Below are 72,089 nucleotides of genomic sequence, written 5' to 3' on the forward strand. Positions count from 1 at the left end.
TTCGTGGAAATAAAGAATACAGGAATAATCAGGGGGACGAAACGGAGGATGTAGTCCCCGGTGTCCTTGGTTCCACTCTGGGCGATACCGTTTCCACATCAGGGGCCGGTGGGAGGAAGAGAGATAGGGCGAGTGTGTAGGAGGGGGGGGGGAGAGGGGCGGAGGGACCGATACGAGGGCAATCAGGCAGGATGTAGGACGGACGGGGAGGTAACCAACTAACACGCCCTTGTTTTCCCCCGGCCGACGACGGACGTGGAGTGTTTGTGCGGCGTTGCTCGGCAAAACAGAGGCGCTGTGGCGGCAAGGCAGCCTGCCAGCCTTCCCACCCGCTTATCGAGCCAGCTAACTACCCCCCCCCCCTCCCTCCCTCCCTCCCTCACCCCGCAAACCACCACACATGCACAGACACACACAGACGCACACGCACCCTTCAACCCTGCTTACCTGGGCACGCATGCAGACGACCTGAGGGGGGACCTGATCGAACAAGCCCTTTCTGTCATGGCGCACAAATCAGCGCCGCACACACACACACACACACACACACACGCACACGCACACAAAAGCAGCAGACTCGTAGGCACTGACAGGGCTAGACAGATACACAAACACACGGATTCATACAATAATACCATACAAAACCGTGTAATGGCACAAACAGGGCTAGATAAACACAAAGACACGGCAACAAAGCAGACATGCTATGACAAATACACACTACACACAGATGCATTAATACACACTACAGCTAGAAAATGACACACAGGTATAGACCAACAACAAAAAAACCCTCACACACACACAGAAATACACACTATAGACACACACATACACAGAAATACATTCTATAGACACACACACACAGAAATACATACTATAGACACACACACACACACAGAAATACATACTACACACATACACACACACACACACACACACAGAAATACATACTATAGACACATACACACAGAAATACATACTATAGACACACACACACACATACACACAGAAATACATACTATAGACACACACACACACAGAAATACATACTATAGACACACACACACACAGAAATACATACTATAGACACACACACACACACACACACACACACACACACAGAAATACATACTATAGACACACACACACACAGAAAACAACAGAACAAAGAAACAAATACACAAAGAGAAAAGAAAAGCTACATCAATTATGAGTGAGGGCTGGAAAACTGGGTCTGATTTGAATGTTCTTGTTCGACAACAGAGGCACAACTCAGCACGGGGCGGGGCGGGGGGGGCGGGGGGGCAAGAAGAGGAAGAAGAGCCTGCAGTAATGTATTCCCATGCATCTACTCCTGTGCTTGAGCATGCAAACAGCAGGAGACGATGCCCACAGCACAGCTAAATTGGCTCTATGATATTTTAGCTGTCTGCATTCATTCCCTAACCCCCCCCCCACCCCCCCACCCCCCCCGGGGGGCCATTCGACAAATAAAGCCAGGCAGATAAATCAGTGCGCAGGCCACGCCAGGCCTCGGCCCAGCCCGCCAGTGACTCACTGGGCCTACCAAACCAAACCAAACACTATACGACACCTGACAAAGGCAAGGGGGAGCAAGAGAGAGAGAGACCACCGGTCTTACAAAACCAACAGCTGTGCAGCTACAGACCCAACAAAGGAGGGGAAGACAGACAGACAGACAGACAGACAGACAGACAGACAGAGACAGAGACAGACAGAAAGAGAGAGAGAGACAGAGACAGAGAGACAGACAGAGACAGAGACAGAGAGACAGACAGACAGAGACAGAGACAGAGACAGAGACAGACAGACAGACAGACAGAGACAGAGACAGACAGAAAGAGAGAGAGAGACAGAGACAGAGAGACAGACAGAGACAGAGACAGAGAGACAGAGAGAGGGGAGGGGGAGAATATAACACTGACTTGCTGGAACAACAAAACCAAGAGCTATGAACCTTACAAAAGCAAACCAAACAGAGAGACGGAGAGAGGGGGGGGGCACAGAGAGAGAGGGGGAGACAGTGAGAGGGGGAGACAGTGAGACGGGGAGGGGGAGAGAGAGTGACAGAGGGGGGAGAGAGACGGAGAGAGAGAGAGGGACAGAGATGGAGAGAGCGACAGAGAGAGGGGGGGACAGAGAGATAGAGATAGAGAGACAGTGAGAGGGGGAGAGAGAGTGACAGAGGGGGGACAGAGATGGAGAGAGAGAGGGACAGAGATGGAGAGAGCGACAGAGGGGGGGACAGAGAGATAGAGAGACAGTGAGAGGGGGGGGGGAGAGAGAGTGACAGAGGGGGGACAGAGATGGAGAGAGAGAGGGACAGAGATGGAGAGAGCGACAGAGGGGGGGACAGAGAGATAGAGAGACAGTGAGAGGGGGGGGAGAGAGAGTGACAGAGGGGGGACAGAGATGGAGAGAGCGACAGAGGGGGGGACAGAGAGATAGAGAGACAGTGAGAGGGGGGAGAGAGAGAGAGACAGATGCCCCCCTCCCCCCCCAGGACATGAGGACAGGTGGAGTACAACCCCCCACTCCTGCACACACACAGACACACACACACAGACACACAACACAACACAACCAAGGACATACCTCGACACAGACAAGAAGAGATAAGGAGACAGACGGGGACGTATAGGTGGAGGGACACACGCGCCGCTGCAACTCACGGGCGGAGCAGCAGATATTTTATTCATAAGGAGAGAAGAAAAAAACACACAAGGCAGCGAGAGTGACTCAGAGCCAGCGAAGGCAGCCACACACACACACACACACACACACACACACACACACACACACACACACACACACAACGGGCAACGGGGTTTAACCCGCCTACTCCGTCTGCATTCAAATTCTCCAGCAGAAAACAAAAGCAGGCATAAATAAAACGCCGTGGCGGGTCACGGGGGGTCACGGGGACGCTCTCCGTCGACGCAACTTGCCGGGGTGAAGAGTCGGCTCCTCTCTCCGCCCCGTTAACAGGAAGGCCGCTGCTCCGATAGGACACCGCATGCACGCCATGCAGCCGGCCGTGTGCACTTAAGGCTACACACTGCTGAGCTCTTCTTCGGCGGCGTGAACTACAATACTGACAGGAATTCACAGGCGACCAGGGTCCCGCCGCCGCCGCCGCCGCTGGAAACGGGACTAGCTTGGGTGTAGCGCCGCTCTCCATGGCTGGGTACACAGCTGAGTGAATGAAGGGAATTGCAAATGGGGATTGGCCCACATACGGCGGGGACTTGTGCAGCCTGGCCTATGTGCAGTCAAGAGTATGTCAGCTTGAACCCGCTGACTCTCTCTCTCTCTCTCCCTCTCTCTCTCTCTCTCTCTCTCTCTCTCCTCTCTCTCCCTCTCTCTCTCTCTCTCTCTCTCTCTCCCTCTCTCTCTCTCTCTCTCTCTCTCTCTCTCTCTCTCTCTCTCTCTCTCTCTCTCCCTCTCTCCCTCTCTCTCTCCCTCCCCCTGCCCACCTCTCCTCGTGCCCGTGCCCTCTCATCGGGGACACAAAAAAAAGACTAAATACGGGATGAGTTGAGCTGTAAGATGAGTCGCAAACGCCGCACGAACATTTCCAAGCTGTACCCAGACGATCCACCCGGAGGAGGAGCGCATACTACATTGGTAAACACACACACACACACACACACGCACACACACACACACACGCGCCCGCCGACCCGGGTCTTCTGCAACACGGGCGACAACGTCAACCAGTCGACTAAACGGTCTGACCCGTTAGCCAACCGGCTGGCGAGTCTACTCATTCATGATCGTGACACTACCCCCCACCCCCACCCAACCCCACCCCCAGCATATCAGCTGGCTCACGCCTCTGGGCGCACGCGCTTCCGTGGCCTCACGGTCTCACCGTCCCACTTCTGACACCAATGTAGCGGATTGGGGGGGGGGGGGTAGTCGGGAACCGCCGCAGCCGGGATGCGAACCCGAGTCGCCCATGGTCGTCTCACACACACACACACACACGGCCTGTCCAGGGTGTCCCCCCCCCCCACCTGCTACCCAACGGCTGCTGGGATAGGCTCCAGCACCCCCGCCACCCTGAGAGCGGGATAAGCGGTCGGGATAATGGATGGAGATATTTCACGCCATAGGCCATCATCAGCTGTCATGAAACAGGTCTGTACTGTCAATTAAGGAATTACTTGAATCGCTGCGTTATTTTGCTCCGGCACTTTCCCTACTGCTGAGTGTTTCATTTAACGGAGTTTGTATATATATACACACACACACACACACACACACACACACACACACACACACACACTTCATGCTCGGGGAAAGCGAGTGAAGGCGGCTCAGCGAACACCGGATAATTAGAGCACGCGGAGCCTGAGAGACAAAGCCTGGCGTCGTGAGAACGAGGCTCGTCCGACGAGGCCTCTCTATTTAAATCTCCGGGATGAGCAGCGGCGAGTGTGGCTGCGGATGGCACGGCTCCAGAAGACGTGTATAGGCCTGGCGAGAGAGAGACGACCGGGGCGGAGGGAGAGAGGACCAGAAATGGAGACGGAGACAAGAGGCCAAAACAGACAGAGGAGGGTAGATGTGTGTGTATGTGTGAGTGTGTGTATGTGTGAGTGTGTGTGTATATATATATATACACACACACACACACACACACAGCAGTGTCCCACTGGTAGTGTATATATATCTATCTATATATATCTATATATATATATCTATATATATATCTATATATCTATATATATAGATCTATATATAGATATATATCTATATATCTATATAGATATATATAGAGAGATATATAGATATATATATAGATATATATATAGATATATCTATATATCTATATATCTATAGATATAGATATCTATATATCTATATATATATATATATATATATACATACACACACAGCAGTGACCCACTGTTAGTTTGGGGGAAATGAAAGGAGTAAGAGAAGTTTAAGAGTTTAAGATGACCCTCCCTACTTCCTGTTAGTCGGATTGTTTTCTCATGAGTCACAAAGCATCGATCAGATGACAAACCACTGCTGTCAGACAGGTGACTCACTGTATTTTGCCTTTGCGTCACTTTTTCTTTCTTTTTTTTGCCTCCTTGGGGTGTGGAAATAAGCTCCTGAGCGAGTGAATGGTTAGATGAACCAACACGTACGCTTGTGTGTTGCTAAGTAACATTCATGATAACACACACACACACACACACGTGTGTGTGTGTGTGTTGCTAATGCATGCATGAGTCTATATCACCCAGGAAGGGGCTGGATTCAGGGATTAGTACCTTTCCCTCCGCAAAGCTATAGGCGCAGAGTGTTTCTTGCTGGTAAGCGGATTCGAGGGGACACGGGGCCAAGCCGAACAACTGAAAGCCCGGTGTTACGGACTAATCTATGAATTCGAGGGCGGCCGAGGTCGACTCCGCTGATGGGAAGAGCAGGCTGTTGCCTTCCACCTGACTGACCTGACAGGACACGTTGATCAAAAGCAGCAATCCCCGCAGCTTAGAGAGGAGACGAGCGGCCCCGCGCCGAGCTTAACCCTCCCACTGCGCCACCTGGACAGGTGTAGCGAGAAGGCTCTGGAAACAAGGAAGTGACAATTGTTTAAAAAAAAAAAAAAACACACACACACACATCCTGTTATGTTTTGCAAAGCACAGCGGATTGGGGAGTCCTGTAAAGTGTGTCGGTATCATTGCCACCACCCCACCCCCACCACCCCACCCATCAACCCGCAGACCCCTTCTCCCCCCCCCCCCCACATCTCTCTGTGGTGTCTTTATCACCTTTGTGTGGTAATCGACACCCCGGATCTCTCCCCCCCCCCCTACCCCCACCCCGCTATTCAGGGCCACACAAAAGCCTCTCATACACAGCCATTCAACCCTCCGCAGCACCGCCCCTGGACAATCGCCGCTGACTGGTGGCCAACCGTTCGCATGCAACGGTGCACCACCCGCCGATATTCCACTGTAAACACGGACACGCCGGTGCACACGAACAGAGGCGAGCGTGACCGTCAACGCATGTGAACCCTCACACGCAGGCCAAAACATACACACACACACACACACACACACACACACACACACACACACACACACACACAACCCTGAGATGATAATGAAAACGCTGCTGAACGAGGACTGCGACCAAACAGCAGCAGCAGGCACAACGCTACAGTCATTCTGGGGGCTCTGCCGAGCAGTCATGTTTTATTTTATTTTTATTTTTTTTGGGGGGGTTTTTCATTTTCTCTAGTGTCAGAAAACGTGCTCTGTGCATCGGGCAGCCAGGTTTTCCTATCCGATCCGGAATTTATGTTTTTGGAGGGAATCAGCTTGAAGGCCGTTGTGACTAACACGCGGTTGTAAACAAGAGCCTTTACGGCCAGGGCCACCGAGCCCGCGGGGTGAGAGCGACGCTGAAAACTTTTAAATGGCTCTCATCCAAACAACCAAACAAACAAACAAACCCCCAGTATGCTATGAAAACACAACACACACCGATATACTTGGACGCTGCAGAGCCGCTGGGAGGAGGGGGGGGGGCGTTTTTCGTGAACGCCGTGACTGGCACGAAATCCACAGATGTGTCGCCTATTACATCACCGTTCCTCAATCTTTTTTCAAAAAAATAATAATGCCCCGTCATGGCTTTGATAGTCTGCCGGCTAAATCACGTGGAGGACGGGGGTGTACTCGGCGCATCAACCACCCCGGCTATTCCCCCGTTCCACTAATCCGGTGGGAAGCGCGTCGGCTAATGCCTCGCCGTGATGCAATTCTCCGGACGGACCTGCTGCTCGGTAGCCCGCGCCCCGGTTCTCTAAATTGGCTCGCGAGCGGATACAGCCGCCCGCCCAGAACCACAACACGGGCGAGGAAGGCTGAAAGGAAAAAAAACAAACAAAAAAAACCCCCCCTTCAAAACAAACCCCGTCCACTGCTTCGTGTTTCCCAGATAACAAGAAATGTGCAGAAATGGCATAAAGAGTGAGACGGAGAAGAGGGAAGTTAGGGCCTGAAAGAGAAAAAAATAAAAAAAAACCCAAAAAATAAATAGAGGGCTGAAACTCCCCTGAATCTCTGCGTCATGAAGACGTCCGTGATGGTGGGGATGCTCGGCTCCGACTGGGGGAAACGCAGCTGCAGAGGCGCAAAGATCACAATCTGGCAATTCTCACAGGTATCTGACAGAACGGGGCCGTTTACACAGCTGAGGGGCGAGAGAATCCCTAAATGCTCAAAGAAGGAAGTAAAGGAGGATAACACAAACATCTCCACAACCGCAAACAAGAGCGAAAAGGAACAACAGGCCCCAAGACCGGTGGGGGTGGGGGGTGGGGGGGGGGATTCTCCATCTTTAACGCTACCAAATAAGCACGACAGCCTTCACGAGTGGGAAGAAATGATGGAAACTATCAACATGACAGGCCACGGTGATCCAATAACCTTTACCCAATAACTGGGTTGGTGATCGTGGTTGTCCTTATCAGAATCAGAACCAGAAACTTTAATTATGTCATTTCATGTACTTGCGCACATGAAATGAAACGAAATATTGTTTCCCCCAGCCCACAGCAATGCATACATCCAACATATCCAAAAATATATATATATGTATGTGTGTGTATATACATATATATATGTGTGTGTATATATATGCATATATATATATATGTGTGTGTATGTATGTATATATATATATATATATATAGACTGTGGGAACTGCCGGTCTGCGTGGCCTAGCAGTTAGCTTAGCCTGCCCCGCTTCCGCGTCCTGTCAGACCGCCCGAGAAGCTCCAGACAGGGCCTCGGTCCCTGGGCCCACCGGACGCGGCAGACCAGGCTCCCCCAGCCGATCCAGCGCCAGCTCTCCCAGCCAGACACCTTCGACTCCTTCTTATGACGCCCGTCCTTCTCACTTTCGCACGCCCTTTGTTGCGCCTCCACCCCACCTCGCCCGTGTATTCATCAGAACACTTTGTTCTCTATCACACAGACAGAAATTTGTCTTTGGATTTCGACAATACAACGATAGAGCGACGCGGTCCAATTCCCAGCCTTGGTTTCAAGAATTAAGCTATATTCTATTCTGTTATGTTGCACTCTACTCTACTCTACTCTATTGTTCTGTACATGTCACTTTTCCACATCAACATCTCTTTCCATCTCTGTGTTGGTTTTTACTAGGTGGTGAGTGCTGCCATTCTCCTATGGTCTGTTTTATTTTGTCATCAGAAACTTGCAAAAAAAAATTACTATGCGTTTTTCTCCCTCCTCCCATTCTCCTGTCAGTGGTGGCACGCGGGCCATTCTGACCTTGGACAGTCTATCCTCTACAACAGCCGGGTTAATCTGTAGGGACCTGCCGGACGGTGAAGTGCACAAGAGGTGTGGGTCTCTGAAGGGCCCTCACAGGGCCGCTCATAAATTCAGCTCAAGGTCTGCGAGTGTGTGCGAGTCAGCGAGTCAGCACGGCAAGATCTGCCTCAGCTGTCTCCCTGCAAGACCATCCGCAAGGCTCTCTGCACACCACCAGCTTTTACAAACATGCACCAAGACGGGGGGGGGGGGGGAGAGAAGACAACTAGGGATGCAAGATATTGGGTTTTTGCTCATATCCGATATGCTGATATTTCCCAACTCATTCTGGCTGTTTGCTGATGACGATACTGATTTATGCACGGATTCATTTTGTATTGTTTTGCAGAAAACATCCAGTCTCTCCTGTAGTGCACTGAAACAAGCTACTACACAGGCCGCGCTGCCGGTCTCTATTTTTACGCGTCGGTTCTATTTTTACTTTCTTTACGCACGGGTGGGTACACGGCCCCCCAACAAGTAGAAACCACACAGAACTGTGGAAAGAACGAGGACAATCAGTTCAAAAATGATTAAAATAAATACCTCATTGTACCAGCGCAGTGGCGCCCCCAGAAATGTTTCATAGGGGGGGGGCCCAAATGGGGCCACTGAAAATCTTGGGGTGGCACACCAAAACCAAAAGCCATGACTGAATTTGGGGAATTCTATGCTGCTGTTGTAGTATACTGTATAGGCTAGTGGAAAACTGTCAATATGAGAGTTAAGAAAAATATACATTATTGATTTAAATGAACAGCACCTAATGTAAGATATCAGATAGAAGCTTATTATGCATAATCAGAAGCATATTCTGCATATGCGACTCGTGGCTGGGGGGGGGCAGCGGGGGGGGGGCAGTGATAGTATCAGGGTGGCCGTGGCCCCCCCTGGCCACCCCTTGGGGGCGCCACTGTACCAGCGGCAACGCCACGCAGCAATGTAACCTTGCGGGGGGGGGGGGGGGGGGGGTTCATTGCACATTTAAATCCTAAATCAATCAAATCACTGCGTACCCATGATCCTGCAGTTAGTGGAAATGATCATTAATTCAGTGCCAGCTAAAGCATTTGCCACCTAATTTAGCCGTTTTCCAAAGTAGCCGACTTGAAGTCTCCGCAGAAAATACGGCTGGCACGAAACCTCACGCAACACTGACGCTACTGGCGTAGCAGGTAAAGAAGCCCGCCCCGCCCCGCCCACGTGAAGCCCCGCCCACGTGACGCGTCTGCTCAACGCTTTGCATCGCTGGCGCGTAATCAAAGCGTCATCTTATCGGCCTGTCATATCGACCTTTCGGGCTGATGCCGATATTTCATTTTAAAGCCTTTATCGGCCGATACCGATACCGGTACCGATACCGTCGTGCATCCCACGAAGACGACACAGCCCCGTGTCGCCGCACCACGGGCCCTGGTTAGTCAAAACCACATAAATCTCTGACCCGCTGTCCGCCGCCCACGGGCTTAGCAAATTGGAAGACAGCATCAATCTCCTCATTTAATCCAGGTGACTGGTCAGACTAAGTGATTGGTTTATTTAATGCTTCGCCTCAGGACAGCTTTCACAGTATCGATCACCAGGTTTGACTGCCTCCTCAGTCTGCCTTTTAGAGCAATCATTCTTCTGGGGTTGGGTCTTTTTAGCAAGAGTGCAGATATATAGATTTTGCTGGAGACATAATAACCATTATACACCCCCCCACCACACACACACACACACACAAGCTCAGCCAGCACGGACTCAAAATGGCTGAGGTTTTGACGCGAGTGCTGGGGAAAACCTTGCCTGATAAGGCGCCGTGTTACCAGGGGGAGCCGTCTTGTGAAATGTCTCTTTTGGGTCGTGTCCGCCTCAGCAGCGGCGAGCACAACACAACACAACTCTGCTGGCGTTGGGTCTGTTTGCTCTGAAAACGGGTGCATTGTTATCCTGTGACGCGTCTGGCATTACAGGCGTCAGCGTCTCGGAACAATAACTGATAAAGCTGGCCGGAAAAATGGGACACCAGGTAGGCCATTACTGTGTGTGCGCGCGTGCGAGTGCGTGCGCGTGCACTTGTTCAGCTATATCTCTGAGGACCAATTTGAGATATAACCACAGGAGACGTTTTTCCCCCCAGTGTACGGACGTTTTGGCACGTCCTCAATTCCCCAAGGGTTTATTTTAGGGTTAAGGTTAGACTCGGGATTCGGTTCAAGTTAGGGTAAGGGTTACACGTGCGGTTCTGATGATTAAGATGAATGTTAGGGGCGAGGGAGGAGATGTAGTCAATGAGGGTTATCGCGTAGAAAAATGTGTGCGCGCGCGCGGGTTTACGGCCAATGCGCGATAAGGGTCATAAAAGATCTGGACGTGCAATCGGGTGTATTCCGTGCACAAGGAGCAGCACACCTATTCAATCATAAACCTATTAAATCACAAGGCAAGCCAAGGGGGGGGGATACAGAGACATTTGAATTAAAATTCCACCAGTTCATATACATATACATACATGTATACATATATACACACACACACACACACATATATATATATATACCCTGAGGAATGTATGTAGGCCAACATCGTGTCTGGTTACGTTTATTCTTGTGTTGCCACAGTCAATAAGAGAGAAACCAGGCTGCTCGCACAGGGAACAGACTAGACCAGAGGACGCACAGACTTTGACTGATTTTTCGTCGTCTACTTGATGAGCAGGCCGGATAATGGAAACGCGAGAGCACCGTGGCACAACGCATCGTTGCGTGTTTGCCCGAAGGCCTGACACTTGGCCAGTCGTCTCTCGTTTTGGTCTCTGCAGAAATCATACAGGCGTTCTCGTTACGGACTTTCCAGGTGGCCCCATGTTGTAACACACACACACAGACGCACACACACACACACCGCTCTCAATAACAACCTGCAGTGGATGTGCAAATACGAGCATGGGATTAAGCCGCAGAGAGGTTTAGTCACGTCTAACGGTGGCCAGGTATTTGAACGGCCTCGCAAAACCCGTTAAACAGACACACAAAAGGCTAAACAAATCAAGATAGGACCGGACAGCCTGAAATCTGAGGCTCAGTTAAGTAGAGGCTAAACCCCCCCCCCCAAAAAAAAACAAATATTCGTCTATCCAAAATGTGAAGACTACTACCATGCCATATTGAATAATATCTAATTCAAGAAATCAAAACAGCTCAGTGAAAACCAGCCTTGACGCGCCCGGGGGAGAGAGGATCTACTTTCGCCTCGTGTTTCTGCCCCGGCCGGTCTCTCAGCGCATCGCGGGATCAAATAGGAAACAAATCTCTGGTGGAGTCTTCCATACCTCAATATAGCCGGCCAACGCTGGGACCACGACGCCCAAAATAAGGGCAGATATAGCCGGGACCGAACCCATCTGCAGAGATCTCCGGTGGTGCTGCTGCCGTAAATAACTTCTTATCCTGGGAGGTTATATTTGAAAGAGACGTCCAGCAGACGGGGGGGGGTGGAGGGGTGATAATAATGATTAAAAAAATAATAATACTATTAATAATAGCAGATGAGGTCCTTGGTTTGATTTCTGATGGTCTAATTCCGATGTGCGGGACGACTGCAGCTCCGCTTGTTTTTTTCCCCCCGCAAGAGGCGACAGAAAAAACGTGGCTCTCGCAGAGGAGAAGCTTCACTCGTCTGCTCGGGAAAGGCGAAGCGCGGCCGCGTCTCGTCTCATCTGAGCCCCGTCTCCAGTGTCCACGTTTCATAAAAGAAACACAGTGCGCCATCAGGCGACCGAGCGAACTTCCACCAGTCCCGCAAATGGATTTTTCCCTTTCTTTTCTTTTTTCTTTTTTGGTGGGAAACCAGTTTGTTGGCACATTACCGCCACCAGCTGGCCTGGAGTGCGACGGCAAGCAGATTTAGCAGGAAAACTACACTTCCGGTTTGAGCGGATTCGTTCCAAAAAAACCGCTGCTATCCATCTACTCCTATATTTTCGGAACGTGTGTGTGTGTGTGTGTGTGTTAGTTAGTGTAGATAGCGGGACCGAAAACTAAAGCACTTATGATCCTAATTCTTTTTGGAGGCGGTAGGTATTGTCTCAGAGAGTAAGGGGGAAATCCCAGAAAATTAAAATTATGCATAATTATGCATAATTATGCAAAATATGCATTTTTCTGAAAATGGCTAAAAACCACTTTTCTCGGCATTTCAGACGATTCTGAGCATCTTTGATTTTTTCACCTATATGAAAAAATATTTCTGGGACTTGGAAATGTTTTGGCATTATGCAAAACACATGCATTTTTGCAAAAATGCACTTATGGTCCTAATTTTTTTTGGAGGTGGTAGGTATTGTTCCAGAGAGGACCAGGAAAATAGCAGAAAATTAAAATAATTATGCATAATTATGCAAAATATGCATTTTCTAAAAATGGCTAAAAACCACTTTTCTCGGCATTTCAGATGATTCTGAGCATTTGGGGGGAGGGAGTTGGGGTGGGGTGGGGTGGGGGGGCAGGGGGAAGGCGGTTAGCTGGCAGGATGAAGAGGAGGGAGATCTAGACGGGTGGATAACTAAACCGCTACATTGTAGCGGGGTTCTTCTAGCGCAAGTATATTTTGTATTTCGAGCTGCATTGAATTGAAGCAGGTTGTTCCCTCCAAAAAAACCCTCATACCGACAGAGCTAAGTTAGATGTTGTGATGTTGTGAACCGCTTACCGTTTTTAAAGCCATATTTTACTATTGGAATAAAGACCCTAAAATTAGATTTGAATGTCCCGTGTCTAATCCGCCCGGCTTCAAATGTTGGTAGGAGTGGGGTCCCTATTCTGATAGTTTGGAAAACATTTGTGAATGCAGCTTAAAATAAACGTGGCAGTGGTGATAGAGTATGCAATAGGAAAATGCCCAGTAAGAGAGCTTAATATCGGTGGTCCTACAGCACACTGTTTAGTGGATACTGGTAGCAATGTAAGCACCATCACTGAACATTTCTTTCGGGAGCACTTGGAAGGGAAGGATGCGCATCCCACCTTCAGCTGGCTTCGAATAACTGCTGCAGATGGACTAGAGATACCTTATCTAGGTTACCTTGAATTGGAAGTTGAAGCAATGAGTATGCAAATCCCAGATTGTGACTTTTTGGTTGTGAAGGACTCTAAGAGCTCCCAGATGACAGAACCCTGTATCATTGGTATGAATATCATTCGCAGGTGTAGGCAGTTAATGCAGTCTCAGTTTGATACTCCACTGGGTGGGACACTCGATTCAGAATGGAGACCTGTGTTTCAGCAAATGCAGAAAGGCAACGTCCATAAGAAAGCCATTGCCAGAGTCGCTGGTGTACACATACCTGCATCATCCGTAGCCACTGTCATGGTAAAGGGAACCCTTAGGGGGGCCGAGAAAGATGCTCAACCGCTGGTAGAGCCTGAGAACATACCGCCCCCTCCAGGTCTGGCGGTCATTCCAACGCTGGTGAGTGGGCAGCATCAAACCGTCCCAGTCAAGTTGTCAATTTCTCACAAGAGGATGCGCGGCTCTGCCCGAGAACCCGGCTGGGTATTGTGTCTCCAGTTGACCGTGTCGACAGTGAACAGGCCTGTGAAGTACATTTTCGGCGCATCTCTGCTGATGTTGAGCAGGCCACAGTGGAGGCAAATTATTCTGGGCGTACAAGGTAAACAGACGACTGTCTATTTGAATAAGCACTAAAAGGGCCTTTTGAGTGTAATAAATAGCTTTAATGGTTTATTTGTAATATTGCATTTTGAAGGGACGTTGCCTATCTTTTGGGCTTATTTTCTCACTTCTCTTTAATCACAGTTAGTTGGCCTTATTAATTGTGTTCATAATGAATGTTTTTATCTTCTTCTTATGTTTCACTTGGGGCTTAAGAGATAACACTAAGAGGAAATCAATAGTTTTTATTTTGTAAGGGCGAAAAATCAAAATGTATACTGTTGCAAGAAACACTCGAAACCGGAGGATGAAAAAGTCTGGATCAACCCATGGGGGGGGGGGGACTAAATTCTTTCTGATCACGGTTCCACTAGGTCCACAGGGTTGGCTATTCTGTTCTGTAACTCACATGGTAAATTAGTGACCTTTAGGATTAGTAATGTAACCGTTTATTTTTTTGCCCGGTGCGGGATTCGATACGGGGGGTCCTGCACCACAAGACGATATCACTAACCGCTCGGCTAAAGGGTCAGACCCGTTAGCTAAGGGCTGACGTGTCTTATTAGTAGTTCACAGTCGTCACCCTCCCCGGAAGCGCGCCCTTGCGCTTTGTTATTCCCGCGCTCCGAAGAGACTTCTGAGGATCTGCACACTTCCGGATCCCACCGCTGCCACCAATGTAACCGAGGGTTTGTAGATGTCGCCTATACTGTATGAAACTATAACATAACAAATACGGAGGCTCCACTTTCACACGAGGACCACTTTATTTGGATTCTTCCCCCCCAACAGAACTCCGCAGCAACAACACTGCGTACAGCACTTCCGCTCTCTCTTCAGCCTTCAAAATAAGAGCTCAAGGCATATACCGTGGCAACAGCTTAGAACAGGAACTTAAAATCACTAACAGGCAAGTCCAGAAAAATAGGTTACAGTAACAATGGCCATTGGCTAATCTGTGTCCTGAACATTGATGAGCAATACAGTATTGTAACGATCACGGACGAATAGGCTCGGTAGCCCTGGGCTAACGAGTCAGACCATTTAGTCGAGTGGTTAACGTAGTCGCCCGCGATCCGGATAACACGAGTTCGCGCCCCCGCTGTGATGGTCCGGCCGGGGACGCCTTTCCCGAAGAAACGGGCAATGTAACCATCACGCACGAATACGCTATGTAGCCCTTGGCTAACGGGTCGTAGCCTTTAGTCGAGCGGTTAGCGATGTCTCCCGCGGTGCGGGACATACGGGTTCGCGTCCCGGCTGCGGCAGTTCCTGTGGTTGCCCCCTTCATTCGCTCCAGTATTCTAGTTAATGCCAATGGATTTCATAAATGAACTCAAAACAGACAGTTGGTTTCAGACGTTTCTGGTGCCATTGAAAACCTTAAACTCATCTATCCGACTGCAAACATAATTATGGGAGGTGATTTGTGTAGCACTTACAACTCGTGAGATCCTTGGCGCGTTAGACGTCCGGACACCAAGCAATATCCCTGGTTCAAACCAAATTATGCAGAATAGATTTCTGGTTAATTTCTTTTTCTCTGATGAACCGTGTCTCTGACTGCAGTATGTCAGCAGCTCCTCTCAAAGATCACTCTTTTATTAAGTTGATTTTTAAATCCCCTGGTGTTGGCTGCAGAAACAAAGGGTACTGGAAATTCAGTTCTAGTTTATTAAAATGCCAGTCATTTGACGAGGGTATTAAAATCATAGTCTCTAACGTGAGCACTGATCAATCGGTGACATCCTATATTTCTAAATGGGAATTCTTGAAATTTAAAATTCGGGAATATTCTATTCATTTTGGAAAATCGCTCAGCGGAAGCAATACATTATCAGAAATTAGTATCATTAAAGAAATAAAGTATCGTTGCAATAAGCCATCAGCTACTGACGATGATAAACATAAATTACAAATGCTGCAAACTAAACTTGACAATATCTATCTGAGAAGAGCTGGAGGGGCCTACATAAGCTCTAGGGCAAAATGGAGGGAGGGGCGGAGGGGAAAGAAGCACAGCATATTTCTGTCGTTTAGAAAAGAGAAGGCAGGAGAGAAACTCAATCAACGCCTTATTGATTCATGGCCAAGTTAATATGCACCCAGCATCGATGGCCAAGGCAATAACAACACCAAATCTTACTTTATTCAGACACAAAGGTAGGTCCATGTTAAAGACAACAACAAAGAAATACAACACAAGACAAGAACACAGCTAAAAACAGCAGTTCAGACATTTGTTCCAATATTTCCATTGGAACAACAGAGTTGGCATGTTCTCCCCGTGTCTGCGTGGGATTCCTCCGGGGGCTCCGGTTTCCTCCCACAGTCCAAAGACATGTAGGTCAGGTGAAACGGCCATATTAAATTCTAGGTGTGTGTGTGTGTGTGTGGGCGGGCCCTGTGATGGATTGGAGGCCTGTACTGGGTGTCTCCCCGCCTGCCGCTCAATGACTGCTGGGATAGGCCCCAGCCGTTTATCCCGGTTGGGATAAACGGCTTGTTAAATGGATGGAAATGAGAATCCACATAAGAAACCCAGCCAATAATATATTTTCAATTGTGTAAATTGGCAATTCAACCTTAAATAATGCGCTGTTTCAAATTCATTACAGTGTATGCATGCTCATGAAGAGTGTGTACCTATTTTATATAGAGAATGAGTATTCACACATGTAAATAACCCCCCCCTCTCCCCCTACACACATGCGCACTAAATTTTCCAATATCAGCGCTTTCTTATTGTTCGTATTGTACAATTTTTGGTGTCCAGCTTTAAGGGTTTTGCATGTTAATTAATTCTGTGTTTTTGAGTGACACGTGTGTAAGGGCTACTTGGAAAGCGTTTGATTAACTTGCAAAATGCATAGTTCTATCTTTTCCACTGTCTTAACATCGGAAGAGAAATAGACCCAAAGTGAAGCTGGAACCTGGTATTCCAGAGCGTTCAACTTGTCTCAATTAATAGAATATTACTGCCATCTGCTGGCCGTTGCTGGGTAACGCGTCAGAATGTCAGACGAGATGAGGTAAAACGCTAACCTAACAGCTATTACTAATGTCGCTTTTAATGTCCACTTGTACCAATAAACAAGATTACAATGTTTCAATTTCTGATAATAATTAACCTAGTTAACACAAGTATTTTATTATAACTCTTAGAAAACAAAAAAAAATCAAGGTAGACTATCCCTTAAATCCCTTTCAAAATCTGCTTAACATATCAAAAAGGCACACATCACAAATCCAAAACCCTTTTTTTCTCTGCAAGCATCTAATTGGAGACACAATTATGCGTGGTGTTTTCTTCTGTTGATCGAAAGGTAACGTTCATTAAGCGTTGTCACGAGATAAGTCGACTCATTCGGACAATTACAAGATTCAATTCAATTGGACAACTTCGACGTCTCGTTTTTTTTTCCATTGGTCAGAATTGAAAATGGCTAAAGTTGGGTCTCCACGGCAAAACGCGCAACTTTGACGAAACGTTGGACTAACGCCCGTCTCGGAACGTTCGTCGACATTTTTGTGTTTCCACCGCGCCCGTGTTTACATAAACATTTAAAGGGAAAGACAACCGAAATACTTTTTAACTACCGCTGCCGCTCGGCTCGTATCCACCAATCGCGCGTCGGGTCGCCGCCGGTTGCTAGGAAGATTATGTTAATATATGCAAGGCGGCCGTCTCTGCAGCTACCATTCCGAAGGTAAGCGCGACTTGAGCGTTTTCAGAAAACGTACCAAAAACCGGGAAGCGCTTCCCGTTCGGTTACACGGCGCGACTCCCCGATAGTCAATATGTCGATATCGATCAATTGCGCGCGACCGCGGGGCGCATTTTCGGCGACGGAAAAAGACGGGTTTTCGCCGGGCCTCTCCGCCGAGGCGACGGTCGTTGTTTAGTCCCACCCAAAATGGAGCCCTTCTCTTCCTTGTTCCACGGCGGAGCGAAAGGGCTGGGCTCAACTCGGGGAGCGCGGGGGGACGGCTGGGTCTGCCCCGAAATAAGCCGGGGCTCCGCCGCCGCGACGCCAGTTCTGTTAGATCCGCCGAACGCGGCCGACGTTACGGGCCCGACGAGTAATGTTTACCCGCGCGGTTGGCGCCCTTGTCGGGGCCGTACGGAGATTAACGCCGATGCGGCGGCGCGATAGTCGCCCCGGGTTTCTGCGGCGCTCATTTTTGTGGTATGGTCCGACTGGGACCTAGAACCTTTGGGGTTAACGTGGGGGGGGGGGAGGAGGAAGAAACGCTTTATCGAGTCTTATCAGTCGGCGATCCCGACACCTAACACCAATACCGCTGTTCGGTGTGCGGGCTGTGCGGACGAACTAGCGTTTCGGCACCGTCCCCCCCGTCCTCCCCCCCGCCATGTTCGCGGCCATACGTTGCCTGCATCTCCCCCTCCCACCCCCACACAGCGTGGTTGTGTGGCCGCTCCGTGTCACGCTGGTTTATTTTGGCGAGCGTGCGCCAAGCCAAATGTATCAATGAACGTGGGGGGGAGGGGGGGATCACTGGTACGGTTGTCATGTGCGGCCACATCCAGACCCCCCATTATCAGAGAGATTCACCGCATGGCATCGTGTCTGCCAGGTGACCTCGTTGTTGTTGTTGTTTTGGTTTTAATCGTTGCAGCCAAGCGATGGGAAATCAATCCGCCTTCACCGCCTCCCCCCCTGACTCGCCAAGTCTTGTGAGTTTGGCAGAGCCAAGGCAGTGCTAGACTGTCCACTCGTGGCCATTACAACCTTATGTATTAATACAGTGTGAGCTCAGCCAGGGTTTCCACTTCTAATAGCGCGCCATCGTGTCTGTCAGAGCCATATTTAGCTCTCCTCTAACGCAGACGAGTGGGTGTAGGCTGTATTTAGGATTAATAAAAAAAGCCAAATCCATCTTTGCTCTACTTCTTGTCATTGATCCCAAGTTCATTTTTAGTCCTCTCGTGTTCTTTCTTCATTATCAATGTAGTCACTCAAAACTCTCATCTGTGCATAGACTTTGTGTCATTGTTGCTGTAGTTGCTCAACTGTATAACTTCTGCGTATCGTACACTGTTTAATCGTTCCTAAAAGTCACTCAAAACCTTTTTCCTCTGTGTGCATCATAGACTTTGCTGTCTCAGGAGTGGAGTGAGAGGTGACGGGATTGGTGCTGCTGTGCTGCCATGGAGACCAAACAGGAGCCCTCCTCCGTGTGGAGTCAGCCGGCCAACGATGAGCCTGGCAATGCTGCTCAGGTTTTCCCCCCCAACTACTATCCGTTTTTAATTGTCTCTGCACAGATGTCTAATACTTTAGGCTAGTTTAACACATGCATACTGATACATCAAATCGTTATGTCCACAAACCGCAGTGGTCGATACGTCCCATAATGTGTCGGCACCGTTTGCGGCAACTGTTCCGTCTCCTGTCCCAAGTTTTGCTCGCAAGGAGCTGATTAAACAGAGCAGACACATTTTCTGAGGCCAGTTGAGCCTGCACATCATCAAAAGCAAAAGCAGAACAAATGAGTGAAAATTTAGACAGAAAAGTGGACCATGCACTGTGTGTTGTGCCAGGTATTGATTGACACGACTGATATTTCCATCCGCCAACGGTCTTGGTTAGAATCCTGTGGGAGCATAAAGCCGAGTTCATATTACGAGATCGGAGTCATCAGAAATGTTGGCCTGCGTTGGTTCTTGGGATGCACATGCTACACGTTTTAGCTGCGGCATATGCTGTTGCTGTTTTCCCCAGTCAGGCATCAAGTTTGTCAGGATCAGTGGGAGAGAATGACACATGTCAGTCACACAGGGGGAAAAAAAAAATTGTAGATTTTTTCCCCCTTGAGGACCAGTATTGGTCAACAATACTGAACATGTCTGCAGCTTTCACACAAGACTGATTCGTGTGTACCATGTTCATAACCTTTCACAATGCTCCACATTTGTCTTCGATTGAATCCGGGCTGTTATTACGTGGTCAGGACACAGCATAACACATAGCAAACTCTATTTTTCTGTGTGCAGATAGCAAATGCCAACCGTTTAAATATTTTTTTGGTTAATAACAGCTGGTGGTAACTTCCCACCTTTATTATCTCTGAGACCCCCCCCCCACACACACACACACAGGCGTATCTAAGAATTTAAGAGTGTCTGAATATCTAGGAATATCAAGTGAGCAAAGCAATAAGGATTTAGGAAATAATAAGTATCTTTCCAAAGAGTGCGAAGCGTTTAAAAAAAAAAGAAGAGAAAATCTGTAAAATGGAAGAATCCAGGTACAGGAGATGTTGTTGTGTGCTGATGTGGTTGCAGGTGCATTTCGAAGGTGGCACGGTGGCTCAGATAGTGTATAGCGGAGACCAGCCGGACCGAGGACAGCAGCAGGTGGTTTACACCGCAGATGGGAGCTCCTATACCTCGGTGGAGTCAGCCGAACACACACTGGTCTACATACACCCAGCAGATGGCACTCCAGTAAGAGGAAGAATATCTGGGTTAGGACAAATAGGCCATCTGAGTTAGAAGTTTTACAAGTAGAGCACATCACTTGAATTGACTTGAATTTGTTTTCCTCATGACACTTTTAACTTTTTTGCAATATTTGCGTGACATTTACAATTTGGAGTCAATCAGCTTGGTCACCTTAAGTATGTAAAGTTTGGATATGCAGCCTCAGTGCCATTTCACGGTATCATCATGTTATCACCTTTATGTATTGCTCGAAAGATGAAAATTCATATCCCGCCCTGATGTTTAACATAAATGTTTAAATGTCACAATGTGTGTTTGGTTCTGCTGGAGTTGCTCTCGACTTTGTGTTGAATTCATTTTCTTTCAGACTGTATTTGCTGATCAGCCTCAGGTGGCTTACATTCAGCAGGATGGTACAACCCAACAGGTAGGTTCACCTCACAGAATGCCACTTTGACCCCCCCCCCCTTCAATTAAGTTGTCAAAATGACCAAACTGCAGAATTGATTAATTTATACTCATTGCCAGGTCACAGTTCTGCTACCCAGCGGACAGAACATGAATGCTGCTAATCTGCATGTTCTCAGCAATGTAGCAGAGGCGCCACAAGCCCTCCTGGAGCCGGTCTCTCAGGTATGTCCGACCCAGCACATTCTCATCCCATCCCTGTCAAATATTGACGTTATTGACAAAGGGTCGATACGTGACGTGCAAGGCACCCTTTTGCCCTCTGGTGAGAGGCGTGGCTGGTGTTCAGTGTACTCCAGTGTGAACAGTGGTGGTTTTAGCAAGTTTTACCTGGGATGGCAAAAGGGGGTGGCATGAGCCTCCAGCCTGGGGGGGGGGGGGGCAGAGGTTATCGCCCCCAGACAAATTTGAATTTCATAGACTTCATTTCCTGCACTCTGGTGATTTTTTTTTTAATGCATGTGAATCAAATGATAATGCGACAATGTAAAATCAACTTTTATGAACACTTGAACACTTAACCTAGTCCTATTTATTTCTAAAAGAAGTTTTAAGCAACTATCAGAGAAAATATTGATATATTTTCACACATGAAATAAAGACTCACAATTACAGTTTTTTCACCGAAACATTTTAGTGAGTCGTTTTATAGATGGATAGATAGCTTTTTATTGTCCCTTTGGAGAAATTGAAGTCTGCAGCAGCATCGCAGGGAAATACAAAATATACATCACAGTAAAAATACACTATACAAGTTCCAGATATACGCATTCAATATACAGTCAAATATACCCAAGAAAAAGAAATGCACTGCAAGTGTATTGAACAATAATAACCCACCTTCCCATCTCCTCACACCCCACAGACACACACACATACTCACACACACAAATAAAGTATTGTTTTCGTTATTTCTATTTAACACACGGGGCAACAAACTCTCACGCCGCAGTTGAGCACTAACACGTATTTCACACCGTCAAATTCTTGTAAAAAAATATTGAATATAGAGGAGCAATAAACAAAGGAAAACACCTTACCTGCCACTTGGTGCCAGCAGCATCAGTGGACTACAGAGTCAATAGGCTTGAAAGGACTGATATTAGATAAAATAGTGGCGACGTCGGTATGTGGATTTTCCCGGGTCGGGTGGCAGGCGCAACCATTTTTTCCTTTATTCAGGGGTGCAAAGTGGATCCTAAACTGCTGAGTAAAGTTTACCAAAACTACATAGAAATATCATGAAATTTCAAATCCAGTATTTTATTAATATTAATTGCCTACAAATAGGGTGGCAACCGGGGTGGCAAGGCCTTTTTTGGTGGTGGCAAATGTCACCCCTTGGAACAACCGCAGAGTGTGAACCCTCCTCCATCTAATATGGTAGGGGTTAAGGCTTGGTAGCAGTTAAGGTTAGGTAATGGTTAACAAGTCATTGTTAACTCGCTGCGTCTTATCTAGATGCTGAAGGGTACCTTGCGTGTCATATCAGCGCTTTGTCAACAGTGTCGATGTATGATGTCATGGGATGAGAATGGACTTGTTCACTAGAGACTTTGGAAGAAAAGCACGATTTGTATTTTTGTATTGTGTTCTATAGACATGTCTAGGTTTCAGATCAGTCTCTTTAGCACTGTGAAACAATTTCAGCCTTTGCAAAAGCACACAGCTCATGAGAATCTCTTATGTCCACTAACCAAGAAAGACAAAAGAAGGTGTAGACCAGAGGGGAAAACTCAAGCAAGGCCTGCCTTGTCCAGAGAGACGAAAACAAATGCGCGCAAAGGGAACAACTAAGAGTGTTGATGACGGTGTCTGGGTAGTGTAGCAGCTTATTCCGTTGCCTACCAACACAGGGATCGACGGTTCGAATCCCTGTGTTACCTCCGGCTTGGTCGGGTGTCCCTACAGGCACAATTGGCTGTCTCCGGGTGGGAAGCCAGATGTGGGTATGTGTCCTGGTCACTGCACTAGCGCCTCCTCTGGTTGGTTGGGGGCACCTGTTCGGGGGGGGGGGGGGGATAGCGTGATCCTTCCACGCGCTACGTCCCCCTGGCAAAACTCCTCACTGTCAGGTGAAAAGAAGCGGCTGGCGACTCCACATGTATCGGAGAAGGCATGTGGTAGTCTGCATCCCTCCCCGGATTGGCAGAGGGGGTGGAGCAGCGACCGGGACGGCTCAGAAAGCAGGGTGATTGGCCAGGTACAATTGGGGAGAAAAGGGGAGGGGTGAATAAATAAATTAATTAAAAAAAAGAAACTTGTATTTGGTTTCTGGATTGTGGCACATGTACAGGACAAAATGACAGATGGCAGTTAGCGTGTCAGTGTGTCCCAACTGTATGATATGAATAACTTTTGCTGTCTCTGATTGTCCCGTCGACAGGAGCAGCTGTCTGTGTCCAACTCCCTTACCTCCATGGCGGACATCACGGACCCCACCACCAGTCCTTTGGGGGCCACCGACTCCACTGATGATTCTGAAGAGGAGGATGAAGATGAAGACTCGGAGCTGGATGACTGGGAACCATGCCAGCCTCAGTCCTTCACTCCACACAACCTCTGTGAGTTGCGTACATAAGACTGTCCATACGCCCCTTCCCCTGTTGTCTGTCTGTAGTCCATGTCAGCAGTGTTATAATACAGAGCAGCTGTAGGAGGCGAGGCTTCGGACGTCATTTCAACTAAAACTTCAGATAGTTCTTCTCTGTCTCTCAACTGAAGGTGCTAAAGGATTTATTTTTACGATCTGGGTCTTACTTTCATAGTTTGTGCCATTATGCTTATCAGTTATATCATTTTACTCACTGGCCTCATTGTGTAGATTTTGGACACGGGACCACCGCTGGACTCGACTTTACAACGGTGTCTTATGGGGCAACTGAACACGAGCGTCAGACATGTTTTTTTTTTTGTTTTTTTTTAAATTTATTTCTGATTTTCCCCTTTTTTCTCCCAATTTAGTGGCCAATTGATCCCTATTTTAATTCAAACACCCACCCTCGTATTGCATGCGTTCGCCAACTGCATCTCTCCGGCCGGCAGTCTCGAAGGAAAGCGCCTCCCCACTTTCGTGACAAGGCGAATCCAAGCCGAACCACTGTTTTTCCGACACACACAGAGACGCATTCACATGACGAACACAAGCCGACTCCGCCCCCCTCCCGAAGACAGCGTTGCCAATGATTGCTGCTTCATCGAGTCCGGCCATAGTCGGATGCGTCAGACATGTTTTAAGAAGTCCAATTTAACCCAGTTGTCTAAATCCACGTGTTTAGTAGTAGTAGTAGACATTTATTTGTACCCAAAGGGCAACTGGTTCTGCTGCAGTAGCAGTAAAAAAACACAGAGCGAGACACACAAGATAAAGACCACACATACATAACCACACATAAATTTAAAAAACACATAAAAACATGAGTAAAGGGCGTCCGGGTAGCGTGGTGGTCTATTCCATTGCCTACCAACACAGGACTCTCCAGTTCGAATTCCCGTGTTACCTCCGGCTTGGTCGGGCGTCCCTACAGACACAATTGGCCGTGTCTGCGGGCGGGAAGCCAGATTTGGGTATGTGTCCTGGTCGCCACACTAGTGCTTCTTCTGGTCGGTCGGGGCGCCTGTTTGGGGGGAACGGGGAACTGGGGGGAATAGCGTGATCCTCCCACGCGCTATGCCCCCCTGGCGAAACTCCTCACTGTCAGCTGAAAAGAAGCAGCTGGCAACTCCACATGTATCGGAGGAGGCATGTGGTAGTCTGCAGCCCTCGCCGGATCGGCAGAGGGGGTGGAGCAGCAACCGGGATGGCTCGGACAAGTGGGGCAATTGGCTGGATAAAATCAGGGAGAAAAGGGGGGGGGAGTCCAAAAAAACAAGTAAAAGGTCAACAGATGAAGTACGAAAGTTAGAATATTAGTGAAAAGGGAGAATCAGGCATGGTTGGAGATGTACTGATGCTACCCGTACTTTACGGCATTCAGCGGTGACATGGCAGAGGGTATGAAAGAGAATTTATAGCTGTTAGTTTTGGCTGATGGTTGTTTGGGGCAGGAACCAGAGGGCAGAAACTTAAATTCTAAGTGCAGGGGGTGGGTCATGTCAAACATAATGGATTCTGCTTATTTAACAACTGTTTGTTGTACAGTTCCGATTGACTTTTCTACTGAGCGCCAATAATTTTGCTACTGACTTCTGACACCCTTGTTGATGGGTTTTTCTGTCTGAGGTTGGGAGATGCACACCAGTAGATACAAAAAAAAGTGAAGTATAAAACAATGTCAGCTGTCAACCTGGAACTTGGTGTTTCCTCAGACAACAAAAGACGCTGCCGGCTTTTTTTTTTTTACTCGGCATATCTGTATTCCTATCAAAGGTCATCCTATTGTCAATTATAATGCCCAAATACTTAGAAGACTGAACAACTTCAACGTCTTGTCTTTTAATTATAGTGTTTGCAGGAGTTGGGTGGTGACGTCTGAAATCAGTGCACGTCCTTGGTTTTTGTCACATTCAATTCTAAAAAGGCTTCTTTACACCAGTTAGAAAAATAGTTTAAAGCAGGAGCAAGGCTGGATTACGGACCGGGCATGCCTGGCGAGTGCCCCGGGGCCCCGGACCACGAGGGGCCCCAAAAGGTCAGGGGTATTGTGTTTGCATATAGTAGGGATCCCTTGTAGGGTATGACTGGGGATGTTTGTTCCAACCCTGCGTCACGATGCAGGGCCCAAGCTAGTCTCTATTGATGCGGGGGGCCCAAGCTACAGTCTCTACTGATGCAGGGCCCCAAGCTATTCTCATCTCTGTTTGTTTTGTGATTCAAAATTGTGTGGTACTTTGTAGTCGCCATCCGAATCCCATGCAGATTAGCATAGTGTCGACTACCATGTTGGGTATTTGCATTAGTTTTCCATTTAACAATGTTTAGTATTGTTTGCGTAGCCTATCTGACGGGGTGGGGTGGGGGGGCATGCGTGCCCCGGGGCCCCCTGGTGGGTTAATCCGGCCATAAGCAGGAGCATGAGATATTTCAGCATTGTTCAGCAGGCTCACTGAAACTATTGTCTGCAAACTTCACAATGTGACGTCTTTATGCATGCTCAGTAGTCCAGGTGAGGAAGTCACAGAGAGTTGAATCAGTTCATCTGGACACGTTTAATTAGAGAAACGTTTCATCGGTCGTCTAAGTGACCTGTTCAGTCTCAACCAACTGCAGGTATCCCCACCCTTATGAACAATACAGTGGTATAATGACTGAAACCAGTGATTGGTTTCATATGCAGATTGATGTGACCATTAACTAGAGTTACAATGGCCATGTGCACACATTGTGTGTTTCACAATGTGATGGTTGTCAAACTCACTACGACAGTCATTGGTGTACGTATGTATGACAGAGGAGAGAGGATGCTGCCTTGGGGGGAGCCAGTTGATGTTCTATACAGTCCAGAGAGATGTTCATTTACTCTCACTCTGAATCCTGTTAGTGAGGAAGTCCAAAATCCAGCCCACAATGTTAGAGTCCAACCAAAAGCGCTCTGTGAGCTATTGCACCAGGTGTTGAAAGCAGATGAAAAGTCCACAATCGAGCATGGTTTTACTACCCTCTAAGTGCTTGTAAGTCAGGTCAGCCTTTGGTGCTACCATTATGACAGTAGATGGTATTATCTGCATCTGTTTCTACTGCCTTGTAGATTTGCCTCTTTAAGCAAAGGCTAGGGGAAGGTAACTCCGAATTCAAATCCAAGAAGGCGCTGGCAGCAGGGTGCTCGATGGTGTTTGCAGCAGAAGAGCCCAATAGGAACATGAGCCCTATCAGACCAATGGCACAAACATCAGATGGCATGCAGAGGAACCACTCTGTTGGTCAGTGGATGGCATCACTTGACAAGTAAGCTGTCACTGCGGGGCAACCTCTTTATCTACTGAGCCCGTTGCACTGCGGTGTACCGCTTACGAATGGGTTCTGAGGTCCAGAGAGACTGTTAGGCAGGGGCACAACACCGACTATCTAACTACTGTGCAAGGCATGATTCTGTGACAAATGTGGACAATATTGTTGCTCTGATGTGGGCCTGATGGCCCACGAGTGTGCTTGCAGCCCTGTGTGGACTGCTGAAGAAGAAGTGCTTGTATATGAACTTGAGTAGAGTTATAATAGCGTCCTACACTCTCTGTTTGTTTGTTATGCAAGTTGTAGCGGGTCAAGGAGATGTTCAGTCCTGCCCAGTAGTTATTTCTTTTATCAGTTTTTCAAATGATTTGATAACCAATGAGGTCAGGGCCACTGGTGTGTAGTCATTCAGAGTTGAGTTTTGGGGTGGCTGTTTTTGGCAATGGGAACTACTGGAGATTGTTTCCATAAACTAGGAACTCTTTGCTAAACTCGTGGACATCAAATCGTGAATAAATCTCGAACTCCTGCGCCAGTGCCACGTCTGACGTGAAGCCTTCTAAAACCAGCCTTTTTCTTTGCTTTGTTGTTCAGCCCAACGATGGATCTGACACTGTCCCGAGCTGAGCCTAAATTGTTATCGCTCAGTTTGCTGTCAGCCTTTTGTTTGTGGCACAGTTTGGCCCTCCTTATTTCCTGTCTCATCTCCTTCTGTAAAGAGCTTTGTTCTGAGAAATTGCCTAGCTTAAAAGCACGTTTTTTCTTGTTCAGTAAGAATTTAATGTGTTTGCTCATGCAGGATGCCCTGTGGTGGACTGGCGGCCTGTCCAGGGTGTCTCCCTGCCTGCCGCCCAATGACTGCTGGGATAGGCTCTAGCATCCCCGCAACCCTGAGAGCAGGGTAAGCGGTTTGGATAATGGATGGATGCTCATCCAGGATTTGCTGTTGGGCTAGATCTTAACTTCCTTGTCAGGGAATAACAGTGTCCTTGCAGTATGATGCCCATGAACGTACAGCATCTGTGAGTTTGTCCAAGTCCTGGGGGGATTCAACAAACTCCTCCCAAGCCGTGCGGTCCAGACAGCCTTGCAGTATCAGTGTAGCCTCCTCCATCCAAAGTGTCTCCTTTTCGGTGACTTTCCACCTCTGTAGGCATGTGTGATACGTAGGAATAGGGCATGCGCATTTGTGATACTCTCTGCTTAATGGGGGAGTGGTATGGATTTGGAGGCTCCTTTAATCGGGCCTTAGCGTTGGTCCAGTATCTTGCCATGTTTGGTGGGACAGAAGACATAAACGCTCCTAAGAGTTTTGCTCAGTGAGCAGTGGTTATAATCGCCTGGGATCAAATCAGGAGTGTCGGGAGACAGCTAGTGCAGCTTCTGCGCCATCTGTAGGATCAGTTCTCAGGCAGAGCATTACACTACAGTTACAAGTATTTGTGGGAACTCCCGAGGTAAATAGGGCGCGCATAGACACAGAAAGCAGTTCAGTGTCCTTGGTGCATAGTGTCTCTCTAACTAGGATGGTGTTGCACCAACGTTCATTGATGTAAAGACATACGCCCTCACCTCGTGACTTGCCGGTGGTCGCAGCCTCTCGATTCAAAGATGCATTCAGTCATCTCGTAAGTACCAAGTTCAGGAACATGGAGTACAGAGCACTGTGTACAGATGAAGTGTTAGTAGTGTACTGAATCTTTTTAGAAGTAACAATTAAAGTGTAACTTAAAAAGTTATTACTCAACATGTCTTATTATCAACGGTCGATGGCATTGCTGAGCTACTTCTTGGTTCAACGTGCAGGAATGAGCAGCCTGTACTTACCGTAGGTCGTAGTAACCATCGCTGAACTGCCTGGCCAGTGCAGTAGAGAGGTCTTACATCATGGCAAGTCATGTACACTGTGTAACTGAGGTACCAGGGGTTTTAAGACTCGTGTTCATTTCCCCCATCAGTAGCCATTGTACAGCTGAGTCCAGCGGTGGTCCCGTGTCTGAAATCTCACAAATAAAGCCGTTGAGTTAAATGATGTCATCACCAATATGTAAAATGGCGAAAACCTATGACAGTAAGACACAGGTTATAAAAAACAAAATGATCCTCTCATGCATTTTATCTTTATGCTTTTCTGGTAGTCTAACATCAGGGTGTGGTATCTCTCTCGCTCTCTCTCTCCTATTCCTTTTTCTCACCCTCTCACTTTTACTTTGTGATTTATCTCTTACGTTTCTGGCTGTTTCCCCTCCCTGCTTTCTCTCACTCTTTTCTTTCCGTCTTCCTTTTCTTTTTTCCCCTTTGGTTTCTATTGCTCTCCTTGCTTTTTCCTCTTTTTCTGTGTGTGTGTGTGTGTGTGTGTGTGTGTTTTCTATCCCTTTGTACTATTTTCTCTCTCGCACACTCTGTCACACACACCCTCTAAACACTCTCTCTCTACACTCTCTCTCTCTTTCTCTCTCTCTTTCTCTCTCTCTCTCTCTCTACTCTCTCTCGCTTTCGCTCTCTCTCTCTCTCGCTCTCTCACACACACCATCTCTACACACACTCTGTCTCTCTCACACACACCCTCTCTCGACCCACACACACTGTCTCACACACCCTCTCTCTGTCTCTCTTTCTCTCTCAGGGTGTGAGGACTGCAACAACGCCAACCCCTCTGTGTGTCTGAAGCATGGCCCCCTACACCCCATCCCCAACCGGCCCGTGATGTCCAAGGCCCGAGCCAGCCTTCCCTTGATCCTCTACATCGACCGTTTCCTGGGAGGGGTTTTCTCCAAGCGGAGGATCCCCAAACGAACCCAGTTTGGCCCTGTGGAGGGATCCTTGGTGCCGCAGAGCGAACTTCAGGACCACTACATTCATCTGAAAGTAAACTAGAAATCAGCACTTCCTAACCTTTTCCCGAACTCACTGAGAGCTTTTCTTTTCTTTTTTCCAGGTTGTAGTGTGTTTCACATTTTTAGCATTTAGCTGAATTTTTTTTCTTAGCCAGGGGTGGATTTGAGGGGGACTATAAAAGGTTGTGCTCCCCTTTGTTAAACAAATGTAGAAAAACCTTTGTAAAACTGCCGTCCCCCTCTCCATCCTCATTGGTTGAATGGCACCCTGTGATATCTCTTAATCAAGAATGTTAGCATGTATCATGATATCTGTTATCGGTATTCAAATAGTATCAATATTACAGATTTGCACACCAGCTCTCAAATAGTTTGATAATACAGTTGGTGTAAAAAAAAAAAATCTGTCATAGTTAAGAATATGTAGGCCAAAGACTACAGTTTAAAAGGTGATTGTGGTTTTTTTGAGTCCACCACCCGCCAAACTTTCACAAATCAACTATTAGCAGAGACCCATCATTTGCATATTTATCTCCTACTTTGGCCCTGTGATGGCCTGGTGGCCTGTCCAGGGTGTCTCCCCGCCTACCGCCCAATGCCTGCTGGGATAGGCTCCAGCATCTCCACGACCCTGAGACCAGGATAAGTGGTTCGGATAATGGATGGGATGGATAGATCTCCTACTTTCATAGACTTACTTTTTCTTCTTCTTTTTTTTTTTTTTGGATTTTCTTCCCTCCTTTTTCTCCCCAATTGTATCTGACCAATTACCCCACTCTTCCGAGCCGTCCCGGTCTCTGCTCCACCCCCTCTGCTGATCCGGGGAGGGCTGCAGACTACCGCACGCCTCCTCCGATACATGTGGAGTTGCCAGCCACTTCTTTTCACCTGACAGTGAGGAGTTTCACCAGGGGGACGTAGCGCATGGGAGGATCACACTGTTCCCCCCAGTTCCCCCTCCCCCCTGAACAGGCACCCCGACTGACCAGAGGAGGCGCTAGTGCAGCGACCAGGACACATACCCACATCCACCTTCCCACCCGCAGGCACGGCCAGTTGTGTTTGTAGAGACACCCGATCAAGCTGGAGATAACACGGGGATTCGAACTGGTGATCCCCGTGTTGGTAGGCAACGGAATAGACCACTACACTACCTGGATGTCCTTAAATTTACTTTTCTAAGCTGTTTTTTCACACTGCACAGAAGAGACCAAAAGTCCTGTTACACCTACTAAAAGCCTACTTTTACTTTACTTGATAATGTTGTGTAACATCTTTTGTGTTTCATGTAAGCAACCCGATAGGTCAAACTTTTTTGGCATGTGCAAGCTGGCATGGCTAACAAAAATACATCCCGATCATGGCTGCTGCTCGCCGGGAAGAGTGGAAAGAGCCTCCATTTATAGATGCAGGCAAACAGTGTGGAATGCGAGGCTCATAGCGGTGATGATCAGACAACATATAGCATCACAAAATATTGCGGTGGTGTACTTTGGAGACGTTTCAGTAAAGGGGAAATATACTACGCAGAAAAGGAAATTCAGTTTTTACAACACAACCTGCAAAAGGCAAAAAAAAAAAAACTTGATTGAAGAATATTTTGATTACTTGTATGAAAAGCAAGTGACATTGCTGTATCTCGCTGGCTGAGGTTTTAATGAATTTAAAGAAAAAAAAAACTTCAGGCTCTGTTAGATTCAATAACTTATGGGCATTGGTGTTATTCTTACTTGCTTACAAAAGACGGCATCTTGACTAACTCAGTTTCATGTATGTTTTAGCTGTGCATGCTGGATGCAGACAAAGACAGTGGGAGGTCTGATGACATGTGGGTGGACCTGTCGGATGAAGACAGCTGTAACTGGATGATGTTTGTCAGGCCAGCCCAGAACCACCTGGAGCAGAACTTGGTAGCCTATCAGTACGGCTCTGACATTTTCTACACCACCATCAAGAACATCCAGCCCAAGCAGGAGCTCAAGGCAGGCACCGCTTTCTTTTCATTTTTCATTTGCGCACATATAGGATGTATACACAGTGTGTACACTGTATATAGAAACTAACACATTATTGCTTGCAAGTCCCTCAAGGTGTCAAGCAAGGGTACACTTTCTTTAAAAGGTGCCAGCAGCAAAGTCATCATGACAGGGATGTAATGTTAACAGCAAATATGTACATTGTACAGAATACTACTACAATAGCACATGGGCAGCACGGTGGCGCAGTGGTTAGCGCTGTCGTCTCACAGCAAGAAGATCCTGGGTTTGAACCGAGGCTGAAAGGTTTAGCAGGTAGTAGGCTAGTTAGCTGGCTAGCTAGCAAGCAGGCCGGTCAGCCCGAGATTTTGTTTCAGGCATTCGTTTCTCTGGTGTCCCTCTCTGTGTGAACACAAGTCAGAGGAGCACAACAGCAGACAGGTGTCAATAGCTAAGTAGCTGCTCTAGGTCCTGGGTTCAAACCCCGGGGTTGTCCCACCTTGGGGTCATCCCAGGTCATCCTCTATGTGGAGTTTGCATGTTCTCCCCATGTCTGCGGTGGGTTTCCTCCGGGTGCTCCGGTTTCCCCCACCGTCAGAAAGACATGCATGTTAGGCTTAATACCCCTGTCTGTGCTCTTGACCGAGGCATGGCAAGACGAACCAGAGTTGGTCCCCGGGTGCTGCACGGCGGCTGCCCACTGCTCCTAGCGACACAGCTAAGATGGGTTAAATGCAGAGTGTAATTTCCCTACGGGGATCATTAAAATATATCGAATCACGTCAACAAAGGAACTGATGCTGTACCCTTGTCTTAAGCAGATAAAATTCTTATTGAATTTCATGCTAACACTGCAGAATACATTACATCCAACTCACTGCTAATTTATGTGGTGTGCTTTTCTTCTTTTATCCTTTTTAATCTTGTGATCGGTAAAAGGTGAAATCTGTTATGCCTGGGTTTTGGTCTTAAGTGTACTCTGTACAGCTGTACGTTGCAGCTTTGCTACCATCTTAGCAGACCCAGAGAAGAAGAGCTGTTGCCTTGGTAACAAACAAAGGAAAAAAGGGCCACAGTAATTAGTTGTTGTCCTCCCACAGGTGTGGTACGCAGCCTCATATGCAGAGTTTGTCAACCAGAAGATCCACGACATCACCGAGGAAGAGAGAAAAGGTGAGGCTGTTCGTTAGCATGGGTTCACCTGGTGTCAGTGACGTATCTCCAATCTTGTGTTGTTTTTCCTTTCATTTCACTGAACAGCTACTTACTGAGTCAATGAAAAGCAACGCCACAAACATGAAAAGGGGTTTAGGTTGGATAAGTGGAATAGAAAATACATGTAAATGAACATAAACTGACGAGGAGGTAAGATGGAAGCGTGGTGTTTGCAAATGGCTACAGAGATCATACACACAGTGCCACATACATACGTACACAGAGAGTACGTACTGTATCACATAAGCACATCTACTCACACACACACATATATATATATACACTCACTGGCCACTTTATTAGGTACACGTTGCTAGTACCGGGTTGGACCCCCTTTTGCCTTCAGAACTGCCTTAATCCTTCGTGGCATAGATTCAACAAGGTACTGGAAACATTCCTCAGAGAGTTTGGTCCATATTGACATGATAGCATCACACAGTTGCTGCAGATTTGTCGGCTGCACATCCATGATGCGAATCTCCCGGTCCACCACATCCCAAAGGTGCTCTATTGGATTGAGATCTGGTGACTGTGGAGGCCATTTGAGTACAGTGAACTCATTGTCATGTTCAAGAAACCAGTCTGAGATGATTCGAGCTTTATGACATGGCGCGTTATCCTGCTGGAAGTAGCCATCAGAAGATGGGAACACTGTGGTCATAAAGGGATGGACATGGTCAGCAACAATACTCAGGTAGGCTGTGGCGTTGACACGATGCTCAATTGGTACTAAGGGGCCCAAAGTGTGCCAAGAAAATATCCCCCACACCATTACACCACCACCACCAGCCTGAACCGTTGATACAAGGCAGGATGGATCCATGCTTTCATGTTGTTGACGCCAAATTCTGACCCTACCATCCGAATGTCGCAGCAGAAATCGAAACTCATCAGACTAGGCAACGTTTTTCCAATCTTCTATTGTCCAATTTTGGTGAGCCTGTGCGAATTGTAGCCTCAGTTTCCTGTTCTTAGCTGACAGGAGTGGCACCCGGTGTGGTCTTCTGCTGCTGTAGCCCATCTGCCTCAAGGTTCGACGTGTTGTGCGTTCAGAGATGCTCTTCTGCATACCTCGGTTGTAATGAGTGGTTATTTGAGTTACTGTTGCCTTTCTATCAGCTCGAACCAGTCTGGCCATTCTCCTCTGACCTCTGGCATCAACAAGGCATTTTGGCCCACAGAACTGCCGCTCACTGGATATGTTCTCTTTTTCGGACCATTCTCTGTAAACCCTAGAGATGGTTGTGCGTGAAAATCCCAGTAGATCAGCAGTTTCTGAAATACTCAGACCAGCCCGTCTGGCACCAACAACCATGCCACGTTCAAAGTCACTTAAATCACCTTTCTTCCCCATTCTGATGCTCGGTTTGAACTGCAGCAGATCGTCTTGACCATGTCTACATGCCTAAATGCATTGAGTTGCTGCCATGTGATTGGCTGATTAGAAATTTGCGTTAACGAGCAGTTGGACAGGTGTGCCTAATAAAGTGGCCGGTGAGTGTATATAAAATTTGGATTATTTTGCTCCTTGTTTGTTGAGCACTTTCCCTACCATAGAGTGTTTTATTTAACGAAGTTTTATATACATACACATGCAAGGATGCACATTTACATACACACACATCTATCAGATGAAGTAACAGTAGAACTGGGCTAAGCCACGTGACAGAAGAAACAGAACAGGAACCCAGTTATCCAAACACCGCTAATAAAACATTTCAGCCTTGTAATCTTTGATAGTACACATTCCACTCCCCGCTGTTCTCAGAGTAGTGAATATGTACTTATGATTCTTCCTCATGATGTGTCGTGATGATGTTTGCTTTGTTTTTTCTTCTATTCCTCCAGTCTTGCGGGAGCAGGAGAAGAACTGGCCCTGTTACGAGTGCAACCGACGCTTCGTTAGCTCCGAGCAGCTGCAGCAGCACCTCAACATGCACGATGAAAAGTTAACCTCTGTCACTAGGTACAAGACGGTGGACCTCGAATCGTCTTTCTGCTCCTGTACACTCATATCCCTGCCTGTCACATACTTGGATATAGTCTTTATTTTGCTGCTTTGTGCCTTTAATGCTACCTTTCAAAAACATTCAAAGACTTTATGGGTGTCATTAACCCTTCCAATTACCTTGTAAACATAGAAATCCAACTTTGGATATACAGAGAACATCACACTTGGGTGCATGTTTTTTTTGGATTTGCTCCTACATTTTTGCATGTTATGTGTAAGTGTGGGCAGCACAGTAGTGCAGTGGTTAGTGCGGTCGCCTCACAGCAAGAAGGTCCTGGGTTCGAGCCCCGGGTTGGTCCAACTTTGGGGGTTGTCCTGGGTCATCCTCTGTGTGGAGTTTGCATGTTTTTCCCGTGTCTACATAGGTTTCCTTCGGGTGCCCGGTTTCCTCCCACAGTCCAAAGACATGTAGGTCAGGTGAATCGGCCATACTAAATTGTCCCTAGGTGTGACTGTGTGTTGGCCCTGTGATGGACTGGCAGCCTGTCTAGGTTGTCTCCCTGCCTGCTACATCCCCGTGACCCTGAGAGCAGGATAAGCGGTTTGGATAATGGATGGATGGATGTGTAAGTGTGCTAGTGGGAGGTCCACATCAAATTGTCTACCAAGTCAATGGAATGGAGTGGAACATGAAAACTTACACAGCAATTAAAACATTGTGGTTGTTCATTCATTCATCCATTATCCAAGCTGCTTATCCGATTAGGGTCGCAGGGTGCTGGAGCCTATCCCAGCGCTCATTGGGCGGAAGGCGGGGAAACACCCTGGACAGGTCGCCAGTCCATCACATTCATCTAAATGAATCGTAACTGTAATTCATCTAACTATACATCTAAAACAATCGAGTGAACTCTCCTTGATCAAAACTCTCCCCCCCTCTTCAGATCCAGAGGTCGCGGCCGTGGAAGAGGAAGGAAGAGGTTCGGCACTGGAAGAAGACCGGGTCGCCCGCCTAAGTTTATACGACTAGAACCGCTGGTGGACTCTGGCGGGGACAAGACATCGGTAGGAGTGATTGTTGTCTGCAATACAGTACCTGTTCGCCATGTTTACGTCAAAGCATTTTATGCGCATTATGAAGCATCGCATTAGAAAAGTTGGACGGAAATGGCAAAATTTGATTTAAAAGAGTTGATGTGCGATATAGGCAATGGAAACGCATTCGTCAAATAAAATGTGACGTACCAAACAGCACAACCGCCTAATCAAAACAGGAATAATGCAATGTTTGATCACCAGTTTCCGCTGTCATCATACATCAGAATCATAACTGCTGTGTTTTTGTCCCCGTCTCTGGACAACACCAGCTGACTGTGGGCACTTGGCCAACTGAAAACAATTCTTGAAGACCCGTCTTATTTTATTCCCCTGCGTTTTATTTTGTTTTCTGACAGCTTCTTCTTGTGTCGTGATGAAACTGTCGGCGTCCAACATAATGCTTCATTACCGCCACCTTCCTGACGCGATTACATTTTGCATAGCCTACGATGTTTATTGTCACTCCGGTTATACAAGTACAGTCGTGTGAAATACTTTTGCCGGGAGGCTCCATTGCAGAAAAGATGTATATATATATAAAAAAACATTTAAATATAAAAACAAAGACATAACACATAAATATTAAAACCAAAGACTTGTGAAAACATAAAGACATGAATATAAAACCAAAATATAAAGGGCAATTAAAGGTTGCATGAGTCAGAATATTTTAGAGTATTGCACGGAGAATACTGAACAGAGGTTCGATTGTACTTTGTTTGTGTGTGAGTGTGGGTAATGGCTGTGTGTTTGTGTATGTGTTATTTATTTATTAGTCTTATGGCCTGGGGGAAAAAACTGTCCCTCATTCTGCTGGTGCATGATTTATGACCCCTGTATCCCTACCAGAGGGATTCGGGGACAACAGGCTGTTGTGTGGATGTGATGGGTCTTCTATGACCCTCGGGGACTCCCTGAGGCACCGCTGGGTGTACGGCTCCTGCAGGCTGGGCAGCTCACACCCAGTGATGTGCTGGGCCATCTGCACCACCCTCCTCAGAGCGCCGTAGTGATGCAGCTGCAGTACCAGGTGGTGAAGCAGCCTGTCAGAAGGTTCTCTATGGTGCCCCAGTAGGAGTCCCTGAGGTCCCTCAGGGCCAAATTTCTTTATGCGCCTGAGGCTGTGCAGAAGCTGTTGGGCCTTTTTAACAACAGCAGTGGTGTGGCTAACCCATTAGAGGGTTTTTTTGAATGTTAACGCCCAGATATTTGAATGTGCCCACCCTCTCCACTGCTGTGCCATGGGTCTTTACAGTGGGTCACACAAGCAACATAATTCGCACAGTTTGTTGTCCAGCGACTGCACGTTAGCCAGTAACATGCTGGGGTGGGGGGGTCAGTGAGCACGCCTCCCTCAGCCGGACTAGGACCCCGGCTTGCCTGCCTCTGTTCCTCCACTGGGTCCTCTCCAGTTTGGGAAATTGTGAGAGGATCCGGAGTGAGGAGGTCTCGACTGTGGTGAGTGCTCGCCTTTCTGATGTTCAAGTGTTTCTGTGTTGTAGGTTATCCTGATGGTCTCTCTGTTGGTGCTGCGGTCAACTGCGGCCTGTGTTCGTGAATGCAGGCTGAGATCCTTAGCTATGTTTACAGATAAAAACAGAAGTGATAAAAAATAGTAAAAATACAAACTTACCTAACATAACTAAGCACTAAATAACCTAAAACTAACCTTAAAACACCAAGTATTTACACTAGTGCGGATCTCCCGGCACGTCGCCCTCCTCGTATGGTACCATGTTAGGTGCCGCCATGTTTATGTGTAGGTTGATGGAAACTCACCAAATACACATTTTATTTTTTGAGACATTTGGGAAGTTTGCTTAAAATTCACTTGAAAGTTGACCGAAAACAGCTACTTAAAAGTAATGCTAGAATAAAAATAGGGACGACCAAAAAAGTTACACAAAAGCGATTCAACCAATGACTCACAATTAGCTTGCTGCTTGACAGCATCCCTCAGTTAAGTGTTTGTCTTGAACAGGACATGTTGGGATTGACTGGCAAGCCGTCGCTTGAGGAGCAGACGGACGGAGCCCAGAATGGGCTGAGGGTGGTGGAGCTGGAGCCAGAGGGGGAGCTGGGTTCAGAGGCAGAGGGCCAACTGCTGCCCTCAGTGGGGGAGCCGATCCCTGGGCCGGTCACCCTGCCTCCCTCTGCAGACCTCCCCAGCCCAGTGAAGGAGGATCTGGCCCAGGGCGGCCAGGCGGAACCTCACCTCACGTCTCAGGACATGCGGCGCGCCAAGAGGATACGGGTAAGACCACAGAGTTGTAATCTTGTTGTCGTCTGGAAAAAGCAACAGCATTTTTCAGATAGCAAATTTTCATTTGGTGTGGTCAGTGGCCCAAGATTTGCCTTACAATAGTGTGTCTCTCTTCCTCAATGCGTGCTCCCCTCAAAGATGGACGCACAGGTAGGTTGGAGTGTCAAGGGCTGGCGGAAAACATGGTGATTGGGTATTCTCCTCTGTCATTTCCCATAGTGTTAAATGTTTGTGTTAAATTTGAGGAAATGCCTCCTGCATTCATGTTCCATTACTTGTACACGTATATATGTACACAACGTCCATTACATACGTCAGCATCTCCCTTAGTCACTACAAGGAATCCTGCCTGTGCTCCATGTCAGCAAAACGCCACTGTATGTTTTGTGCTGTAACCCCCCCGTCTCTCGCTCTCTTTCCTGACCCAGAATGCAGCGCTGCAGCACCTCTTCATCAGGAAGAGCTTCCGTCCTTTTAAATGCACTCACTGCGGCAAGGCTTTCCGGGACAAAGAAAAACTGGACCAGCACCTTCGGGTCCACGGCCGTGATGCCTACACTTTCGCCTGCCACATTTGCAGCAAGAGCTTCCTGACCGACTCGGCACTGGAGGACCACCTGGTGCTGCACACGGAGCACCGCACCTACTCCTGCCTCCTGTGCCCTGAAACCTTTGAGAAGCTGGACCTGCTCAAAGACCACGTAGGGGTGCATGCGGTGGACGGCTGCTTCACCTGCCCCTCCTGCAAGAAGACCTTTAATGACTTCATCCAGGTAAATAACGAAAGTGAGGAAGTTCAGAGAAGATGCATTTGCACGGTTAACAAACAGCCCCACCCCATATCCCCCTAGGTGAAGAAGCATATTCGCTGCTTCCATTCAGAGAAGATCTTCCAGTGCCCAGACTGTGAAAAGGCCTTCTGTCGGCCTGACAAGCTGCGTCTACACATGCTCCGCCACTCAGACCGCAAGGACTTCCTGTGCTCGACCTGCGGCAAACAATTCAAGGTGTGGGAGGTGACGTTTGAAGAGTCTGGTAGTGGACACAACAATAAGTACTGTGTGTGTGTGTGTGTGTGTGTGTGTGTGTGCATCTGGAAGCTTGTGGGGAAGAACTAAGCCTCTTTTAAACCTCTGTTTAACAATTTTTCAGAGGAAGGATAAATTGCGGGAACACATGCAGCGCATGCACAATCCAGAAAGAGAGGCCAAGAAGGCCGACCGCGTCCACCGCTCCAAGACGCTCAAACTGAAAGTGCCCACAACCGACTTCGAGAGCTTCATGTTCAAATGCAGGGTGTGCATGATGGGGTTCAGACGGCGTGGAATGCTGGTGAGGCTGAATTTTTGAAAGGCCTTTATTTGTATTTTTTATCAGTTGGCAGCTGTTCTATGTGTAAATGTGTGCCCAGGTGTACTCAGCTATATCTCTCTGGTTGCAGGTCAATCATCTGTCCAAACGGCACCCAGAGATGCGTATCGATGACGTGCCTGAGCTCACCCTGCCAATCATCAAGCCCAACAGAGACTACTTCTGCCAATACTGTGATAAGGTCTATATCTTTTTTTTTCTGAAAATACCTTTTCCTTGTGATATGTTGTCATTTTTTAACCCTTTTTTTCTTCTCATGCTTATATTAGAATTCTTACTATATTATTGTTGTTCTTTGCAAATGCGTGCGTTTTTTCCATTATCTGTTTTTCTTTATCAAATACACATTAGTCTTTCTTTCTTTCTTTCTTTCTTTCTTAATAATTGTTGGGAAACCCATTTTGGAAGGCGAGGATAAGAAGGTTTTTTTGTGAAAGAACTTTATTTCCCAGACAAATTGCATTAAGTGCCTCTGAGGGTGGCAAAAATGAGTTTCAACAGTGAATTTGACCCAAAGGGACACTTCTGACGACCAGTATAAATCTCCCAACCTGCGAACTGTATTAATCTGTGTACAGGTGTATAAGAGTGCCAGTAAAAGGAAAGCCCACATACTGAAGAACCACCCGGGTTCCGAGTTGCCCCCCAGCATTCGTAAACTGCGGCCGGCTGCTCCCGGGGAGCCGGACCCAATGCTGAGCACACACACCCAGCTCACAGGCACCATCGCCACCGCACCAGTCTGCTGCCCCCACTGCGCCAAACAGTACAGCAGCAAGGTGAGTACCAGGCTCTGTCAACTCGGATACGAAATGTCCCGTAATCATTCATTATTGTATACCATCTCAGATGCTGTAGAGGCACATGCAAAGAATTCTGGGTAGTTGACCTCGGCATGGAAGCTTTTATATGGTTTGACTCAGTGTTGACTACCTATTAGCTGCTCACCATTCACAACCCATGAGTTTCTAGACTTTTTCTGCAATAAGGTTGATGAGATCATAAACAAAATTAGTTCTTCTACTCCTGCAGATCCTGTCTTATCAAATTTACATCTATACAATGAGTCACTGATAGTCCCTGTTATTACAGCTTTTGAGACTATCTCTCTTAATACTTTGACTAAGCTTGTGTCAGCTTCTAAATCAACTACTTGACCCCTTATCAGCAAAACTGTTTAAAGACCTCTGGCCTTTCCTGGGATGTACAATACTAGACATTGTTAATTTATCACTTACTACTGGCATTGTTCCCAGCAGTTTTAAGACAGCTGTGATTAAACCTCTACTTAAAAAAACACACCTCGATCCAGAGTCTCTTAATAACTATTGACCAGTCTCTCATCTTCCAATCTTTTCTAAAGTACTAGAGAGAGTTGTGTATCAACAACTTTCGACCCATATAGAACAAAACCATCTATATGAACCTCTTCAATTAGCTTTCAAGGCCTGTTACGCCACTGAAACTGCTCTGATCAGAGTGGTGAATGATCTTTTACTAGTGATGGACTCTGATTCCACTTCTGTGCTTCTACTACTGGACCTCGATCCAGCCTTTGACACCATTGATCACTGTATACTTTTAGACAGAGTAAATTGTAATTTTGGTGTCTCTGGTTTAGCTCTCTCTTGGCTTAAGTCCTACTTATCTGGAAGTACACATTGTGTCTGCTATAGTAATATTACATCAAAATTCTCTGACGTTAAATATTGTGTACCTCAGGGCTCAGTTCTTGGCCCTTTACTTTTCTCTCTTTATATTTCATCTCTTGGCCAAATTATACACAGTTATGCAATACATTTCCATTGCTATGCTGATGATACTCAGCTGCATATGTCTATAAGGGCTGATGATCATACTCAAATGACTAATTTAGAGACCTGCTTGGCTGCTGTGAAAAATTGGATGTCACTAAACTTTCTGCTTTTAAATTCGGATAAAACCAAGATGCTGGTCATTGGCCCTGCTAGGCACAGACACCAATTTAATCAAGTAACAATAACAATCGACAACTCTGATTCCACAAAGTGTGGCAGCCAAAAATCTTGGTGTTACATTTGATCCCAGCCTTTCCTTTTAAAGAAATCACCAAGACTGCCTTTTTTCCACTTATGTAACATAGTAGCTAAAATTTGGTTTTTCCTGTCCATGGCTGATGCAGAGACTCTTAATACACATGGCCATCGAAATTCTAGTTAATGGTCACACCCATATTTGCGCATGAAACTGGTCATTGGTTTCGGTCATTACACATCTGTCGCCATCTTACATTGCTGTAATTGCAACATTCCCTAATCCTCTGAATAGTACTCATGGCCATTGAAACGCTAGTTAATGTCACACCTATATTTGCACATGAAATGGTTTCGGTCGTTACGCAATTGTGTTGTACTGTATTGTCTATAAGGGGTGGGGATACCTGCAGTCAGTTTAGACTGAAGATGTCACACATACCCCTTTCACACTGGCCAAAAAACCCACTAACATCTGTCTTTGGTCAGTGTAACATTGACCACCAAAGGCAGATGTTAGCGGGTTTTTTGGCCAGTGTGAGGTGTCCTTAGTTGAGTGATGAAATGTATCTGTCAGTAAACATTGTATCCAGATGAACTGATTCAACCTTCTTTGAAAATTGACTTAACTTGTTTTTAACTCATTATTATAATGATAATATTGTTATTACTCATTAGGCAAACAGAATGAGCACCGTCTATGATTTGTTTAGATTCATATTCATGTGAGTTTGGTACCAGAACCAGATATTCTGCTATTGGATGTACAGTGTCAGGAAAAATTATGTTGCTACCTTTGACTTACCTTTTTGTGTAATTTTGTTGGTATTTTGCCTATGACCATTGTTTAAAGCAGTTGCGTGTCTGCAGGTACTGACAGTATGGCTGGGTGATATTGACAAAATCAAATATCACAATTTTGACTAAATAACTCAATCGATGTAAAACAAATCTGACGATATTTTGGAGGTGTCTATTGGTGCTTTCTTAAGATATTTACACACAAGAAAATGTTGAGAAATGATCATGAGTAATGTGGATATGATGACCAGGCAGAATTCAAATCTTTAGAATGATGAACAGTGAATTAAACCTCATGTTAAATGAAGTTTAAGATGTATTTTTAGAAAGTTCTTTCTTAGTGTGCCCATTTTCGAATGGGAAATCAGCACGGTCATGCCGGTATTTAGTTTCACATTTAGTTTAATTTCACCTTCTCTCACTTGTTCTTCACTTGACAGTCTACGTCACATTTAAAAGGCTCCATGAAGTCGTGAATGTAAATCAGCGTCAGCTTTTGTACGTTTCATGTCTAGTAAACTTCCACTGTCTGGATGTTTTTGTCTTGTTCACTCTCCTTTTGGAAAAGATAAGTCACAAAGTATTTATCTAAATATAGGTAAAGCATAAATTGCAAGGAAATGACACCGACACGTTTCTCTGTGCGCATGTCTTTAGACTAAAATGGTGCAGCACATCAGGAAGAAGCATCCAGATTTCGCCCAGCTGGCCAACTCTATCCAGACGCCGTTGACCACCGCCGTAATCAGCAGTGCGCCCACCGTCATCAACGCAGACGGAACCACGGCGGAGGCTGTAGTGGTAAGATTCTGTATAAAAATGACATAAACTGTGTCACACACACTCCTTCCGGCACATATTTGGGTTTGCGGACGGCTAGAGGCACTACCACGGTTTACTCAGAAACTTTGTGTAACTCGGCACAAGTCCTTTTTACGTGTGTGTAGTTATGATATTGATGGCAGTAATTGTTATTTCAGTGATAAGGAACAAAGTTGTGTGTTTCAGTAAGGAAAGAAAGTCACTTAAAGGAAACCGTAATTTTACCATGATTAACTTATTAATATCATATTCATGTAAAGTAAACTGCTTCTGACATAAGAGCCCTAAACTTTAGCCTAGCTCTTTTAGTCACGTGTCTTTATTGAGTTTCCTCTCTGTTATTATTTAAAATTACCATCAGATTTTCTGTTAATGGAAACTGTTAGATATAATAATAATTATTTCACACAATATCACAGTGATTGGGCGGCACGGTGGCGCAGTGGTTAGCGTGGTCACCTCACAGCAAGAAGGTCCTGGGTTCGAACCCCGGGGTAGTCCAACCTTGGGGGGTCGTCCCGGGTCGTCCTCTGTGTGGAGTTTGCATGTTCTCCCCGTGTCTGCGTGGGTTTTCCTCCGGGGGCGCCGGTTTCGTCCCACAGTCCAAAGACATGGAGGTCAGGTGAATCGGCCGTACTAAATTGTCCCTAGGTGTGACTGTGTGTGTCGGCCCTGTGATGGACTGGTGGCCTGTCCAGGGTGTCTCCCCGTCTGCCCCCCCAATGACTGCTGGGATAGGCTCCAGCATCCCCATGACCCTGATTGGGATAAGCGGCTTGGATAATGGATGGATGGATTATTATTATCAGTAGTAGAAATTAATTCCAATGACTTCATCAGTTACATTAAAAGGGAGAATTTGCCAAGCTGCAAAAAAAGTCTTTCCATTACACTTTAAATATGTAAGCCATAATTTCTTTACATTAACCCTGCCATATCTAATATTTTTTCCTGTTGGCATCTTTGTACTAACACCCATTCAGTGTACCGACAACCATTCATTTAGCGTTCTGTAATTGTTCTTTTATACGTCATTGGTGCCCGCTGCATCCATCATTGCCACCATGTAAAGGTACTTGAAAAGGAAATGCGTTGAGAAGAAGGAGGAACTTCCATATCGAACGCATAACAGCAAGTGATGGGTGCTAAAATACAAAGCTAAACGCATCCCATGTTTAACTAGGTTTAAATAAAGTATTTGCTATGGCTTGATATTTTGCTCAATATTACCATGTCAGGTTATATTTTCGACTCGTCAGTCTTCTTTGCTGGATTATCTTATCAGTGTCACACCAAAATTTTGACCCATACCTGAATGTTCCCTGTGCGTTCAGGATCATGTTCGTGTCAAATGGCACGCCAGGATTTTGCGCTATGAAAACAAACTGTTAGGGCCAGCAGACACACTAAATGTTGCCAGAGCCGCTGACATTTAAAGAAAACCACAGGAATTAAGTATAACCACTTTAAGACGGGATTTTTTTTAGAAAGTGGAAAAGATTATGAATTAAGTCTGACATTAGACAGAAGACGGGTACGTAATATCAGATTCAGGAAGACATCTCTCTCCACAGACCACAGACCTGCTGACCCAGGCCATGACGGAGCTGTCCCAGACTCTGACCACAGACTACCGCACAGCCCAAGGCGACTACCAGAGGATCCAGTACATCCCAGTCACCCAGGCCGGAGGCAGCCTGACCCAACCACAGCACATTCAGCTCCAGGTGGTCCAGGTGGCACCGGTAAGAACCGGGATCTAATCTTGAACTCGGAGGACCTATTTATACTTGCCATTTTACACAGCTTTGATCTGCTTTGTACCAGATCAAATCTCATCCATTGGCATTACCTCCAGCTCTCTGATTCACAAGAGGAAGATTTATTCCTCCTGAAAGTAAAACACTTTTTTACTCATCCTCCTGTCTGAAGTTGTTGGGGGTGTATTGTTTTAAAGAAAAGTACTGAGATTACCTTCATGGCTTGGAGACTGTTCACATACACTTTGCAAACCTGCTGCCAAAGATTTTGAGTGAATGATTAATTTACTCTGCCAGCTACTCCAGGAGGTAACCCTCGACCAGTTAAAGTCCTTTGGGGGGGGGGGGGACTACTTTTTGATTTTAGGCCATACAAGTAAACTTTACCATTTAGAATCCTTATGGGAGATTTAAAAAAAAAATATTTGCCTTGTTTCTAAGTAGAAAGTATTTACAAAAAGATGTCATGGTGACTTGAGAATTGGTAAAAACTATTTTATTTTCTGTCTATGCGCATCTCCTCAGGCTTCTTCCCCACATTCCCAGCATCCTACGGTGGATGTGAGCCAACTGCATGACCCCCATGGCTACAGCCAGCACTCTATCCAGGTGCAGCACATCCAGGTCACTGAGCCCACGGGCACCGGACAAAGTGCTTCCCAAGTAAATACTCTTTACATCTGTACTGATGATAAGCTGATTAAGCCACAACACCGATCAGCCAAAACATTAAAACCACCTGCCTAATATTGTGTACATTCCCCTCGTGCCGCCAAAACAGCTCTAGCCCATCGAGGCATGGTCTCCACAAGACCTCTGAACGTGTCCTTTGGTATCTGGCACCAAGACATTAGCAGCAGATCCTTTACCTCCTGTAAGTGGCGAGGTGGGGCGTCCATGGATTGGACTTGTTTTTCCAGCACATCCTACAGATGCTTGATAGAATTGAGATCTGGGGAATTTGGAGGACAAGGCAACACCTTGAACTCTTTGTCATGTTCCTCAAACCATTCCTGAATAATTTTGGCAGTGTGGCAGGGTGCATTATCTGTCTGAAAGAGGCCACTGCCATCAGGGAATACCATTGCCATGAAGAGGTGTTCTTGGTCTGCAACAATGTTTAGGTAGGTGGTACATGTCAAAGTAACATCTACATGAATGCCAGGAGCCAAGGTTTCCAAGTTGAACATTGCCCAGAGCATCACACTGCCTCTACCGGCGTGCCTTCTTCCCATAGTGCATCCTGGTGCAGTCTCTCCCCCAAACACTGCACACGCACCCAGCCGTCCACGTGATGTAAAAGAAAACATGATTCATCAGAGCAGGCCACCTTCTTCCATTTCTACATGGTCCAGTTCTGATGCTCACATGCCCCTTGTAAGCACTTTCAGCAATGGACAGGGGTCAACATGGGTACTCTGAACGGTCTGCGGCTATGCAGCCCCATATGCAGCAAACTGCGATGCACTGTGTCCTGACACCTTTCTATCATAGCCAGCATTACCTTTTTCAGCAATTTGAGCTAAAGTAGCTTCTCTGTGGGATCGGACCAGACGAGCTAGCCTTCGCTCCCCACATGCATCACTGAGCCTTTGGTGCCCATGAACCTGTTGCTGGTTCACCGGTTGTCCTTCCTTGGACCACTTTTGGTAGGTAGTGACCACTGCATACTGGGAACACCCCACAAGACCTGCTGTTTTGGAGAAGCTCTGACCCAGTCTTCTAGCCATCACAAATGGCCCTTGTCAAAGTCCTTCAGATCCTTACACTTCCCCATTTTCCTTCCTCCAACACATCAACTTCAAGAACTGACTGTTCACTTGCTGCCTAATATATCCCACCCCTTGACAGGTGCCATTGTAATCAATGTTATTTACTTACCTGTCAGTCGTTTTAATGTTTTAGTTGATCGGTATAAATATCGAATTACATCCAGTGAATCTCAGTGCTGAAAACGACGGTGACTGAGTTCAAGAACTCTATTGGAAGGACATACTGAGTTAAGTGTTCTGGTCCAACCGTATGTAATTTACTGCACAGAGTCATCAACCTAAGACAGGTGTTGCCATAATGTCTTTGGGCTTCTATCGGTTCCTGTTCAAATGCACACATACAAACTGGCAGAAAGGTTTATTAGATGCAGTTGTGATCTCTGACCAATGGAGCTGCTCCTCCTGCCACCTTAACCCCAAAGTAATGCACAAACCCCACCCTACCTGCTCCAGTCAACATGAATAACACCATGAATGTGTAGTTTCGATACTTCCTGAGCATTGCTTTGGAGTCTCATCTGCTCAGCGCTGGGTCCTGGGGCATTCGTTCTTATTTGTTGATGCTACCCCTGGAACCAAATTTTAACACTTATCGAGCCCAAGGGAGAAAGAACAAGATTGGAATGTAGAGCCAAAATGTCTCCGCTGCGCTCTAGTCACTGTTTCCAGTGCAGCGTTAATGCAGCTTGTACCCATGGAACTGAACAGAATACGGGCCATAGTACATGTCCAATAAACTTTTCAAGCAATGAACTATTTCTCTTCATGTTAATATCTCTTTCAATACTCAGACAATTGTGTTTTATAGAGGTTATTTGATGATATTCGAAAGGGCATCGTTGGGCCCGAGGATGACCTGATTGACAGCTAGACTCACATCTCAATCACTGATCACATGCCTCATGACCAAAAGGGACATGCACATAATGCATATGGATGGGTGTACTGCTCCATCTCCTGTCTATACTCCACAGACGCCGATATTAATTTATGTGCGCTACATATCAGTGACCATTATCGCATTATTTCGAAACAACATTGTGATGGTGAATAATGTCCCGTTGTCCACTTATATAGCGTTTCACTGTCAATGTTTGAGCTATTTTCTCTTCTCTCAGGTCACAGGTCAGCCTCTAAGCCCCTCCTCTCAGCAGACGACTCAGGAGTTAAGCCCCGCCCAGCTCACCCCAGTGACCCTGACGCAGAGCCACACCCTCCAGACGCCCGCCACTCAGCAGCAGGGGACTGTGCAGCACACCTACATCCCCGGGAACTGGAACTACCGAGGCTACCGTAAGTTCCCTCAGCCCTGCCTCAGCTGTTTGGGGGTCTCAGAGGTGATTTTTAAGGAACATTTCTATTTGTGTGAGGCAACCGAGCCAAACCACCAAACCACCGCAGTGATGTTTTCATTCTTCTACTTACAATAGTAAACAGTGCTTTTAAATAATCTTTGGTCAGTACATGATGTATATGATATATATGAAAAGAAGTGTACCACCACAAGCACTTGTCAGATGATCAGTTGAATGACTGCATCACAAAGCTTGATGTTTTCAGAAACCATCTCAATTCAAAAACACAGCGCACGTCACAAAGTTGATTTCACAAGTACAAATCGAATATGATTCGATAGTTTTATAGGCAAAGTGGCTTGTTTTATTGAGAACAGTTAAATAAGTTGGGTGGTAAGTTTAGCTGGTTTCTCACCTGATGACTGGCTGAATTTAGTAGTTGGAAATTTACTGTTGGTGATAAAGCTTGGGATGTGACGTGAAATGCTAGCGAAAGAAAACCTGTAAGTTGAAATGACATTACAGTTGATAACAATCAATCAAAAACTTAAAAGTGATGTCAAGCCATGGCATCATGGTTTGACATCACTACACTAAACACAAGTGTCATAGATACAATAGGCATGTAATACATTATTAATTACATAAACTCAGTGACGTTGTACTGGACCGTTGTGGTGAAGAGGGAGCTGAGCCAGAAGGCAAAGCTCTCAATTTACCAGTCCGTCTTCATCACCTATGGTCATGAGCTTTGGGTAGTGACCGAAAGGGTGAGATGGCAGATACAAGCGGCTGAAATGAGTTTCCTCCGAAGGGTGTCTGGGCTCAGCCTTAGAGATAGGGTGAGGAGCTTGGACATCCGGAGGGGAGCTCGGAGTAGAGTCGCTGCTCCTTCACGTCGAAAGGAGCCAGTTGAGGTGTTTCGGGCATCTGATTAGGATGCCTCCTGGGTGCCTTCCTTTGGAGTTTTACCGGGCACATCCAACTGGGGGGAGACCCCAGGGTAGACCCAGAACTCGCCGGATGGACTACATGTCCAGTCTGGCCTGGGAACACCTTGGGATCCCCCAGGAGGAGCTGGAGGGCGTTGCTGGGGAGAGGGACGTCCGGAGTGCCCTACTTAGCTTGCTGCCATCGCGACCCGACCCCAGAGAAGCAGCTGATGATGAACGAATGAATGAATAAACTCAGTGATATCATTGCCAGTGTATACTTGTTTTCGTCATTGTTATTATCGTCATTATTTCCCCAGCGTCTGAGATCCAGATGATGGCTCTCCCCCACACTCAGTATGTGATCGCCGAGGCCAGCACACCTGTATCTGGAGTCAACAGCAGCCAAGTGAAGACGGTGCGTGTATGCTCTGCTAAGTTTCCATCCGATAAACCAATACGACCACCGCTTATGGAGCTGCTTTGAAAACTGGATGTGTGTACATAACCGGTGCAGCTCGGTCACTGTTCTTCTTTTTATAGTCCAGTGGTCTGTTTGAAGGTTTCTCCCTCCATCCAAACGCCACACCGAGTGGCTTTTCAACCAAAGAGCACACCTTTTAACCAGACAGGGAGTGTCTATAAACTGGATTAGTGTTTGGTTGGAATGGAAATCTGTAGTGTCTCACTCCGTGTGCAGACATTTGCAGGTGAAACGCTTTGCCACGTTGCTTTAACTTGGCAGTTTTCAGTGCGTTTCAACGGCAAACGTCTGCATGCGGTTTCAGACTAATTGAGACTCGGTTCGAGGTGGCAACTGAACTGTTTCTAATGGATATTCCTAACTGGAGCGTCTAGACGGCGCAGAACAACATCCCACACCTACAGCAAATACCCCAAACTCTCCGACATTCATTTCTATGGAGAGTTTATTTGGCAAGGAAAATGTGATTTACCACATTTAAACACATTTTCACCACTAAAATCCAATCAGTTATTCGGCCAGCTAAGGTCCGTCGACTCACAAGACTTTGTAAGAATCCGTCTGTCGGTTTTTGAGAGCTCTTACTAGTAGACAGACAAACAAAAAAAATATTCCCTCTGTGTCATCCTTCATATGACTTGTATTCCTCCTCTGCTGCAGACTTACGTCATCTCGGAGGGTCAGTCCGAGCTGGAGGCCAAACAGGTGGCGGGTCCGCCGAGCTCAGCCCAGGGCCACGCCGAACACCTAGAACAGCAGCCGGCCAACCAGCAGGCCACAACGCAGTACATCATCACCACCACGACCAACGGCAGCGGCACTAGCGAAGTTCACATCACCAAACCCTGACATCGCCGCCAGTGATACACTTCAACGATTAAACCCATTGTATACACACACACGTACACACGCCCCCCAGTGGACTGATCCTGCATGTGAACCTTAGCAGCCTGTATGCACGTGAACAAACACACGCAGTCGCACACAGGCACGCGAGTACAGTACCCGTATACACGCACAACCTGAAAAGGCTCAGTCAAAAGGAGTTTTGTGATGAAGAGATAACCAGCACAGTGTTTTTATTTTTTTTTTGCATCTGTTGAATGTCAAGATATTACAGAGCGAGGGATTCAGTTCCAAGTTGACAAAACTTGGTTAGATGACAGAAAAATGGGGAAGATTTGTTTGTAGAGGGCGTGCATGTGCACACAGTGCACTTGTGAATGACGGGTTGTTTTAATGGCTAACACTGGAGCGTTGATATCCGTCTGTAGTATTTTCTCTGAGTCACCGCAGCTGTCAAGGGGGGCGGGTTAGTCACCCTTTTACAATGCGACGCGTCTGGAAATAGGTGTGAACGGTCTGCAGAGGTGTGGGGAATGCATTTGGTTTCAGATCCTCAAATGTTAGGGACACGGTCATAAAAAGTATGGACTCTGGCGCTGTTCAATTCCGATAAGTGTATATCTACCCATTTTATATTTTACACTTGAAAACCTACCGGCTATTTATTAATTACATTTGTTGTGGGAAAGAGTAATTCTCAAAATTTTTTTTATTTTTTTGGGGGGATCCCCCCCCCTTTTTTTTTCTCCCCCAATTGTACCCGGCCAGTTACCCCATTCTTCCGAGCCGTCCCGGTCGCTGTGCTGCCCCCTCTGCCGATCCGGGGAGGGCTGCGGACTACCACACGCCTCCTCCGATGCATGTGGAGTCGCCAGCTGTTTCTTTTCACCTGACAGTGAGGAGTTTCACCAGGGGGACGTAGCGCGTGGGAGGATCACGCTATTCCCCCCTGCTTCCTGAACAGGTGTCCCGACCGACCAGTGGAGGTGCTAGTGCGGCAACAGGACACATACCCACATCCAGCTTTCCACCCGCGGACACGGACGGTTGTGTCTGTAGGGACGCCCGACCAAGCCGGAGGTAGTACGGCGGCGATTCAAACCGCCCCCCCCCCCCCCCCCCCCGAGTAATTCTCAATTAAAATGCGGCCTCGACGGAAGTGTGGGCTGAGCTGCTACGAGCAAACAACCACCCTAAGCTGACCAAAATCCCTGAGTTCAGTTGAGAAATGGTCTAGGGGAAAAAAAAATACTGAATTTTGAAAAATGCGTGACGTCTTCACCCACTCATGAGCTGATGGTGCTACTGAGATGTCGCTGGCGCCTCCTTTACTTCCCTTCATGGAACTATCGACTCGCCATTCGTTTCGACATCTGTCGAGAGACTCAAACATTTGTTGACATGGTGGGAGTTGATGTCCCCCGTCTCCCGACTTGTGCGTTATCCCTCAGGTCTGAGCAGTATTTGCGTTGACGGCGACACAACCGCCGTTCAGGCTGCTGTGATGCTGTAACGACAGCAGTAGCGTTTTTACGGACGTTTGCCCTACACCGGTTCGGTAGCCGATTCGAGAACAGCACTGGCGTTGTATAATTTATTCTGAGTGTTTTTTGAGTTTTCTTTGGGTTTGCATGAGGGATGCACGATGATATCGGCCCGGTATCGGCCCGGTATCGGCACCGGCAGATAAAGACTTTAAAATGAAATATTGGCACTGGCCCTGGCGGGGCATACAGGCGCCGATTTGTTTTTGCCCTCGGCTGCCCAGCGCAAGTGAATACCGCCGAGGTGATGTGGTGATTGTGACGACTGTCACAAAGTCACTTTCATTGCACTTCCTTTCGTAATTACCTTGGCGACGGCTTACCAGGCTGCTGGGCGTCCGTCGGGCGCAGACACAAACCACAACGAAATACCACACTGCTGTGCGGCAAACTTTTAACAGGCTGCACCCTACCAGCACAGTCTTGCTTATTTATTTATTTATTCGTTTATTTTTGTGATCGGCCTTCCCCTTGGGTGCTCGGCCTTTTCAGCGGGCGCTCGAGCACCGGAGCCCGTGTGGCGGGGCGGAGCGGGTTTCTTCACCTGCTGCACCAACTGTGTCCGTGTTGCGTCTGTGTTGCGTGTTGTCTGGGGATATTTCCAGTGGGCTACTTTGGAAAATGGGTTAAGTAAAGTGGCAAATGCTTTAAGTGGTACTGAATCAGCTAACTAGATTGTTTTAACTACACGATCAGGAATACATGTTGATTTTTCTTTTTTTTTTTACCCCTTTTCCTCACCAGTTGTGCTTGGCCTGTTTCCCGAGCCGTCCCGGTCGCTGCTCCACCCCCTCTGCCGGTCCGGGGAGGGCTGCAGACTACCGCATGCCTCCTCCGATACATGTGGAGTCGCCAGCCGCTTCTTTTCACCTGACAATGAGGAGTTTCACCAGGGGGACGTAGCACGTGGGAGGGTCACGCTATTCCCCCCCAGTTCCCCCTTCCCCCCCGACCGACCAGAGGAGGCGCTAGTGCAGCGACCAGGACACATACCCTTCCCGCCAGCAGACACGGCCAATTGTGTCTGCAGGGACGCCCGATCAAGCCGGAGGTAATATGGGGATTCGAACCGGTGTCCCCAGTGTTGGTAGGCAACGGAATAGACCACTGCGCCACCCGGAGGCTGATTGATTTATTTCAATTAAGTGTCCTTTATTAATCCCCTTGGGGAAATTCATTTACTGCAACCCATCCTAGCTGTGATCTGTGTAGCTAGGAGCAACGGGCTGCTGCCTTCGTGCAGCGCCCGGGGGACCAACTCCAGTTCTTTTCCCATTGCCTTGCTCAGGGGCACAGACAGGAGTGTAAACCCTAACGTGCATGTTTCTTTTGATGGTGGGGGAAACCGAAGCACCCGGAGAAAACCCACCACAGACACCGGCAGAACATGCAAACTCCACACAGTGGACCACCCGGAATAGCCCCCCCACCCCCAAGGTTGGACAAACCCGGGGTTTGAACCGAGGACCTTCTTGCTGTGAGGCAACAGCGCTAACCACTGGGCCACGGTGCCGCCCAATGTGCAATGAAAAAACCCCTCACAAGGTTGGTTGCATTGCTGTCGCATTGCCCTCTGCTACAATGAGATATTACTTTTGCCCATTTTAAACAGGTCGTACTCGTGTTTTACACAGTTGTATGTGGTTTCTAACCGTTGGAGGGCCGCGGAGCCGCACGTAGAGAAAAAAATAGACCACTCAGAGATCAGCGGCGTGGGTGCACACGGCTTCCGTGGTCAGTGTCGCCACTGCAGTTCAGCCCACTACAGGAGAGACTTGATGTTCTCTGTATTTAGATGGGGAAAAAGTATGGGCATAGTATATCGGTGTCGTCGATCGACCAAAATGAGCCGGAAAATATCGGATATCGGCAAAAATCCAAGTTTACATGGATCGACATGGGGAACTCCCACATAGACTTGACCTGATAACATGATGGGGTTTAGACGGCGTTCGCCGGGGCTGCAACACTTCCGATGAACTCGTCCACACCAGGGGTATCAGTTGTCGTTTCTCTGGCCGGGGCAATAGGCACACTGTGGGATGTGAGGATGAAAAACCGACACGCTTTTCCAGAAAGATTCACTGCGTGCCGTCGTCTTGCATATTCACTCACTCAAACAACACACACACACACTCGACAACTCTTGGCTTATTTTTTGCTTTCCAACAACCACAACAATAGTTTGAATGGGCTGGTTTGATTGGCTGACAAAGAAATAAGTCAAAATGTTTTTTAATTTTTTCTCACTTTGGCCCTCAGTGGCTAGCAAGGCTTTTGATTGGGACCCGACGCAGCACCTTCTTCATCCCGGCCCCACCTGAAGCCCTCACATTCTTACTGAGGGGGCCAAATCAGACAGTTACACATGTTAAACATCACACACCTGATTTCTGAATATGCCAACTGGTCATCATTTGCCAGAAAAGGCTCCTACATTAGTTTCGATTTCCTAAAACAGCGTTGTCGGTGAGAAATGATAACTGACATCTTAAGACTGGCTCTGCCCTTTGCCCTTTTCTAATCACTGGGAATAATGCCCAAATATGTAGATTATACTCCCCACATATTTTAGGAACGGAGTCAAAAAATCAAAATGTGGAAGTATCCTTTTAATTACAATTTCAGAAATGTTCTTGTAGACATCATCGCGTAGGGCAGCACAGTGGCCCAGTGGTTAGCACTGTCGCCTCACAGCAAGAAGGTCCAGGGATCGAGCCCCGGTGTTGTCCAGCCATGGTGGGTCATCCCGGGTCGTCTGTGTGGCGTTTGCATGTTCTCCCCGTGTCTGCATGGGTTTCCTCTGGGTGCTCCGGTTTCCTCCCACAGTCCAAAGACACAGGTCAGGTGAACCGGACTTACTGAATTGTCCCTAGGTGTGTGTGTGTGTGTGTGTGTGTGTGTGTGTGTGTGTGTTGGCCCTGTGATGGACTGGCGACCTGTCCAGGGTGTTTCCCCCCGCCTGCTGCCCAATGACTGCTGGGATAGATAGACTCCAGCATCCTGCGACCTGAATTAGGATAAGCAGCTTGGAAAATGGATGGATGGATGGATGGATGGATGGACATCACCGCGTATTAGCAACTCTCCCTCTTGAACTGCTTGAAGCTGAAGTGCAGGACATAATATTGTGTAGAAAATGGTTATTCTGGGAACAATGCACTGTAACCTTATTTCAATAATCTATTTATCAACCCGTCAAAATGCAAGTACATGACACCCTATGATAGCTTGAGCTGAGCGTTACTCTTGTTGAGTAGGCCTACTTCTTCATACTACATTGCTTTTGAAGACGCCCATACTGTCATGGAACCGCTTCCACCGAAGTTCATTATTTATCAGTTTTCAAGCACAGTGTTGGTATTTTGTACTTTCGGCACTTCCCCACCAGGTAACCGCGACGCTGACAGATTGAAATAAGGCCTCAGTGACGTTGTCCCGCCTGACAGCTGCCGTTAGAGCCGTAAAGGGAACCCATCTCTCCATTATTTATACTGGTCTATGGACGTAGACGTGTACAGTGTAATATACATAGCTGGAATATTAGTTTCCTCGTGTACAGTAATAACCATCCTTATTGCAGGTTTCTTTGTCCTCTGGTTCATGTGTTCAGAAATTAAATTCTTTTATATCTGTATGTTGTGTTTTCTATCGTTTGTCATGCTGCAATAAGAACACAAGGGGGTTCGTCCTCCAGTGTGACCAGTCTGTACCGCAACACACTTGTTCACTTTGCTTCAGTCACTACCGTTCACCGTCCCGTTATTTCCCGGTCGTGTCACCCCTCAGGAAGGAGGAGTTGTTATTCGGTACGCTGTACAGTAAAAGGTGTGTACTGAACTTTTATGGCGGTTTGTTGGAGCCGCCTTTGTGAAATTGCCGCTTGCCACTAGAGGCGAAGGTTTCACGCGTGACCCGTGAAACCTTCGAAAACATGGATGTGAACTTGGTTAGATCCAAATAAGAGATGAGCTAAAACCTGATGTTGTCTTTGGTTTGAATGGCTCAGGGTTTTTTTGTTTTGGATTTCCCCCCCCCCTTTTTTTTCTCCCCAGTTGTATCCGGCCAGTTACCCCACTTTTCCGAGCCGTCCCGGTCGCTGCTCCACCCCCTTCTGGTGATCCAGGGAGGGCTGCAGACTACCACGTCTCCTCCAATACATGTGGAGTCGCCAGCCGCTTCTTTTCACCTGACAGTGAGGAGTTTCGCCAGGGTGATGTAGTGCGTGGGAGGATCACGCTATTCCCCCCCAAACAGGTGCCCCGACCGACCAACGGAGGCGCTAGTGCAGCGACCAGGACACGTAAACATCCGGCATCTCACCCGCAGATACGGCCGATTGTGTCTGTAGGGACGCCCGACCAAGCCGGAGGTAACACGGGGATTCGAACCGGGGAGTCCTGTGTTGGTAGGCAACGGAATAGACCGCTCGGCTACCCGGACGCCCCAGCCATTTTTCTTGAACAGAGATTAGAATTTAAAGGTGCCCTTCGTCACTTGTATGTGAATTCTGAACCCGAGTGTCTATTGATGGATCTTGGCCTCTCCTCCACCAAACCAAACAAGTAAATTCAAATAGAAAGGAATGTGATGATCAGCATGTTCACCGATATCTCCCATCTTCAAAGACCCTCAGTAGATATCTCCCATCTTTAAACACCCTCAGTAGATATCTCGCATCTCCAAACACCCTCAGTAGATATCGCCCATCTTCAAAGACCCTCAGTAGATATCTCCCATCTTCAAACACCCTCAGTAGATATCTCGCATCTCCAAACACCCTCAGTAGATATCGCCCATCTTCAAACACCCTCAGTAGATATCTCCCATCTTCAAACACCCTCAGTAGATATCGCCCATCTTCAAACATCCTCAGTAGATATCTCCCATCTTCAAACACCCTCAGTAGATATCTCCCATCTTCAAACATCCTCAGTAGATATCTCCCATCTTCAAACACCCTCAGTAGATATCTCCCATCTTCAAACACCCTCAGTAGATATCGCCCATCTTCATTGACCCTCAGTAGATATCTCCCATCTTCAAACACCCTCAGTAGATATCTCCCATCTTCAAACATCCTCAGTAGATATCTCCCATCTTCAAACACCCTCAGTAGATATCTCCCATCTTCAAACATCCTCAGTAGATATCTCCCATCTTCAAACACCCTCATTAGATATCTCCCATCTTCAAACACCCTCCGTAGATATCTCCCATCTTCAAACACCCTCAGTAGATATCTCCCGTCTTCAAACACCCTGAGTAGATATCTCCCATCTTCAAACACCCTCAGTAGATATCTCCCATCTTCAAACATCCTCAGTAGATATCTCCCATCTTCAAACACCCTCATTAGATATCTCCCATCTTCAAACACCCTCAGTAGATTTCTCGCATCTTCAAACACCCTCAGTAGATATCTCCCATCTTGTAACACCCTCAGTAGATATCTCCCATCTTCATTGACTCTCAGTAGATATCTCCCATCTTCAAACACCCTCAGTAGATTTCTCGCATCTTCAAACACCCTCAGTAGATATCTCGCATCTTGTAACACCCTCAGTAGATATCTCCCATCTTCATTGACTCTCAGTAGATATCGCCCATCTTCAAACACCCTCAGTAGATATATCCCATCTTCAAACACCCTCAGTAGATATCTCGCATCTTCAAACACCCTCAGTAGATATCTCCCATCTTCAAACACCCTCAGTAGATATCTCCCATCTTCATTGACTCTCAGTAGATATCGCCCATCTTCAAACACCCTCAGTAGATATATCCCATCTTCAAACACCCTCAGTAGATATCTCGCATCTTCAAACACCCTCAGTAGATATCTCCCATCTTCAAACACCCTCAGTAGATATCTCCCATCTTCAAACATCCTCAGTAGATATCTCCCATCTTCAAACACCCTCAGTAGATATCTCCCATCTTCAAACACCCTCAGTAGATATCGCCCATCTTCAAACATCCTCAGTAGATATCTCCCATCTTCAAACACCCTCAGTAGATATCTCCCATCTTCAAACATCCTCAGTAGATATCTCCCATCTTCAAACACCCTCAGTAGATATCTCCCATCTTCAAACACCCTCAGTAGATATCACCCATCTTCAAAGACCCTCAGTAGATATCTCCCATCTTCAAACAGCCTCAGTAGATATCGCCCATCTTCACAGACCCCCAGTAGATATCTCCCATCTTCAAACAGCCTCAGTAGATAACGCCCATCTTCACAGACCCTCAGTAGATATCAGTTTGCTGCAAAGCTCAACTAAAAGTCGTCAAATAGCAAAAATACTCATGTGGGCTCTTGTTTTTAATGTCATAATCTGAGGTGTGTGTGTTTGTTGTGCATTCATTTATTCAGTTTCTGTCCACATCATTTCGTAACCCCTGCTTATATTTACTATTCATTATAGTTTACGCCAGGAAAGCCAAAATATTACACACAGCACCTTGGTGCGTTTTTACGGTTTGGAGACAGTTTACACGATCAGGTCACTTTGTATGTTTTTGTGAATGTACATATTTATTGGAAATAAAGAAAGGAAATACATTTTCATAGAAAGTAATCTGGATATGGTAAATGAGGTCGTGACAAAAATGGACAAAAATAACAAGGCACCAACAGACAAAAGGTAAGGCATACTTTTCTGTGGGGAAATAAATATTTCAGAAGGCTTAAAGAAGTGATTGTGGCTGAGCGAGGGCTTGTATTAGAGGTAACGGTGTGTGTCAGCTGACCATAGACAATAACCCCGAGAGTCTCTCTGACTCCTATAGAGTATACACCGATCAGCCAAAACATTAAAACCACCTGCCTAGTATTGTGTACGTTCCCCTCGTGCCATCAAAACAGCTCTGACCCATCGAGGCATGGTCTCCACAAGACCTCTGAAGGCGTCCTCTGGGATCTGGCACGGGGATGTTAGCAACAGATCCTTTAAGTAAGTTACGAGGTGGGGCCTCCATGGATCAGACTCGTTTTTCCAGCACATCCCACAGATGCTCGATAGGATTGAGATCAGGGGAATTTGGAGGCCAGGGCAACACCTTTGTCATGTTCCTCAAAACCATTCCTGAACAATTTTTGCACTGTGGCAGGGTGCATTATCCTGCGGAAAGAGGCCACTGCCATTAGGGAATGCTGTTGCCATGCCGGGGTGTACCTGGTCTGCAACAGTGTTTATATAGTAGGTGATATCTATCCAAGTAACATCCTCATGAATGCCAGGACCCAAGGTTTTCCAGTAGACCATTGTCAAGAGCATCACACTGCCTCTGCTGGCTTACTTTCTTCCCATATTGCATCCTGGTGCCATCTCTTCCCCAGGTAAATGACGCACACGCACCCAGCCATCCACATGATGGAAAAAAAAAACATGATTCATCAGACCAGGTCACCTTCTTCCAATTGCTCTACGGTCCAGTTCTGATGCTCACGTGCCCATTTTAGGTGCTTTTGGTGGTGGACAGGTCATCATGGGCACTCTGACCGGTCTGGGGCTACACAGCCCCATATGCAGTAAGCTGCAATACACTGTTTTGACAGCTGTCTACCATAGCCAGCATTGTTTTCAGCAGTTTGAGCTCCAGTAGCTCTTCTGCGGGATCAGATCAGACGGGCTATCCTTCGCTCCCCATCTTCAGAAAACCCTGTCCATTATCATTCGCTAACTGTCTGTTACTCTGTTGAGAAAAAAAATCAAAGACTGGACCTGTCAATCAACAGCGGGCAGGAAATGGACCCCTTGAAGGGTCGTCGAGCATTATTTACACTCCTGAACAACAACAGGTCATGGTCATAAAACCAGGTCCAGAAAGTAAAAGTCTGAAATGCCGTATTTCCTCCCACCCATGTAATAAATCAGCTGCTTTCATTAATGAGTTTTCTCTACCTAGCTGACGAGTGGTGATGATTAGACTCAATTAGCTTAGTACATGGGTGGAGCAAATACTTGGTCAGGACTTTTACTTCCAGGACCTGGTTTTGCCAACTCTGATAAATTATTTCACATTTTAGCAGACACTTTTACCCAGAGCAACTTCCTGTGTCGCTTTTCCTGAGGTTTCTCCCATTTTCTTCCCTGGTAAGGTTTTTCTTGCGGAGTTTTTCCTCGTTCGAGTCGAGTTCGTATATTGCAGTGGTTGTAAAGCCCTTCGGAACTACCTTGTGATTTTGGGCTACGCAAATAAACTTGACTTACCGTGTCCCTGCTGAGCGAGGGGCAACAGTGGGGCTCAGATCATGAACGCCAGCATTAGGATGCTGGTGTATCAGTCTGCTGAGCCAAATGAACATGAGCCGAGCCACTTCATTGATATGTATAGGAAAAAAAAGAAGAAGATCTTTTTCCTCTCAATTTCCTGCTCAAAGGCACTTGAACAGAGCAGACGAATACCAACACTAGGATGTGTATCCTCTGGGAGAAAGATGTTCGCTCCCCTCACTACAGCACCTTTTGCTCTGTAGTCCTGCAGAGCCGCCTGAAGAAATGCAAACCCGTTAAATCTCAATGGGATCTATAGCTGGCACTGAGCAGAGTGCAGATCACCTTTCCTGTAGTCCAAGAAGGTGGTCCATGTTGCTCTTTCACCATGACAATCCAATTTTGAGTGTGTACATGGACACGTGCAAGTGTAGAGGTTTGATCGTGTCAACGGTAAAGCTCTGGTCGTCACGAGGTCCTGAATGTTGCACAGTCTGGAAAATGAATAACCACAAATCCTTTCCATTATAACTCAGCAGTCACAATGACAGATGGTTTCTTGGAGGGAACCAGTTGCTGCTAGCCTCTGTCTGATATGGCAGCCCTCAAGAGATCCCAGATCTCCTTTAATTGCCGAGAAGCCTCCAAGGCCATTTTTAATTGTCAGCAGTAGCTTTCAGAAAAGTTATCGTCCTCACGTTCCCCTGCTTCACCTCCTCCAGTGCCATTGCCGGAGACGGTCTTTCCTCTCTGTGAGAGGAGGTGTAACAGTAGCTTGCCACCCTCTTGGCTCTTGAGAGGTCAAGGTGGTGTTGGGAGGGGTGGGAGAGAAGAGGCTGTAGAGAAGAGGGCCGGGGAGGACTGGAGAAGAAATTCTGCCTCCCTTCGTCTTCGATGTGGCTTTCTGGCAGACAGAGGGACTTCTGGAGACACTGTACAGACGGCTGCATGCTGGCACCGACCTGCAGAGAATGTTACACCTTAAAGGATAATTCTGTTTTGTTTGTTTTTGTTTTACAATTTGGTTCTTATTTTCATAGTTGTTTTTTTGTTTTTTTGCCATCCTCCAAATCAGTTATGTCATTTTACTCATCGATTTCATCGTAGAGGCTTTGGATATGGGACCATCACTGGACTCACCGCTACAACGGTGTCTTATGAGGCAAGTGAACACAAGCCTCACACTTGTTTTAACAAGTCCAATTAGCTCAATTATTTAATCTGCATATTTGGAAGTGTAAATGAAAGTGGAAGTTAAAAATTATTAACTTAAATGTCCGATATTATCAATGGTTTATCGCATTACTTGGGCAATTGCAGGTTCAACTTGCTGGACTGAGCAGCCGGTACTTACCCGAGGTACCACAGAAAGACGAATCAGTTCATCTGGACACAATGTTTGTTGAGAGAAACGTTTCATCACTTTTTCTTTTGTTGTCTGTGAATGTTCTCATTCATTATTTGGATTCCCCCCCACTTGTATCCAGCCAATTACCCCACTCTTCCGAGCCGTCCCGGTCGCTGCTTCACCCCCCTGTGCCGATCCGAGGAGGGCTGCAGACTGCCACATGCCTCCTCCCATACAGGTGGAGTCGCCTGCCACTTCTTTTTCACCTGACAGTGAGGAGTTTCACCAGGGGGCCGTAGCGCGTGGGAGGATCACGCTATTCCCCCCCAGTTCCCCCCTCCCCCCCGAACAGGCGCCCCGACCGACCAGAGGAGGCACTAGTGCAGCAACCGGGACACATACCCGCATCTGGCTTCCCACCTGCCGATACAGCCAGTTGTCTGTAGGGACGCCTGACCAAGCCGGAGGGGACGCGGGGATTGGAACCAGTGAGCCCTGTTGGTAGGCAACATAATGGATCGCTATGCTACCCGGACACCCCGGTTTCATCACTCATCTAAGTGAGCTCTGCAGTCTCAACCGACTGTAAGTATCCCCACCCTTATAAACAATGCAGTGGCATAATGACCGATAACAATAATCGGTTTCATATGCAAACTGCCGTGACCATTTACTAGAGTTTCAATGGCCATGTGTACTATTCACAGAAGACTGGGGAGTAGTTGCAATCATAGCATTGTAAGATGGTGACAGATGTATTCTTAGCCCCCCCCTCCCCCTTGGTTCAGGGATGGTCGTTCCCTCTTCACATAGATGGCCTCTTTGATTCCCCATTCAAAGCAGCGTTCCTCCCTATCAAGGGTGTGCACATCCTCATCCTTGAAGGAGTGGCCTCTGGCCTGCAGATGGTGTAGACTGCAGAGTCCTGGCCTGACGTGTCAGCTCTCCTGTGTTGGGCCATCCTCTTGGCCAGAGTCTGTTTGGTTTCCCCAATGTACAAGTCACGGCAATCCTCCTGGCACTTAACAGCGTACACTATATTGATCTGTTTGTGCCGGGGGCCCGATCCTTGAGGTGGACCAACTTTTGGCGCAGCGTGTTTTGAGGTTTGAAAGCAACCGAGATGCGGAGTTTAGAAAATACGCATCTCAGGTTTTCCAACACTCCCGCCACGTACGGAGTCACCGCTGGTTTACATTGAGACAGCTGTCGTCCTTCTCCTCTCTTCGATCGACTGGTGCACTGTTTGGACATCTTCCTGGCTTTGACAGACACCCAGTTAGGATAACCCCACTTAACCAGGGCCTGTTTAATGTGTGGGTGGGGCCGTTGGCAGCTCGGTGGTCCAGCGTCCTGATGACTCCTAGTTTGTGCTCCAGTGGATGATGAGAGTCAAACCTTGAGTATTGATCAGTATGTGCCGGTTTATGGTAAAAATCAACAATCAAATGTCCCCCATCGCCAGTTGCAATTTCACAGTCTAAGAAGGCCAACCTGTCATTTTTCACATCCTGCCTGGTGAACTTGATGTGGTTGTCCACAGAGTTAATTTACCGTATGTTTACCGTAGGTAGTAGTAACCACCCGTAAACTACCGAGCCTGTGGAATTGAGACGCCGCAAATAATGAAAAATTATGTACATAGCACAACTGACACACAGGTTGTTTTTTTTTGTGTTGTTGAAAGGTTCAGTTAACCCCATAAGATGCTGTTATAAAGTCGTAAAATGAAGTTGTGTGTAAAGCGGTGGTCCCATGTCCAAAATCTCCAAATAAAGCCGGTGAGTAAAATATCTTAACCCCACAATTTTATTCTGCACGCATTACTCGGATCAAAATATATTAAAATGAAATCGGCTCATTACGAAGTTTTCCCACTTATAACGGCAACGGTGCCTCATATTCCTCATTTAACATCTTTCACGGTCATTACAGAACTTAGAAACACTTTTTTTGTAAGCCTTCACACATACAAGGATCTGACATTGTGAAAGCGCCTGACGTGGAAAAGTCCACCTCAGGAGAATTTAGAGTAGAAAAGTCTATCCATCCATCCATCCATCTATCTATCCATCTATCCATCCATCCATCCATCCATCCAGATGTTATCCGAAGCACTTATCCTTCACCTGACCAACATGTCTTTGGACTGTGGGAGGAAACCAGAGCCCCCGGAGGAAACCCACGCAGACACGGGGAGAACATGTCAACTCCACACAGAGGACGACCCGGGACGACCCCCCCAAGGTTGGACTACCCCGGGGCTCGAACCCAGAGTCTTCTTGCTGTGAGGCGACCGCGCTAACCACTGCGCCACCGTGCTGCTCTATGCAGTCTGGTATAACAGTCTCCTGTTGAGTGACACCTACCTGTGGCGTCTTGCTGCCGGTGTTTCTCGGGTCATCCAAGGTGGTCAACCCCATTCTCCACCTCTGCCATTTCTTTTTTATTTCTGCCTGCACCTGCAGATTGGAGGGAGGAAGGAGGACGGCAAAAGGTTTCACACCAATTATCAATATGGGGCCTAAAGTTTCTGCTGCCGGGGCCGGTGTGATGACAGTTGTGTCTCCTCACACACTTCAAACAACCATTGGCATTCTCTCTCTCTCTCTCTCTCTCTCTCTCTCTCTCTCTCTCTCTCTCTCTCTCTCTCTCTCTCTCTCTCTCTCTCACACACAAACAACCCTCCACCCACCTCTTTGTTGACAAAACAGTAGAGGACAGCAACAAGTAGACCCTGCAAATGATAGACAAAAAAGGTTTAAAACAACCCTTGTCAAACCAAATCTAAACTGTGTCCACGTTACTGTGGATCTTTTCATCCCGAAAGTGGCATCCAGGCCGCCGCCGAAATAGCTGATGGGTTGACCACTTCTGGGAAAACTGGGTGGCCCCCTTTGTTCCTGATTTTGGCGTCACACAGCAATATATTTCAATGAGGAAAATTAATCCCACGGTGCAACACAGTTATACATGCTTGAGAAACAATTTATGATTCACCACGGTAGATACGGCGGATATAAAAAGTCTACACACCCCTGTTAAAATGGCAGGCTTTGTGATGTAAAAATAAATAAAACCAAGATAAATCCTGTCAGATCTTTTTCCACATTCAATGTGTAATTGCAGCCTATAAAATCAAAGTGAAAGACAGACTGAAAACTTTTAGGAGAAAACAAAATACAAAACTTAGAATAACCTGGTTTGCATAAGTGTGCACACCCCTAAACTAATACTTTGTCGAAGCACCTTAACATCGTAAATCTTATCTTAAATATTACAGCACACTCTGGGTGAGAGTCTATCAGCTTGGCACATCTTGACTTGGCAATATTTTCCCACTCTTCCTTGCAAAAATGTCCTAGATCTGTCAAATTGTGATGGCCTCTCCTGTGCACAGCCCTCCTTCAGGTTGCCCCACAGGTTTTCTACTGGATTTAGGTCTGGGCTCTGGCTGGTTCATTCCAAAACCTCGATCTTTTGGTGAAGCCATTCCTTTGCCGATTTGGATGCTTTGGGTTGTTCATTCATTCATTCATTCATCATCAGCCGCTTCTCCGGGGTTGGGTCGTGGTGGCAGCAAGCTAAGTAGAGCACTCCAGATGTCCCTCTCCCCAGCAACGCCCTCCAGCTCCTCCTGGCGAGCCCAAGGCGTTCCCAGGCCAGACTGGACTTGTAGTCCCTCCAGCGAGTTCTGGGAGCTTTGGGTCGTTGTCATGCTAAAAGGTGAAATTCCTCTTCATCTTCAGCTTTCTAGCAGACGCCTGAAGGTTTTGCACCAGGATCAACTGGTATTCGAAGCTATTTATGATTCCCTCCACCTTGACTAAAGCCCCAGATCCGGCTGAAGAAAAGCAGCCCCAGAGCATGATGCTGCCACCACCATGCTTCACCGTGGGTATGGTGCTCTTTTGGTGATGTGCTGTTATTTTTACCAAAACATACCTTTTGGAATTATGGCCAAAAGAAGTTCAACCTTGGTCTCCTCAGACCAAAACACCATTTCCCCACATGGTTTTGGGAGACTGGATGTATCTCTTTGCAAAATTTAGCCGGGCTTGGATATTTTTTTTTTTCATGTGAAAAGGCTTCCGTCTTGCCACCCTACCCCATAGCCCAGACATATGAAGAATAAGTGAGACCAGTATTTGGCAGAAATTCCTGCAGCTCGTTTAATGTTGCTGTCTGCCTCTTGGCAGCCTCCCTGAGCAGTTTTCTCCTCGTTTTCTCATCCATTTTGGAGGGACGTCCTGTTCTCGGTGATGTCACTGTTGTTCCATACTTTCTCCACTTGTTGATGATAGTCTTCATTGTGTTCCAGGGTATATCTAATTCCTTGGGAATTCCTTTTTTACCGCTCTCTTGATCGATACCTTTCCTGTTCATGCTTTGTAAGCTTTTTGTGGACCAACGCTTTCGCAGTTCGATGCAACCGAGAAGATGTCAGGAAAATCCTACAGGAACAGCTGAACTTTATTTGGGGTTAATCAGCGTCACTTTAATCGATGGCAGGGGTAGACTAAGTATGTTCCGCTCCCGGTGTCAGAAGATGGTGACGCGAATTCACATTTGCGGCGGCCTCACCCAGTATTGTCCATGCAGTGTCTTTGTCCACGTCTAAGTTTTGTCTTCGTTTGATGGCTGGGAGAGCTGGCGCTGGATGGGCTGGGAGAGCTTGGTCCGCTTCATCCGGTGGGTCCGGGGACCATGGCCCCTGCCTGGAGCTGCAGCCAAGGAGGAAACGCCGAGGGCAGTCTGACAGGGCGCGGAAGCGGGACGGGTTAAGCTAACTGCTGGCCCATGCAGACCGGCGGTTCCGACGTTCATTCTCTTGGACAGTGATTTTTTTTTTGTTTAGTTTAGTTTATGTGTTAGTTTGGATATGTGTGTTCTTGTCGATTGTGGATGTATTTTTGTCTTTGTGTTGTACTGCTGTGGGCGGGGGGGGAAACGGCATTTCGTTTCATTTCATGTACACAAGTGCATGAAGTGAAATGACAAAGTGTTCCTGATACTAACTACTATTTAAGATGAGTTTGAATGTGATTGGTTAATTTTGAACACAGCCACATCCCCATTTATAAAAGGATGTGCACACTTATGCAACCAGGTTGTTCTAAGTTTTGTATTTTTCTTTTTTCCCTAAAATGTTTCTGATTGTTTTTCACTTTATTTTTATAGGCTGCAATTTATTAAAGGTGGGAAAAAGTGCTTACATGATTTATCTTGCTTTCATTTTTTTTATATCACAAAAATCTGCTGTTTTAACAGGGGTGGTGTTTAGACATTTTACATCCACTGTAACTGTTTTTTAAAGAATAACTCGTGCAACTTGATGTTTAGCGTACACACTGACTTCATCCAGATCCATGAGGCTACTGTAACCACATGAAGGGTCGAGCGAAGGAAAAGCCTGGATTGGATTGATCAATTTCACGTCATCCATTGTTGTGTTTATTTACAGAACGGACGTCACATTAGTAGGAAAAAAGTAGAAGGAACGGAAATCTAACTGGTTGCTGAAGACCACCATTAGTCGAGCTTTGTGTAATTTTTCTCATCTGACAAGGTAGCTGACAGCCGGATGTCTGGCCGAGTGGCCGATGGCTTTCTGATGACTTGTTGGCAGGGTGGGGGGCGGTCTAAGGTCAGTGTACCAATTTCTACATTATCGGCAAGGATAAGGGAGACACAAACAGGATATAGGCGTGGAATGGAGCAAGAGTGGATGAGATGCAGCAAACGTCTCTTACGTTACCTGGAAAGAGTTGCAGAAGAGCTGGAAGAAAAGATTCACATTTTGAATGACACCCTCCAGCCGTTCCTCTGTCAACACAGCAAACACCATCTCATGGATCCCCAGCAGAGGAATCAGGGTCAGTGTGGACTTGGCCAACCTGGAAAGAGAAACCTAGTGAATACTTTCCATGAACATTCCTCCACTACAGTAACTCTTCATTCAATACTTCAGAGTACCATTTCAGATATAGCGATGACTCTTGTATAGAAACTAGCCAAATCAGTACGTTTAAACTAGCTAGTACTGCTGTGTGTGTGTGTGTGTGATGTTTTTCGATCAACATGGGGACCCATTGTCCTTGTAAGGATAGTCAAACCAGTCAGGAAGTCAATTCCCCATGAGGTAAAGGGTTATTTCTGGGAATTGGGTTTGCGGCTAGGGTTACAACTGGGGTTATGGTTCGGCTCAGGCCCAGTATTAAAGTTAAGCAGAAGAATTAAGATCAGGGTTAGGTTTAGGTTTATATTTGGATTGTTTTTGGTTCGTCGCAAGGTTCAAGTTAGGGTTGTGGTTAGGGTTTGTTACGACTGTATCGGTTCTCAGTTCAGTTGCTCATTTTACCTGTTTTTTTTATTTTGTTGCATTCTTGTTTTATTTTGAAATCCTGACCTGCGTTGTCATTTCAGCTCCTGTCCCTGCTTTTGCCACCAGTCTGCCATACCCGTTCCCCATTCCCTAATTTATACTACCCTGGTTTCCCTGTGTCCTTGCCAGATTGTCTAGCATGTTTTGCCACCTAGTAGTTAAGGGTTTTTCTCCTTGTGAAGTTTTTGCCTGTACTTTGGACTCTGTGTTTGCTGCCTGCCCCTTGCCTACTCTGTACCTTGTTTTGGACCGACTTCCCAGTAACCTGAACTGTATTCTGAAACTGTTTATCTGCCTGCCTGCCTGCCCCCTGTCTGTTTGTTCACATATTATACTACTACTACTACTACTACTTTCAGCTGTTCCTGTTAGGGGTCGCCACAGCGGTTCACCCGTTTCCATTTCTTCCTGTCCACTGCATCTTCCTCTGTCACACCAGCCACTTGCATGTCCTCCCTCACCACATCCATAACCTCCTCTTTTCCTCTTCCCTGGCAGTGCCATATTCAGCATCCTTCTCCCAATATAACCAACATCTGTCCTCCACACATGTCCAAGCCATCTCAATCTTGCCTCTCTTGCTTTGTCTCCAAACCGTCCAACCTGAGCTGTTCCTCTAATATACTCGTTCCTAATCCTGTCCTTCTTCGTTACTCCCATTGAAAATCTTAGCATCTTCAACTCTGCCACCCCCAGCTCCACCTCCTGTCTTTTCGTCAGTGCCACTGTCGCCAGCCACCCATCCATTATTTGAACCGCTTATCCTCCTCTCAGGGTCGCGGGGATGCTGGAGCCTATCCCAGCAGTCATTGGGTGGCAGGCAGGGAGACACCCTGGACAGGCCAACAGGCCATCACACAGGACTTGTTAGCACATTTCCATCTCTATCCTTGATCGCCCTTACCTGCTGCACATCCTTCCCAGCTCGGTCCCTCTGTCTAGCCGATCGGTACAAGTCCTTTTCTCCTTCCCGAGTGTCTAACCTCATACAACTCACCATACGCCTTTTCCACCTCTCTCTTTGCTTTATGTGCATCTCCTTGTACTCCTGTCTACTTTCGTCATCTCTCTGACTATCCCACTTCTTCTTTGCCAACCTCTTCCACTGCATACTTTGCTGTACTTCCTCATTCCACCACCAAGTCTCCTTGTCTTCCTTCCTCTGTCCTGATGACACACCAAGTACCTTCCTAGCTGTCTCCTTCACTGTTTGTGCAGTGGTTGCCCAGCCATCCGGCAACTGTTCAGTACCACCCAGTGCCTGTCTTAACTCCTCCCTGAACTCCACACAACAGTCTTCCTTCTTCAACTTCCAACATTTGATCCTTGGCTCTGCCTTCACTCACTTCCTCTTCTTGGTTTACAAAGTCTTCCTACAGACCACCATCCGATGCTGCCTAGCTACATTCTCCCCTGTCACCACCTTGCAGTCTCCAATCCCTTTCAGATCGCGCCTTCTACATAAGATATAGTCCACCTGTGTGCACTTTCCTCCACTCTTATACGTCACCCTGTGTTCCTCCCTCTTCTGGAAATATGTATTCACCGCAGCCATTTCCATCCTTTTCACAAAATCCACCACCATCTGTCCTCCCACATTTCTCTCCTTGACACCATACCTACCCATCACCTCCTCATCACCTCTGTTCCCTTTACCAATATGCCCATTGAATTCTGCTCCAATCACCACCCCCCCCCTTGGTACACTCTCCACCACTTCATCCAACTCACTCCAGAATTCTTCTTTCTCTTCCATCTCACACCCAACTTGCAGGGCATATGCGCTAATAAACTTCATCAATACACCTTTGATTTCCAGCTTCATACTCATCACTCTGTCCAACACTCTCTTCACCTCCAGCACGCTCTTGACATACTCTTCCTTCAGAATTACCCCTACCCATTTCTCCTCCCATTCGCACCACGGTAGAAGAATTTGAACCCACCTCTGATGCTTCTGGCCTTGCTCCCCCTCCACCTGGTCTCTTGCACACACAGTATGCCTACCTTTCTTCTTTCCATCATATCAGCCAGCTCTCTCCCTTTACCAGTCATAGTGCCAGCATTCAAAGTTCCAACTCTCACCTCCACACACCTACCCTTCCTCCTCTCCTGCTGCCTCTGGACATGCCTTCCCCCTCTCCTTCTCCTTCGCCCAACAGTAGCATAGCATATTATACTGACTCCCTGATTTTATGACCTCTGTCTGCCTCAACTCATCAAACCAAGTGTTACCATATCATCTTCTGTGTGTGTCCTGCGTTTGGGTCCTCCTTGAGTTCGTAACAGAACAATCTGGCCAACATAGACCCAGCGGACACAGATGAACTCCACCAGGCTCTTGCCAATCAAAGCCTTGTGGGCCGACACAATCAGACCCTCCTTCAAGTCTTGGGGGCACTCCAGAACCCAACAACCAATGTCCCCCACATCGGAGCCCAACTCGACCATGTCTACACTCGGCTCTGCCTTCCACAGCCTGGAGCTCAACCCAATCCTTCCACTCTGTTGCCCATTCTGGCTCTGCCAGCTCCCCAGCCCAGAGAGTCCCAGATTCCCTCACCAGAGCATTATACTGGAAACCTGGGTACCTGCGGTGCATTCCTCTTACAGGGCAAGTTGGCTTTTGAGCAGCAACCACTCACCTACAGCTCAGATAAGTCTAAAATAGCTTATATTGTGGGCTTACTTAAATGTTAATGCTCTCAATGGCAGGCGCCTTGACCAGGGGTCTCATTTATAACTGTTGCGTACGCACAAAATGGAGCCTGAAAGAGGCGAACGCCACTTCCGACGCAAAATTTGTCCATCCATCCATTATCCTAACAGCTTATCCTGCTCTCAGGGTCGCGGGGATGCTGGAGCCTATTACAGCAGTCACTGGGCGGCAGGCGGGGAGACACCCTGGACAGGCCACCAGGCCATCACAGGGTCCACACACACACCCATTCATTCCTAGGGACAATTTAGTACAGCCAAGTCACCTGACCTACATGTCTTTGGACTGTGGGAGGAAACCGGAGCCCCCGGAGGAAACCCATGTAGACACGGGGAGAACATGCAAACTCCATGCAGAGGACGGCCCGGGATGACCCACCAAGGTTGGACCACCCCGGGGCTTGAACCCAGGACCTTCTTGCTGTGAGGCGACTGTGCTAACCACTGCAACACTGTGCCGCCCACGCAAAATTTGTGATCTATAAAAACAAACTTGACGGGAGAATGTGCGCAACTGTACGTAAACTCTGACCCATGCATACAAACATTTTGGAGACAGGGGAAATTGGCAACACAGATGGTGAGGTGGTGAATTGAAGCCAGATAGTACAATGATGCCTCTCACACATTTAATTTCACTTAATATCAAACGTTAATTATAGATCCACGTTATGCTAAACCGTCAAACCAGCAGTGTTATGTCTACTTACGCTAAAATAACAAAACCGACATAAATAAAAGAAATCGTGTTCTCCTATCAAACTTCTATCTTCAAACGATATCTCAGGGTGATGGATAGGCCTACCACTGATTGACGCGATCATTTTCGCAAGGTGTGAAGCAATCAGTGTAATTGCTGTAAACATATAAATACTCTCGTGCGTAATGATGCATGATGGATGCACTGGCACTGCTAGAGGACTGCACGAATGGAAGGATTAGGAGGGAACGAGTGTCCAGGGACCACGAAGATTTCTTGGCCCATGATGACGACTGGCTAATAAGCCGATTTAGATTCCCTAGAGCCGTGCTCTTGGCTCTATGTGCTGAACTGGGTCCAGCATTACACGGACCAACCTGATGGAACCACGCCATCCCGGTTCAAATACAGGTACTAACCACTCTGGGGTTTCTGGCAACCGGCTGTTACCAACGGGAATTAGCCGACAGGTATGTGTTTGATATGATTAACAATATGTAATGTTTACCTTTCTGCCTAAAGCCCCTATTGGGATTGACATAATTCTGTTGAATTCTATCCTTAGGTCTGGGATATTGCAGCCATCCCCGAGTGCAATAATGCCTGTCTTCTTGAGTGGCATCATTAATATGAGCAGTCGATACATCAGGTTTCCTGACGCTGTGGGGGAAACAGGCCAACATCAAAAGGCAACTTGCAGCAATGTCCCGTTTCCCAAATGTGACTGGTGCAATTGACTGCACTCGTGTTGCTATAAGGACTCCATATGAAAATGAATTTTTCTACGTTAATCGAAAGCATGTGCATTCAGTTAATGTCCAAGTCATGTTTGACTCCAACATGGTCCTGATGAATATAGTGG

General features: G+C 47.1%; 2 protein-coding genes and 1 pseudogene across 2 annotated transcripts in view; 1 reads left to right on the plus strand and 2 right to left on the minus strand.

Annotated features, from left to right (window-relative positions):
• aplp2 (amyloid beta (A4) precursor-like protein 2) overlaps positions 1–12,079 on the minus strand; it is a 94,840-nt gene extending 82,761 nt beyond the window's left edge. The window contains 1 exon segment of the mRNA XM_056283728.1: positions 11,710–12,079. Within this exon segment, the coding sequence (XP_056139703.1) occupies positions 11,710–11,781 (72 nt within the window). The 5' untranslated portion in view covers positions 11,782–12,079.
• Positions 12,080–19,203: 7,124 nt separating this feature from the next.
• On the plus strand, positions 19,204–51,368 carry prdm10 (PR domain containing 10). The gene is made up of 22 exons (XM_056283207.1): positions 19,204–19,296; positions 20,362–20,523; positions 20,888–20,947; positions 21,049–21,153; positions 23,375–23,552; positions 29,502–29,743; positions 31,494–31,694; positions 32,789–32,861; positions 34,752–34,869; positions 35,799–35,919; positions 37,934–38,206; positions 38,644–38,988; positions 39,067–39,222; positions 39,368–39,547; positions 39,657–39,767; positions 40,165–40,365; positions 43,057–43,200; positions 44,796–44,966; positions 45,507–45,644; positions 47,872–48,046; positions 49,301–49,398; positions 50,125–51,368. Exons 1-22 carry the CDS (start codon positions 19,225–19,227, stop codon positions 50,311–50,313), a joined length of 3,513 nt encoding a protein of 1,170 aa, XP_056139182.1. The 5' UTR covers positions 19,204–19,224; the 3' UTR covers positions 50,314–51,368.
• A 9,371-nt stretch (positions 51,369–60,739) lies between these two features.
• Positions 60,740–72,089, minus strand: part of LOC130115875 (glucagon receptor-like) — a 25,235-nt pseudogene continuing 13,885 nt past the window's right edge.

Source organism: Lampris incognitus, chromosome 7, assembly GCF_029633865.1.
Source record: "Lampris incognitus isolate fLamInc1 chromosome 7, fLamInc1.hap2, whole genome shotgun sequence".
Taxonomy (NCBI): domain Eukaryota; kingdom Metazoa; phylum Chordata; class Actinopteri; order Lampriformes; family Lampridae; genus Lampris; species Lampris incognitus.

Coding starts and splice junctions, on each gene's coding strand:
- prdm10 (XM_056283207.1), top strand. CDS start 19,225: ATGGAGACCAAACAGGAGCCCTCCTCCGTGTGGAGTCAGCCGGCCAAC. Junction 31,695..32,788: donor AGCCCAAGCAGGAGCTCAAG/GCAGGCACCGCT, acceptor GTCCTCCCACAG/GTGTGGTACGCAGCCTCATA. Junction 40,366..43,056: donor CCAAACAGTACAGCAGCAAG/GTGAGTACCAGG, acceptor GCATGTCTTTAG/ACTAAAATGGTGCAGCACAT.